Source organism: Aquarana catesbeiana, linkage group LG01 (genome assembly GCF_042186555.1).
Source record: "Aquarana catesbeiana isolate 2022-GZ linkage group LG01, ASM4218655v1, whole genome shotgun sequence".
Classification (NCBI taxonomy): Eukaryota; Metazoa; Chordata; class Amphibia; order Anura; family Ranidae; genus Aquarana; species Aquarana catesbeiana.
Window position 1 is genome coordinate 886,599,995 of NC_133324.1, and position 72,089 is coordinate 886,672,083.

At 43.7% G+C, this 72,089-nt stretch overlaps 1 protein-coding gene across 1 annotated transcript; it reads left to right on the forward strand.

The window, feature by feature from the left end:
- Positions 1–15,511: 15,511 nt before the first annotated feature.
- Positions 15,512–50,418, forward strand: LRPAP1 (LDL receptor related protein associated protein 1). Its single transcript, XM_073610852.1, has 8 exons — positions 15,512–15,783; positions 18,303–18,447; positions 19,812–19,936; positions 24,864–24,984; positions 35,829–35,984; positions 43,833–43,915; positions 48,949–49,125; positions 49,933–50,418. The coding sequence occupies exons 1-8, from the start codon at positions 15,619–15,621 to the stop codon at positions 49,999–50,001; spliced, it is 1,041 nt and encodes a 346-aa protein (XP_073466953.1). The 5' UTR covers positions 15,512–15,618; the 3' UTR covers positions 50,002–50,418.
- Positions 50,419–72,089: the final 21,671 nt, after the last annotated feature.

The following is a 72,089-nucleotide window of genomic DNA, read 5'->3' on the forward strand; positions in this document are numbered from 1 at the left end:
GCTAGAGACTTATTTACAATACACATTTTAGCAGACAACAGACAGGTGCTGGAATTTACATCAGCATCTCCTAACAGTATCTGTCCCAGCATTATGAATCAGCCACTATTCCAACATGGCAAATCCAGGGTCCCCAGAATCTGTGTGTCCTGGGGGACCAGGACCCGAATCCACAGTAATATCGCCTCAAGGGTCCCCAGGCATACAGCTCACAAAGAGCACCGTTCCCCCAAATGCAAGGGCCCACGATCGATCGGCAAGAGGCTAGCATACAGTCCCCTCCAAAATTCTCTCTCCCGGCTAGGTCTGTCACATTTCTCCCCTTTTGGCAGGAGACTAACACAGGAGGAGACCCCAGACGGGTTGACTCCGAAGTTAGTCAGTAATTCCAGTCCTCTAATGCCTGTACCCACACAGTACCCCAAACAAATTGTTCCAAACAAAGCATTACTCACCCAGCCAACCTCTGCCTCTCTCAGAGAACATATCTGCCGCTGGGGAGAGGCCTGGACTGGCCCTTCTCCCTGGAGTCCTTTCTGCCGCTGGAGAGAAGACAGGGTGTCTGGGCTCACTCCGTCATGCTGTTGGGGATCTGGGCCGACTGCCCAGCATCCCTGGGGTATACAGGTGGAGACTGAAGTCCCATCGACCTTCACAGGACATCCATCCTCTGTTAGTTGAGGGCAGAGTCCAGCAGTACTCGGCCCTGTTGCCAGCCCTTCTGCTGGAAACCCCACACCATCTGCTCCGGCTAACTGTTGGGGAGGGACGACAAACACCTCCTCTCCCTTCTCCCCCTGTATCCTGATCTGCTGCTGGGAAGTGACGACCTCCTTCTCACCCTGAGCCTCCGGAACCGCCGCAGGTGTAGGGCAGAGATCTTGGACCCGGTTGCCAGCGCTTCAGCTGGGGAAGTTCCTTGTAACTTCACAGATACTTCTGTTGGTGCTGGGCAGAGCATAGTGAAGTTTGGCCCTAATAACAGCTCCTCTTCTGCTGGAGGCTCACCAGGTTGTTCTTCCTCAGCAGAAAAATCTATCAAATCCCCTGTCTCTGCAACTGGTGTCTGGGGATAAAGGTTCACCATCTCCTGTCCCTGGAACCCAGAAGATGCTATCAGTGCTGGGCAAAGCACAGTGAAGTTTGGCCCTAATAACAGCTTTTCTTCTACTGGAGGCTCACCAGGTTGTTCTTCCTCAGCAGAAAAGTCTATCAAATCCCCTGTCTCTGCAACTGGTGTCTGGGGATAAAGGTTCACCATCTCCTCTCTGTGGAACCCAGAAGATGCTATCAGTGATGGGCAGAGGTTAGCAGAGCTCTGCCCTGTTGTCAGCACTTCAGGTTTGGGGACGGCAATCTTCATATTATCCACTGTCAATTTTCTGGCATTCTGCTGGACAGGCACATTCCTCCATCCAAGATCATCCAATGCAGAAACAGGTTCATCAAGGTCAGTCAGCACTTGCTGCATCCGCCATAAGACCTCCGCCTCCATAGCTGCGGGTGCAGGTTGGTAAAGCACACCGTTACTCTGCCACATTGTCAACTCTTCAGCCAGGATTTCAGAGTTGTCAACTGGTATTTCATGATAGTCCCAGGCAAAGGGAGCACCATCCTGCTCCTGAGCAGAGTCTAACAGCTGTTTGTAGGCGATCTCCAACTCCCATTCCTGAACGGCCAGAAACTCCAAATCTTCCAGTGCCCAGTGCACTTCTGAGACATTCAGTTTCCTCTCTCTGTGCTCCATTATTTCCTCCAAACGCCACTCCCGATCACTTCCAAAGTCAGGGTCCCTGGACAGCCTCCAGTATAACAATCCCAGGCCATCGTAGTCAAAGCCTTCCATGGGGCTGTCATCCGCTGTCCACGGGCACACTTGGGCTACATACCACTGGAGGGCTCTGTAGCTCTCGTCCAACCGCATTTCTGCCCGGATCAGCCTGCTTAACTCGGTTGTCCACTCCTGGTTCGGCTGTTCCCCCAAAAACAGCATTCGCACTTCATACTGTGACCAGTACCTCACATGGATGGAGGGGAGAACTTTTCCCTGGTGTCGCTGCTCACGGGCTAGGGCTTCCTTCCAGAGTTCACAGCGGATAGAATCAAACCATCCTAGCAGGACCTGCCCTGATGCTGGTCATCTGTGCTGTATCTCCTTCTCTCGCAACCTCCTTCTGAATTCCTCATCCATGGTGGCTGGTATCTCTCCTCTCCTGCTATCCTGCTACCTTGGATCCAGGTGATGGTTTGGATGTGTTCACAGCAAGGAAGCACGATCCCACCATTCCCTCCACGGCTCTCAAGTAAGTATTTCAGCGTGGCTCTCCTGCAGGCTGGTTTGGAGTGTCCCAGTAACTGGAGAGCAAATCCCACGGCTGCCAACCAATGTAACGAGCCCCTTTGCTCACTCGGTTCCACTCTCCCGACACTCCTCTGCAGTTATAGAATCAGACTGCAGGTCGCAACATCTGATTGTTCGGTCATCCGATGCTCCAGGACTAGAACTACAGCTCTGTGCCATTCTAGTCCAGTTGTGATAGCTCAGAACAAACACCAGGCAGGCTGTATGTAAGTTCAACCAGGAATCTCCCCTTTATTGACAGGAATACAGTCTTATTTATACAATAAAAGAGGAGGTGCAGACCTCCTGCTCATAATACTCTAACAATACAGCTGTAACCTAATTAACCTAATTAACATGAGCTAATTAACTAATCCCTTTAGACAGCCTAGATGACTCAGACATGACCTTTAGGCCAGACTGGCCGTCTTGTAGTTCAGAAAATCCAATCAACATTATCACAATCAACATAGACTCTTCTTCATACAATAGCAGAGTTAATTAACACAAACAACAATGGGGATCTAATGACTCTTAGATCCCATACTAGAGACTTATTTACAATACACATTTTAGCAGACAACAGACAGGTGCTGGAATTTACATCAGCATCTCCTAACAGTATCTGTCCCAGCATTATGAATCAGCCACTATTCCAATATGGCAAATCCAGGGTCCCCAGAGTCTGTGTGTCCTGGGGGACCAGGACCCGAATCCACAGTAATACCGCTTCAAGGGTCCCCAGGCATACAGCTCACAAAGAGCACCATTCCCCCAAATGCAAGGGCCCACGATCGATCGGCAAGAGGCTAGCATACAGTCCCCTCCAAAAGTCTCTCTCCCGGCTAGGTCTGTCACAGTAAGAGTAGACTTGGACCTGCCATAAGAGCTCAGGTTGAAGTTCACCTGTCCTGGGGGAACACAGGGTTGATATGGTGCATAAATACATCTGGACCTGTTCATGACCCACTGCCGACCACACCACCAACTTGCCTCTTTCTCCTCCCCACTTTACTTCCTTACATAAGGACAACGCCTACAAACTCCTCCTGTCAGCTAGGGCTGGGAATTTCTTTGGGCAATGGAGCAGCTCTTGCTACAGGTATGTGAATATATGAAAACTTATGCTTAGTGCCAAAAAAATACCAAACACCAAATTTGCACAGCTGCACTCAAAAAGCATGAAAAATACAAATGCTTAATATCATTAACATAATATTTTTGCACTATGTATAATCATCCGAAATTGTGCAAACAAATAAATGTGTGAACCAATAATGATGACCAAAAACTGTGGAAAACAGTGAAAACAATCCACCATAAGTAAAATGCCCATAAACATTTGTGTTAAAAAAAAGAAAATGTGTCCATCATATCCTTCGGACCCAATGGTATGTAACCAGTGTGCTCACCACCGCTAAACACACAGCCTCTTACCAGATTGTTAGACCCCAAATTATAGGTGGTCTGGCATAGAGTAAAGATGCATGGATCTTGCTTCATGGATCTATTGGCTAAGGGAATACATGCGGTATCCCAATATTAAATTCCACTTCAGTCCCCCTGCCGATCAGGTGATGACACACTCTCTCATAAGTGCACCATGTGACGCTGGGGGCCACTTTCCATTCATGCCTTATGAGGTTTACATCAATCCCCCTTGCAGAGGACTACTATTCGATTTTGCTGGGTTGAATACTCATTAAGATTCTGACAATTCATACTTTTTTGGTATAACTATATATACTATCTACATATATACATTATTATTTTTATAGAATCCGTTTGGACTGTCAATTAAGCCACTAGTGACTCCTATATGGATATCTGTACTCTCTTTATGATCGTCATACTGCAATATGTCGTGAATTGGCATGGCCCCCTCAGTTCCCCTGGTGGACACCCCTGGAGTGAGCCCTAGCTGTCGATGCCGTGTTTGACATAGGAGCCGTTTTGTGAGTAACAACACAATCAAGTTCTGACATCACTCTTATCTGGCCTAATATTGTTTTACTCCCCGGATAGATTGTTCTTGATATATATATATATATATATATATATATATATATATATATATATATATATACTTTCTTTATAGATAGTTGGATTTCGCCTGCTCCTGAAGAAGTGATGTTTTACGAAACACGTAGATCATATTGTGCTGCAATCCTTCTGGTTTTATCATGTTTAAATGTTTTTTCCATTAATGTTTCATCCATTATTGTTTATTGTATTATTGCTGTAGGTACTAAGCCTATGAATTGTTTTATCATGTTCCAATATTGGCTACAATTGTCGATGGATAATTTAATAAAGATTGTTTTTTATGTACATTTACCTTGCATATGCATTTATACTATGGTTATGCTCCTTACATCAACTGTTGGCTACACGCCTGATTTAAAGTCTCAAAATTCTCTCCCCTCCATCTTTTTTAGGTTGAGCCATAATACGGAGCAGGAAGGGGGACTGAAGTGGAGTTGAATATCAGGATACCGCATGTATTTCCTATGCCAATAGATCCATGAAGCAAGATCCATGCAGCTTTACTCTAGGTTAGACCACCTATAATTTGGGGTCTTACGATCTGGTAAAAGGCTGAGTGTTTAGCAGTGGTGGGTGCACATGTCACATACCTTAAAGTCTGAAGGATATGTCGGCACATTTTCTTTCCATTGAAGACATATGTTTATGAACTTGCTATAGGTAGGCTAAATAGCTTACTATTGTATCCTATGCTCCTACACTGGTAGCTGAGAAGTCAGCATCTCATGGAAGTGTCTTCATATCTCTTCAGTTGCAGCAGCATAGGAGGTTGTAGTTATCAGTTACTCTCTATGACTGGATGACCAGCAAGGTTTAGTGTAAATTCTCTGCAGCCTCCAGGCACAAGTATTGTTATAAAGAGTCCTCAGCCTTTATAAAGCTGGCTGTTCACACAATTGTGTGTGAAATTTTTCATTTTGGAATGTTGGTTGGACTATAGTGAAAAGAAAATTAGAAAGAGCAGGATGGGAACAATTTCTCATTTTTTATTTGAATAAACAAATTTCTCAACGTAAAAGTGATTTCGGGAAAAATCATACATATTGTAATGCGCATGTGCTAGGCACAAATGAAACCTGTTTAATACACAGGCTGTGAACAGCACAGTGATGATGTCACGTCTACTTTTACAAGATAATATCTGAGTCTGTAGAAGCATTTGGTGCCCAAAAATGTGTTTTTTCTATTCTTTGTGGCAATTGAGGAATATATCAATGTAGAACTATAGGAAATGTTTTTCATTTTGGATAGAGCATTGGAAGATTATAACCCCTGTCAGAATTTTTTTTTTGCCATCTGTGTCTCATTGCAAAGATTTCCCTTCACATCCTGTCCCAGAGCCAAACAGGAAGTGAGAGGAAATTCCTGTAAATTAAGGTAATTCCAGGTCACCAGAACTAGTGTCCTCATTGGTAAATTTCTCCTCTGTTACTTTCCTGGGGACAACCCAAAATTTGGGATCTTCTTTTAATTTCACTTTAAATGATAATGGTAAACAGGACACACTGAGGGCAAATCTCCTTAATGGGAGTACAGACAGCAATAAAAACTGACAGGTGTTCTAGTCCCTCACCACTGCATCCAAAACTAAAAAACAAAAAGTTTTACCCTTAAGCCGCGTACACACGAGCGGACTGTCCGACAGAAAAAGTCAGACGGAAGCTTTTCATCATCTATTCCGATCCTGTGTATGCTTGATCGGACTTTTTTTTACGAAAATTCTGACGGACCTAGAAATAGAACATGTTCTAAATATTTCCGACTGAACCAATTCCTATCGGGAAACCCGCTCATCTGTATGCTGTTCCAACGGACCTCGTACGTCACCTCGTTCTGGACGGTCGGACTTTGGTTTGACCGTTTGTAGGCAAGACTGCTTGAATGGAATTCCGTGGGAGAAATCTTCGGAGTTTATTCCGACGGCAAAACCGGTCATGTGTACACGGCATAAGTTATACTTTAAAGTATATTTGCATGGAGTTCAGCTTTACGCCTTAACACAGTTTGGCAAGTATGTTGTATTAGTAAAACTGCACATTCATAACTACTTAAAGCGTAACTTCACGTTTGTTGAGAAAAAAAGATTCCCCTCTGGGTGATCAATGTACATTGCAAGGATTTTAACAAACTTTGTTGCAGATTCCTACCTTTTGTTATCCTAAAGTAATCCCTGTGTGTTCCTCTGTGGTAAGTAGGCCTAATGGGAGTGGTGTCATAATTATCTATCAGGTTATCAGATCAGCCTGCTTAACTCGGTTGTCCACTCCTGGTTCGGCTGTTCCCCCAAAAACAGCATTCGCACTTCATACTGTGACCAGTACCTCACATGGATGGAGGGGAGAACTTTTCCCTGGTGTCGCTGCTCACGGGCTAGGGCTTCCTTCCAGAGTTCACAGCGGATAGAATCAAACCATCCTAGCAGGACCTGCCCTGATGCTGGTCATCTGTGCTGTATCTCCTTCTCTCGCAACCTCCTTCTGAATTCCTCATCCATGGTGGCTGGTATCTCTCCTGCTATCCTGCTACCTTGGATCCAGGTGATGGTTTGGATGTGTTCACAGCAAGGAAGCACGATCCCACCATTCCCTCCACGGCTCTCAAGTAAGTATTTCAGCGTGGCTCTCCTGCAGGCTGGTTTGGAGTGTCCCAGTAACTGGAGAGCAAATCCCACGGCTGCCAACCAATGTAACGAGCCCCTTTGCTCACTCGGTTCCACTCTCCCGACACTCCTCTGCAGTTATAGAATCAGACTGCAGGTCGCAACATCTGATTGTTCGGTCATCCGATGCTCCAGGACTAGAACTACAGCTCTGTGCCATTCTAGTCCAGTTGTGATAGCTCAGAACAAACACCAGGCAGGCTGTATGTAAGTTCAACCAGGAATCTCCCCTTTATTGACAGGAATACAGTCTTATTTATACAATAAAAGAGGAGGTGCAGACCTCCTGCTCATAATACTCTAACAATACAGCTGTAACCTAATTAACCTAATTAACATGAGCTAATTAACTAATCCCTTTAGACAGCCTAGATGACTCAGACATGACCTTTAGGCCAGACTGGCCGTCTTGTAGTTCAGAAAATCCAATCAACATTATCACAATCAACATAGACTCTTCTTCATACAATAGCAGAGTTAATTAACACAAACAACAATGGGGATCTAATGACTCTTAGATCCCATACTAGAGACTTATTTACAATACACATTTTAGCAGACAACAGACAGGTGCTGGAATTTACATCAGCATCTCCTAACAGTATCTGTCCCAGCATTATGAATCAGCCACTATTCCAATATGGCAAATCCAGGGTCCCCAGAGTCTGTGTGTCCTGGGGGACCAGGACCCGAATCCACAGTAATACCGCTTCAAGGGTCCCCAGGCATACAGCTCACAAAGAGCACCATTCCCCCAAATGCAAGGGCCCACGATCGATCGGCAAGAGGCTAGCATACAGTCCCCTCCAAAAGTCTCTCTCCCGGCTAGGTCTGTCACAGTAAGAGTAGACTTGGACCTGCCATAAGAGCTCAGGTTGAAGTTCACCTGTCCTGGGGGAACACAGGGTTGATATGGTGCATAAATACATCTGGACCTGTTCATGACCCACTGCCGACCACACCACCAACTTGCCTCTTTCTCCTCCCCACTTTACTTCCTTACATAAGGACAACGCCTACAAACTCCTCCTGTCAGCTAGGGCTGGGAATTTCTTTGGGCAATGGAGCAGCTCTTGCTACAGGTATGTGAATATATGAAAACTTATGCTTAGTGCCAAAAAAATACCAAACACCAAATTTGCACAGCTGCACTCAAAAAGCATGAAAAATACAAATGCTTAATATCATTAACATAATATTTTTGCACTATGTATAATCATCCGAAATTGTGCAAACAAATAAATGTGTGAACCAATAATGATGACCAAAAACTGTGGAAAACAGTGAAAACAATCCACCATAAGTAAAATGCCCATAAACATTTGTGTTAAAAAAAAAGAAAATGTGTCCATCATATCCTTCGGACCCAATGGTATGTAACCAGTGTGCTCACCACCGCTAAACACACAGCCTCTTACCAGATTGTTAGACCCCAAATTATAGGTGGTCTGGCATAGAGTAAAGATGCATGGATCTTGCTTCATGGATCTATTGGCTAAGGGAATACATGCGGTATCCCAATATTAAATTCCACTTCAGTCCCCCTGCCGATCAGGTGATGACACACTCTCTCATAAGTGCACCATGTGACGCTGGGGGCCACTTTCCATTCATGCCTTATGAGGTTTACATCAATCCCCCTTGCAGAGGACTACTATTCGATTTTGCTGGGTTGAATACTCATTAAGATTCTGACAATTCATACTTTTTTGGTATAACTATATATACTATCTACATATATACATTATTATTTTTATAGAATCCGTTTGGACTGTCAATTAAGCCACTAGTGACTCCTATATGGATATCTGTACTCTCTTTATGATCGTCACACTGCAATATGTCGTGAATTGGCATGGCCCCCTCAGTTCCCCTGGTGGACACCCCTGGAGTGAGCCCTAGCTGTCGATGCCGTGTTTGACATAGGAGCCGTTTTGTGAGTAACAACACAATCAAGTTCTGACATCACTCTTATCTGGCCTAATATTGTTTTACTCCCCGGATAGATTGTTCTTGATATATATATATATATATATATATATATATATATATATATATATACTTTCTTTATAGATAGTTGGATTTCGCCTGCTCCTGAAGAAGTGATGTTTCACGAAACACGTAGATCATATTGTGCTGCAATCCTTCTGGTTTTATCATGTTTAAATGTTTTTTCCATTAATGTTTCATCCATTATTGTTTATTGTATTATTGCTGTAGGTACTAAGCCTATGAATTGTTTTATCATGTTCCAATATTGGCTACAATTGTCGATGGATAATTTAATAAAGATTGTTTTTTATGTACATTTACCTTGCATATGCATTTATACTATGGTTATGCTCCTTGCCAACTGTTGGCTACACGCCTGATTTAAAGTCTCAAAATTCTCTCCCCTCCATCTTTTTTAGGTTGAGCCATAATACGGAGCAGGAAGGGGGACTGAAGTGGAGTTGAATATCAGGATACCGCATGTATTTCCTATGCCAATAGATCCATGAAGCAAGATCCATGCAGCTTTACTCTAGGTTAGACCACCTATAATTTGGGGTCTTACGATCTGGTAAAAGGCTGAGTGTTTAGCAGTGGTGGGTGCACATGTCACATACCTTAAAGTCTGAAGGATATGTCGGCACATTTTCTTTCCATTGAAGACATATGTTTATGAACTTGCTATAGGTAGGCTAAATAGCTTACTATTGTATCCTATGCTCCTACACTGGTAGCTGAGAAGTCAGCATCTCATGGAAGTGTCTTCATATCTCTTCAGTTGCAGCAGCATAGGAGGTTGTAGTTATCAGTTACTCTCTATGACTGGATGACCAGCAAGGTTTAGTGTAAATTCTCTGCAGCCTTCAGGCACAAGTATTGTTATAAAGAGTCCTCAGCCTTTATAAAGCTGGCTGTTCACACAATTGTGTGTGAAATTTTTCATTTTGGAATGTTGGTTGGACTATAGTGAAAAGAAAATTAGAAAGAGCAGGATGGGAACAATTTCTCATTTTTTATTTGAATAAACAAATTTCTCAACGTAAAAGTGATTTCGGGAAAAATCATACATATTGTAATGCGCATGTGCTAGGCACAAATGAAACCTGTTTAATACACAGGCTGTGAACAGCACAGTGATGATGTCACGTCTACTTTTACAAGATAATATCTGAGTCTGTAGAAGCATTTGGTGCCCAAAAATGTGTTTTTTCTATTCTTTGTGGCAATTGAGGAATATATCAAAGTAGAACTATAGGAAATGTTTTTCATTTTGGATAGAGCATTGGAAGATTATAACCCCTGTCAGAATTTTTTTTTTGCCATCTGTGTCTCATTGCAAAGATTTCCCTTCACATCCTGTCCCAGAGCCAAACAGGAAGTGAGAGGAAATTCCTGTAAATTAAGGTAATTCCAGGTCACCAGAACTAGTGTCCTCATTGGTAAATTTCTCCTCTGTTACTTTCCTGGGGACAACCCAAAATTTGGGATCTTCTTTTAATTTCACTTTAAATGATAATGGTAAACAGGACACACTGAGGGCAAATCTCCTTAATGGGAGTACAGACAGCAATAAAAACTGACAGGTGTTCTAGTCCCTCACCACTGCATCCAAAACTAAAAAACAAAAAGTTTTACCCTTAAGCCGCGTACACACGAGCGGACTGTCCGACAGAAAAAGTCAGACGGAAGCTTTTCATCATCTATTCCGATCCTGTGTATGCTTGATCGGACTTTTTTTTACGAAAATTCTGACGGACCTAGAAATAGAACATGTTCTAAATATTTCCGACTGAACCAATTCCTATCGGGAAACCCGCTCGTCTGTATGCTGTTCCGACGGACCTCGTACGTCACCTCGTTCTGGACGGTCGGACTTTGGTTTGACCGTTTGTAGGCAAGACTGCTTGAATGGAATTCCGTCTGAGAAATCTTCGGAGTTTATTCCGACGGCAAAACCGGTCATGTGTACACGGCATAAGTTATACTTTAAAGTATATTTGCATGGAGTTCAGCTTTACGCCTAAACACAGTTTGGCAAGTATGTTGTATTAGTAAAACTGCACATTCATAACTACTTAAAGCGTAACTTCACGTTTGTTGAGAAAAAAAGATTCCCCTCTGGGTGATCAATGTACATTGCAAGGATTTTAACAAACTTTGTTGCAGATTCCTACCTTTTGTTATCCTGAAGTAATCCCTGTGTGTTCCTCTGTGGTGAGTAGGCCTAATGGGAGTGGTGTCATAATTATCTATCAGGCGTGCACCTGCAGGGCATTAATGAGGAAATCTGCAGGGTCTGCATCCCATTAGACGTATTCCTATTGGGAGTATCTCACCAAAAATTACATTTTTGTTGCAGGGGATGCCAGAAATCTGACTTGTATCTTAGGCAGACTTCTGGGAAAATTGGTGAGCCAATCACACAAGCAGAAAATGATGTTTCTGGGGGGTGGTCAGTACACATTCTGTGTACAGAACAACTCCATGTAGCCATATTGCAAAGCATTCTCAGAAAATTACAGTGGCTGCAGATTGAAAAGGAAAAGTAATTTTTAAAAACAATTAATTACAATATGACTTGTGTCGCAATTGTATACGCTATATTATTTTTTCTTTATTTGCCATTTTTTTCCCCCACTGGTGGTAAATTTTATTAAATATCTCTTAATTCTTTCACTTCTCAAATGCAAACTGGCCTAATGTAACTGTATATTTATTGCCACTATCTTGAGCCACCACCAAAGATCAACCCAAAACAAATGCTCTTACTTACTGAAGTGCTTGTGGATACAAACATATGTGTGTATTATTTGTTGTTTGTACCCAGTAGGACCCAGAAACAAAAGTGAGCATTTTGGGGGTTTTTTTTCTGTTTTTTTGTATCCTACCAAAAACATAACGACACTGGCACTGACACTGACACTAGCCTACATCAAGTCCCGATTTAACTACAGTGGAACCTTGGTTTACGAGTAACGGGGTTAACAAGCGTTTTGAAAGATGAGCAACTTTTTTTTTTTTTTTTTTTTAACTCCTGATTTGGTTTGCAAGTGTTGTCTCACAAATTCAATTGTGAGATTCAAGCCAATGGGGTGTGCAGTACCGCATTTGTCCAGAGGTGCAGGGGCGCCGGTGACACGCGGAATGGTTTGGAGCTGTTCGGAAAAACTTGGAACCACTCAGAATTACTCCGAAACACTCAGTTCCCGGGTGTTTCCCAGTTCAGCCGAGCTGTCCCAGAGTATTTTTGAGTCTCTCTGGCGCCCCCCCACCTCTGGCCACATGCGGTATTGCATGCAATAGAAGTCAATGCGGAACGAATTATCTTAGTTTCCATTGACTTCTATGGGGAAACTCGCTTTGATATGTGAGTGCTTTGGATTACAAGCATTCTCCTGGAACAGATTATGCTCGCAACATAAAGGTTCCACTGTACTTTATATTTATTAATTTTTTTATTTATTTTTTGACAGACTGTTTTTCAAACTTCTCCAGTAAGTAAAAACAAACAAAAACAATTCAATGTATCCTTTTTGTCTCACAGAGGAGAGAGAGATATGCAGGTGTATATACTGTGATTGGTTTACCAGGGTGATCACATGATCAGAAGCTTGTCCTCCTGGCTCCTGATTGTTAGTTCAAGACCTGATGGTGATTGCTCAGTCTCCATGCTGGCGGTGCGTGATCATGCGACATGTACATATATACAGTGCCTTGGAAAAAAGTCCACTTCCGGCACGCCACATATATGTGTGACATCAGCAGGAACAGGTTAAACTTGTGTGCATATTTAAAAAGGCTCCTATATGACGATCTAAATGAGTATCAAATCCAAATACACACCTCATAAAATAAACAAAAAACCTCCTGCACCTTCCCTGACTGAGCCAAGTCCTTTTTCATTTGTGTATATACAATATATATATATATATATCAGAAATAGACGTGTTAATAGTTTTTATCAATTATCAAAATGGAAAAGTAACAGAAGAGAAATCCAAATCAAATCAATATTTGGTGTGACCACCCTTTTGCCGCATATACACGATCGGACATTCCGACAACAAAATCCATGTGTTTTTTTTCCAACGGATATTGGCTCAAACTTGTCTTGCATACACACGATCACACAAATCTTGTGGGAAATTCCGAACGTCAAAAACGCGGTGACGTACAACACGTATGACGAGTCGAGAAAGTTGAAATTCTATAGCCAGGGCGGCTCTTCTGCTTGATTCCGAACATGCGTGGAATTTTGTGCGTAGGAAATGTGTACACACGATCGGAATTTCCGACAACGGATTTTGTTGTCAGTAAATTTGAGATCCAGATCTCAAATTTTGTTTGTCAGAAATTCTGACGGAAAATGTCCGATGGAGCCTGCACACGGTCGGAATTTCCGACAGCAAGCTCCCATCGAACATTTGTTGTCGGAAATTCTGACCGTGTGTACGCGGCATTTGACTTTATAACACAATCAATTCAATTCTTCTAGGTACACTTGCACACAGTTTTTGAAGGAACTCAGCAGGTAGGTTTTTACAAACATCTTGGAGCATTAACCACAGATCTTCTGTGGATGTAGGTTGCCTCATATCCTTCTGTCTCTTCATGTAATCCCAGACAGACTCAATAATGCTGAGATCAGGGCTCTGTGGGGGCCAAACCATCACTTCCAGGACTCCTTGTTCTTCTTTACACTGAAGATAGTTCTTAATGGCATTGGCTGTATGTTTGCGGTCGTTTTCCTGCTGCAGAATAAATTTGCACCTCCTGTATTTCTCATCATTGAGGACACCAACTCCATTTGCAGAGATGCAGCCCCAGACTTGCAAAGGAACCTCCACCATGCTTCACAGTTGCCTGCAGACACTCATTATTGTACCACTCCCCAGCCCTTCACCAACAAGCTGCCTTCTGCTACAGCCAAATGTCTCACATTTTGACCCATCAGTTCAGAGCACCTTCTACTATTTTTCTGCATCCCAGTTCCTATGTTTTGTGCATAGTTGAGCCCCTTAGCTTTGTTTCCACATCATATGCATGAAAACATAGGAACTGGGGTGCAGAAAATGGCAGCAGGTGCTCTGGACCTATATATATTAGATAGTATTACATTTGTTATATATATTTTTAATGTATACTTGAACTATTTCTTTTTTATACATATTTTAAATATTGTGTATATTTGTTATACATACTTTAACCCTTATTTGTAGGGTTGCACCTATACCGATACTAGCACGGAGCGACGGTGGGGGGAGTTACAAGCACCGATCTCCCTGTATAGATTTCAATAAAGCAGCCGACAGCCACTTCTCCTCCTCTCAAATCCCCCACCGCCTGCAGTTTTCAGAAGCTTTATTGAAATCTATACAGGGAGATCAGTGCTTGTAACATGCCACACCGATCTTCCCTGACTGTTCCCTATGTCCTTCTCAATGTCCTCCTCTGCGCTCCTCCAGTCCCCCTCTCTGTGCTCCTCCGGTCCTCCTCTCTGTGCTCCTCCGGTCCTCCTCCCGTCCCCCTCTGTGTCCTCCATGCTCCCACGGCCCCCCTCCATGATCTCCAGTCCCCCTCCGTGTCCTCCGGTCCCCCCCTGTGCTCCTCCAGTCCCCCTCCGTGTCCTCCACTCCCCCTTGTCCTGGATCTGTCAGGATGGAGAGCGGAGGAAGGAGCCGATAAATATGTCATTTAGCGGCTCCTTCCTTTTCTGAATGGACAGTGCCAATGATCACTGTCCATTCACAACTGAACTGTGTTTACGATGTCTCAGTTTATAAATGGAGAGGAGCCTCTGACTCTTGTCCATTCATCCTTAGTGCAGCTGAGGCTGCAGAGAAAGGGACTGGGGAATCCCTCAGTCCCTTTCCCTGTCTCAAAGAGGAGATGGCGGGGGGCTGTTTAGATCCCTGATATCTCACCAAAGCCCCCCCCCCCCCCCCCAAAATAGGGCTGATAGAAAAGAAAGTTGAAATTGTTAAAAAAACCTAAAATAATGAAAACCACTGACACCGTCCACTCTCCCCCCCAAAGAAAGCGTAGTAAAAATAAATAAATAGATAAATAAATAGTAAAAAAATACTAAGAAAATAAAAAATTGTAAAAAAAAATAAATAAAAAAAACTACTGACACAGGCCATGTGTCATCAGTGCTGCATATTAGTGACACTGTCACATGACATAAAAAAAAGTAATTGGTATCGGTGAGTACTTGAAAAAAAATTTCGGTAATACTCCTTATTTGTATGTTTTAGACATTCATATTTTTTATATTTATATTTTTTAACATCCACTGTATATATATATATATATATATATATATATATATATATTCATTTTTATACATTTCATATTTATATTACATATATTGGAAGATATTATCAGTACAGCCATGTGATTGGTGGAATGAACCGCCTATCATCCTCGGACTGTGAGAATTCCTTCCAGCGCGGATAGGGTTAGCCCTGGAGTAGGCGGACACCTGCTGCCTTCTCCAATCCAATGAGGATCCGGATCGTGTTCAGCGGTAGAAGCGGGCCAATAAACAGGCAGAGTGGCCGGTTTCTCCTCGGCAGACATGAGCTCCGCTGTGTGCCGCTGGCTGTTGCTGTGCTCCGTGTCGGTGCTGGGGGCCCGGGCGGGCGGAGGAGGGAGATATTCCCGGGAGAAGAATGAGAACCGGCCGGAGGGGGTGGAGTTCCGCATACAGAAGCTCAACCAGGTCTGGGAGAAGGCGCAGCGGGTGAGTGATGTGCGGGTCATGTGACCTCCTCCGTCTATGGAGGATGTGCGGGTCATGTGACCCCCGTAGACCTCTGTGTTCTAGGGGTGTCTGCAGAACTGGGCGAGGGTCATGTGACCTTAGCCTGTCCTGTATCATGTGACTACTACTGGAATAGGATTAAAGAGACCCTGTCATCCTATTCAACAGCAATCTTCCTGTAGGCATGACATCTCCCTGTACAAGCCTCCCAGCCCCAGAGTCCTGCTCACTGTGACCATACTGACCAATGAGAAGCTTCTCCTTCAGGGTCACCTCGCTGAGGGGGAGGAGCAGCTCAGATGTGCTTCTCCATGGTCACTGTGAGCAGTATGATGGATACTCGCTCCAGGGCTGTGCATTGCGGTGTACAGACCGCTACACTCCCATCATGCATTTGGGTCAAGCGGGGCGGCCATTGATCTGCACCAAATGGAAATTTTGCTAATACTATTAGCAGTGTGTTTAAGTAAGAGATTGCAGACATGATACAAGAGATGGTTAGAGACTGCAGACTGCATTTTTCTTGACCCTTCTTGCTCTAAAGGTGCCAATAATGGCCAACAATTAATTCATATTAATTTAATATGATGATATTACCATATTTATTAGTGTATAACACGCACCCAAAGTTCAGGAGGGAAGTTTAAGGAAAAAAACTTACATTTTAAATGCCCATCAATGCTGCCTTATCAGTGTCCATCTGCAGCCTTGCCTATCATTTCAGAATGATCAGTGTCCATCTGCAGCCTTGCCCATCATTGCAGCCTTGCCCAACAGTGTCCATCTGCAGCCTTGCCCAAAATTGCAGCATGATCGGTTTTAAATTGTTACCGCCGCCAAGATAGACAGAGCCGGATGTTCTTTGTACTCAGCTCGTCTCACAGTCCTGCCCCTTGGCCTGGCTCCTATGATGGACACAACACCGGTCCAATGGGGGACGTAAATGCTAGGATGCGGAACTGGGCGTGAGTGCGAGCCGAGCCTAGCCGAGTACACAGTACACTCGGCTCTGTCTATTTCGGCGGCGCTCGTTCCCTCCTTCCCCTCCGAGGCAGTGGTTTGGTGTATAACACGCACCCACGATTTTCCCCTAATTTTAAGGGGGGAAAAAGTGCATGTTATACGCTGATAAATACGGTAATTTAAAAAGTTGAATATAATACAATTTTATATATATAAATATTTTTTAAAAACTGTCAGTTTCGGTATCGGTTTTGGTTTTCGGCCTAGTGCATCCTTCATTTTCAGTTTCGGTACCAAAATTTCCATTTGGTGCACCCCTTCTTTTTATTATTAACATATTTGAAGAATTTTTGGGGGGATTTGGCCTATCTTTTACAATCTGTTGTTCGTTTTGAATTGTTGCGTCCTTGATTTCCTTTCTACATATTCTGTTATATTCTTTGTAACGATGATAGTATGTATGTATATATATATATGTATGTATGTATGTATGTATGTGTGTGTGTGTGTGTGTATATATATATATATATATATATATATATATATATATATAATATATTATAAATTTTTTTTTTTTTTTATAGCCATTTTAACTTTGCCCGTGAGCCACATAGGTTTTATTTTTAGCCTTTTAAACTTATTGCCCATGGGAATATACAGTACTTTGCAGTGACTTTACATACAGTCACTTTGAAGAATTCCCGATTCTATTCTGTGTCCATTGATGCCAATATTCCCTACTAGTCTTAAGTCCTGGAGAGCAGCCCTCATCCTTGGAAAATTTGCTCTCTTAAAGTTAAATGGTTTTAATCTTACCCATATGTGTTTGTTGCTTACAGCTAACATTAAATGAAATCATATTATGGTCACTGCTACCCAGTTGTTCTTTTATATGAATATTGGTAATAAGCTCTGCATGGTTTGAGATTACCAGGTCCTGCAGAGCTTCATTCCTAGTCTGGGCCTCAATAAACTGGACCATAAAATTGTCTTGTAATAGGTTTATACATTTGTGCCCTTACTCCAGTCAATTTCCTGGTAGTTAAAATACCCTATTATTGTTATTATTATTATTATTATTATTATTATTATTATTATTATTATTGTCCCAGCCCTTTCCATCTGTGCAAAGAGCTGAGTCTCCACCTCCTCACTAACACTGAGTGGCCTATAACAAACTCCAATGACAACCTTTGTAGTAGGCACACCCATGTACAGTTCCACCCATAATACTTCAGACTCCTCACACTCTCCATCAACTAGGTCCTTTCACCCACTCTTCAGCTTCCAACCAGCAAAACTGGTGCACACAGAATCTGATGTAGCTGTGCATGGCAACCAATTAGCTTCTAGGTTTTCTTGTCCAAGCTTAATGGAACAAGCTGAAGGTTGGGATGAGACTTTATTGACTGCATTCTTGTTCAAGATCCATAGTTCCCTGGATATCAACACTGGGGTAAAAACAAAACTGAAGTCTATACTATTAGTGGCAACTACATGTACAGCCTCACAGGATTATTTTTTCTGTCTTTCAGCTCCAGCTTTCTTCTGTAAAACTAGCAGAACTCCACAGTGATCTGAAAATACAAGAGAAGGATGAACTGAACTGGAAAAAGCTAAAGGCTGAAGGACTAGATGATGATGGAGAAAAAGAAGCCAAACTCAGGCGATCCCTCAATGGTATATATTCTCTTATGAGGTTAAAATAAATATACAGGAGCAGTTTTCCTGTTTAAATATTTGAATTTCTGTCTATCTAGTACTAAAATTTACATAGGTCGCCAACTTGGCTGCACTGTTTGGTAGGGTTACCTCTTGAGATATGTGTATATATTCTCTATATCTATCTAACTGACCCTTAGAATAAGTCCGTTTGGTGAGCTTTGAGTCCCATTCCTTTGTTGGCATGCCATGGTTTCTGATGCCATTACTTGTTTCTGTCTGGCAGCAAAGCTCTGTGTCATGCTGACTCACAGTAAATAATAATAATCTGAAGTAAGGGATGGTTGCCTTTAACACCCATTGCTTTGGGCAGGAGTTGGGACACCACTGTCTGCATGGCAAGATATTTTGGGTTGATTTGCTAAAACTGGAGAGTGCAAAATCTGGTGCAGCTGTGCATGGAAGCCAATCATCTTCTAACTTCAGCTTGTTCAATTAAAGGGGTTCTAAAGGCAGAAGGCTTTTTTTTTTCTCTCTTAATGCATTCTATGCATTAGGATAAAAAGCCTTCTGTGTGTAGCAGCCCCCCTAACACTTACCTGAGGTCCTTCTCTGTCCAGCGATGTCCACGAGTGTCTTAGCTGTCCCTCCTGATTGGCTAGCAGCCAATTGTGCCGCTGCTGTGTCTCAGCCAATCAGGGGAGAGAGGGGCCGGGTCAGGGCTCCATGTCTGAATGGACACAGGGAGCTGTGACTCGGCTCGGGTGCCCCCATAGCAAGCTGCTTGCTGTGGGGGCACGCAGCAGGAGGGAGGGGCCAGGATTACAGAAGAGGGACCCGAGAGGTGGAGGATCCAGCCCGCTCTGTGCAAAACCACTGCACAGAGCAGGTAAGTATAACATATTTGTTATTTTTATAGGGGAAAAAAACGAGACTTTACAATCACTTTAAGTTTTGATGAAAAAAATAAACTATAAGCTGACTGGTTTCTATGCAGAGCTGCACCAAATTTTGCACTCCAGTTTTAGTAAATCTCCCCCATTTTGTGTGTGTGTGTGTATATATCTAACTGACGATGCTGCTTCTGTGCAAGTGCTCAGTGTCCTATCACGAGGCCATGTTTGGAAGCTGCACATCTAAGACTTGGGTGGGGGGTGGAAAGACAAGCATGAGAATAGTCAGGGGGATCCTATAGAAAGGGAAATGAGATCCAAAAGCCTGTGACATATTTGTTTCTCTGATATGTATGGTGTAAACTTCTTCTATAAAAACCTATGTGTGCGTTGATCTTCTCTGTATTCATCAACATTCTAGTTACCAGTTGTTTTACTTCCCTTTGCACAGTAATGTGTCATCTCTGATGCTTAATGTTTTCCATATAGTTATCTTGGCCAAGTATGGACTGGATGGCAAAAAACAGACACAAACTGAAGACAATAACTATATTAAAGATGGCACAGAAAATGATGTGCTAAATGATCCCCGTTTGGAGAAGCTGTGGAACAAGGTAAGGCATCGAGTAGTGTCTTGGGAGCCACATGCAGATACTGGATCCCAAGCACATGGGTCTCATAACATTTTTAGCAGAGGCTTTATTTTTTTATTTATTTTATTTTTTGTTTTTTTTTTTCAATACGGTCTGGCAGAAGGATGGAATGATGCCTGTCCTTAGTGGACACTGCTACCACACTCAACATTGGAGACTACAAGAGGCTGCTGCTTGTAGAAGTTGTTCATAATTAACAATGAGACTTGAAAGAAGTGTACAAACATCCGATGCAATAAGGTTAAAAAAAAACCCAAGTCCATCTAGTTCAACCAAAAAAAAAAAAAAACTTAGTTGATCCAGAGGAAGGCTAAAAAACCCAGCATAGCAGGATCCATCTTGCTCCAGCAGGGGAAAAAAATTCCTTCTTGATCCCCCGAAAGGCAATCAGATTTTCCCTGGATCGACTTTACCTATAAATGTTCGTACCCAGTTATATTATGTATATAGTAAAAGATAAAGACAAAAGCAGACAAAGCACACCTACCTTGTTCAATATTAAATGTAACCATTATTTTTATAAAACAAAAAAATGGCAACTTGCATAGGCTTGGCTTGTACTGGTGCAGATCAGGCCAGCAGGGTACAGTTCTATCTTGGCTCACTCACCACGGCTAGTTGCAGTCCTAGAGTAGGATGTAGCAGCTGTTGCTCCTGCAGATGAGATGCGCTCACAGATCTGAATCTCCTGGCTCCACCAAGTTGGAAGATAATCGTACTCCTCCATATTGCCATCGCACATGTACCTGGAGAAAGCTCCAGAGTTTTGGGTGCTGCAGCAACCACCAGCTGGAGACTGGATCAGAAAGCCACAATGAGACTATCTGCCAGCACACCTTGGATTATCAAGTAGAGTTCAAACGTTTTTTTTTTTTTTTTTATTGAAGCATGATCATATCACATAAAAAGGTAGTGCGATGTAACATGGGAAGGGCACACAAATGTGAGTGATACAAATGCTGCCACCCCAAATGGGTCACAATATGGGAAAGTCTCCCCCAGTGGAGTCTTTCCGAAGCAGAATTCTAAACCATTTTTAATGGATTGTAAAAGTTATTTTTATTGAAAAAATAGCAACACAGCATAAACACAAACCTTTAAAATATGGGTTCTGGTCAGAGATGGGTATCACCATTCAATTTCTACAGTGATGTCTAACAGTACATATTTAGTCAAATATCTGGTATGTAACCATGGTATGCGTTTCAACATGCATGGTCAAAGTCTTCCTCAGGGAATTAATTTGCTGTTAAAAAATGATATAAGCATTGTTGATGTATATTAACAATAAAAATATACAAACAAAATTCCTTGTATTCACAAGAAAAAATGTAGAATTTGTGTAGTATAGTTACCAGTGAAGGGTGAAAATGGGCAATATCCTGATCAGGGTTCTCTTTTAAAAGTCAAAGATCCCGTGCGTTTCGTATCACACGCACTCCATGGGGAGAGATTCACTCCCATGTGACTAACAAGGAGTCACGCTAGAAAGCAGCCAATGAGAAAAAGGGGGAGAGAAGTCCAGACATCCGCAGCAAAGGTCCCAATGAGTATCAAATACATTTAAATTCGCTTCTAATCTAAACTAAGGATATACCATGAATCATATGTTTGCTGGAAATTTTGTCATGTATTAGTTATGACAGGTATCAGCAAGGTACCTCTATATATTAAAAAGCTAATGAATATTACTAAAATATTAAAATAGGATATGAATGTGTGCAATAATATGCATGTGAAGATGATAAGAATAATAAAGAAAAATGTGAATATGAGTGTGAACAGTGGAGTGAATGATGTGAGAAGTGAATGAAAAGAAATAATCCCATATGAGAAATGACAGCCACAATCAGTGTGAAAAAATATAAATATAAAGTATATGTGAAAAATTAAAAATGATGAATTGCAAATTAGTAAGTAATGTATATATGAGTGATGTGGGAGCTATGTAATGGAAGAAACCTTCCAGGAGTGAGTGCTCAGTGGCATTGAATTGAATGTGATATAAATATAAAAAAATGAATATAATGGGGTGTTTAAAAAAAAAAAATACTCAAAGCAAATCCTACAGCTATAATCAATATACTGACCATTTCAATGTGACTATTTATCGATTTATTAAAATTTATATATTTTTTTTTTTTTTTTTTTTTTATAATAAATGTCACAGCAGCCAATACATAAAGCATTTATGCTTAATGCCAGATTGGAATTAGCATGGTCCCCATACGGCCATTTAGAGACCCAATGAGTATGAAATATCTGTTCGAAAGATTTAAAATATATAAATCAGAAAAAAAGTGAACTAAATGAACATGACTGTCCGATTTTTAACACAGGAAAAAGGACAGTGTAAGTATGCGCCAGTGCAACTAGTCACTACATGTATAGTATTAAATCTGACCTGTGTGAAAGTATTGAATGCATATGGTATGTATGCCGACCTCCTCCAAACGCTGGGGATCAATGATGGATCCTCAGACATTTGGGATTTATAGAACTGTGCCAATTTAGGCACAATTATCTGTTTAGTAGTCACGCAGGACCCCTTTAGTCCTGCGTGACTCCAAAACGTTTGCACTACCTTTTTTTTTTTTTTTTTCCCCATTTATGTAAGAGGGAAGTGGGGAGAAACAAAAAGAGAAAAGGTTGCTGTAATGGGGTTAAGTTCTGCTTTAATTATAGGTGCAGAACAATTTTCTTCTTACAAATACTAGAAGTGTAGCGTGGCATTTTAATCTTGTAGCAATACTTTTCACAGCATCTTCTGATGCTAGTCTTTGTCCATACGTCACTTGGGGTGGGGTATTTATAGCGGTTGTCGTGAGCCGATTATCACTAGTTGCTCCACAGAGCGATCTGTATTTTACAGGCCATTTATAAAATGCGGGGAGCCTCGGTATGTCACAAAGGTCTCTCTACCTCTCTCAGTGCGTGTGCTCTCCTCCGCTCCTTCCTTCTACCTTTTTTTTTATATGTGACATTTGTACTAACCCGTTCCAAGCAAAAAATGTGGTCCTTTTTGATAGTCCCAGTCTTTAATTCAAAGATCTCTCACAATACTAGCCTATTGTCACTGTCTATTTTCCCCTCCTTCTTGTTGGGCATAACTCTTTCTTTCTATCATTATAAAAATGAGACAGTTACATAGTAGGTGAGGTTGAAAAAGACATGTCCAACCTGTGTGTGATTATATGTCAGTATTACATTGTATATCCCTGTTGCGGTCGTTCAGGTGCTTATCTAATAGTTTCTTGAAACTATCGATGCTCCCCGCTGAGACCACCGCCTGTGGAAGGGAATTCCACATCCTTGCTGCTCTTACAGTAAAGAACCCTCTACGTAGTTTAAGGTTAAACCTCTTTTCTTCTAATTTCAATGAGTGGCCACGTGTCTTATTAAACTCCTTTCCGCTAAAGTTTTATCCCTATTGTGGGGTCACCAGTACGGTATTTATAAATTGAAATCCTATCCCCTCTCAAGTGCCTCTTCTCCAGAGAGAATAAGTTCAGTGCTCGCAACCTTTCCTCATAACTAAGATCCTCCAGTCCCTTTATTAGCTTTGTTGCCCTTCTTTGTACTCGCTCCATTTCCAGTACATCCTTCCTGAGGACTGGTGCCCAGAACTCGACAGCATACTCCAGGTGCGGCCGGACCAGAGTCTTGTAGAGCGGGAGAATTATCGTTTTATCTCTGGAGTTGGTCCCCTTTTTTAATGCATGCCAATATTCTGTTTGCTTTGTTAGCAGCAGCTTGGCATTGCATGCAATTACTGAGCCTATCATCTACTAGGACCCCCAGGCCTTTTCCATCCTAGATTCCCCCAGAGGTTCTCCCCCCTGTGAGTAGATTGCATTCATATTTTTGCCATCCACATGTATTATTTTACATTTTTCTACATTGACTCTCATTTGCCATGTAGTTGCCCACCCCATTAATTTGTTCAGATCTTTTTGCAAGATTTCCACATCCTGCAGAGAAGTTATTGCCCTGCTTAGCTTAGTATCGTCCACAAATACAGAGATTGAACTGTTTATCCCATCCTCCAGGTAGTTTATGAACACGTTAAACTGGATTGGTCCAACTGGCTTATGTTTTGATGTGTTGGCGGGGTTTGCACCTGAAATATGTTTGCTCATCCCTTTTTTTTTTTTTTTTTTTTTTTTTTTTTTTTTTTTAATGGGAGTTTTGTGCAGCCTATATAGTAAACCTTGCAGCTGTTTAATGGCATAAAAGCCAGGGAACTGGTATTTTAAAAGAAGTCAGCAATGGTCGTGTACATAATTTTCTCTTGGTCCTTCTGTTAAAGGATAAGTTTTACTTTTGGAACATGTTACATGTTTCAGTATCTCCAGCTCTCCCCCTGTGACAGCGGGCCGGCTGTCACTATTTATTTAAAAACGGAGCGGCCGTGGGGGCGGAGTACATTTTCTGTGGATAAATGCCTACAAGTACTGTCAACCATTGCAGTTGATGGCTTCTAGTACTCAATGAACTATGAGGGCACTTGTGAGTTCATTGCTTCTTCCTGCCCTCAGGTAACAGTCTGCCCGTACGAGACACAGGCAGACAGCTCTACAGAGAGTCTGCAGGAGCTGGACATTGCACCCACAATCAGCAATGCTCTGCAGGCTCCTTAGGAAAAAAAAAAAAATGCACTTTTTTATATTTTATTTTAAAGGTTTTCTATATGCTCTCTGCAGTCCTCTTCTTGCTTCACATTGGGCAACAAACCGTAATCTAATGATTTTGCTTTTTTTCTGGCTATATCAATAAAATCTATTTGCTGTAGGTTACAGCACAAAGCTATGTACATGGTTATTAAGCTTTGTAATTTGAAACTGCTAAGATGGATATTATCATAGAGCAGTCATATTTGATTGTACAGGCAAAGAGCTCTGGGAAATTCTCAGAGGAAGAGTTGGATAATCTGTGGCGGGAGTTTCTCCATCACAAAGAGAAGACCAATGAATACAACATTCTAATGGACACAGTCACCAGGACTGAAGGTACAGTGTTTATTTATTCATTTTATTTATTTTTCCCTCCAACTCAGGGGTCTCCAAACTTTCTAAACAAAGGGCCAATTTACTGTCTTCAAGACTTTAGGGGGGCTGGACTGTGTCCTTTGGGAGTACAAAATGTCCCAACATCAGTGGGAATAAACACCCCCACCCCCATCATTGGTGTCAGTGGGAGGAATAGTGCCCTGTCATTGGGTCCCATTGTTGGTGTCACTAGGAGGAATTGTGCCCCTTCATTGGTGTTATTGGGTCCCATTGTGTCCTTGGGAGGAACTGTGCTCCATCGTTGTCACTGGTAGGAAATGTGCCCTTCATTGGTGTTAGTGAATAAAATGGCACTCCAAGGGCCAAATAAAAGTAAGCAAAGGGCTGCATCCGGCCCCTGGGCTGCAGTTTGGAGACCACTGCTCTACCTAAAAAGAAGGCCTTCTTAACAATACTAAACAAAAGCTCCTTTCCTAGCTGTGGGAGAGCAGACCAACTGCCTAACATGTTTTAGAAGATCTGAGACCACCCTTTGCTACATTGTGCTAGTAAACGTAAGCTTGTATTTGCATCACATGTCAAAGAAAATGAGTGTTTCTAAACCTAAAAAATGTTTTTTACCTTAATGCATTGTTTGCATTAAAGTAGAAGTCCAGCCTGGGCTCATTCAGCTGGGCTTCTCCTATGGGTCACAGGAGTGCAATTTGTTTTGCACTCCTGTGACCCGTTTTCAGCAGAGAGCAGTCTGAAGTTCGCTCTATACTGACATTACAGGAATCAGTCCAAGCGTCACGTCATCCCGGCTTTGGAAGTCTGGATTTGCCAGGTGCCTGGACTGATGGCAGTATTGGCCTCTCAGCGAGCCGCTGAAAGGCTGAGACGGCTGCTCAGCGCTCCAATGAGCATGGAGGAGCAGAGCAGGACTGACGGGCAGCAACTCATCACTCGGGGAGGTGAGAGAACCGAGTCATCGGCGATGTTCGTGGCTCGGCTCTCAGTGAAGAGACGGTGGGGTACAGATGCAGCATCCGTCTTATACTGCATCCACCTAGGCAAGTATAAATATGGAATTAAAAAAAAAAACATACTTTTAAGGTAAAAAGTGTTTTCAATTTCCCTGTGCCCCCCCCTTCCCCTGTATGAAGAGTAAGCAAGGGGAGAAGAGATCAGCGCTGTGCACGGTTGAATCTATTCTCACCGTACGTCCTCTTCACACAGCATTCGAGAAGCAGCAGGAGCCATTGGCTCTTGCTGCTGTCAATCTAATGCAGTGTAGAGGAAGTGGAGGGGCGGGGCTTAGTCACGCTTTGGAAGTCTGTGGAACGCGGCTCTATAGACAGGTCGGGAGCACGCAGGCTACTTTTGTCCCCATAGCAAGTAGCTGGCTATGGTGGACATCAGAAGAGGAGGAGCCAAGAACACCACCGGGGACCCCAGAAGAGGAGTATCGGGACTGCTTTGTGCAATTCCACGTCACAAAGCAGGGAAGTATAACCTGTTTGTTATTTTAATTAAAGAAAATAAAAAATCTGACTTTTACACTTATTTTATGAAAGGATTGTAGTAGTATTTAAGATGTGTAATCTGCTATGTGGTCACTTTAAAGTAGATCTCCAGCTTTTAGTGTTGTGCAAATCGTTCATTTGGACTAAGCCTTCAATAACAGATGCAGCGACTGTGCAGTGTATAAACTATATGGGGTGGCTGTGGCAGAACACCACGGAGGAAGTTACTGCTCTCCATAAAAAAAAAAAAAAAAAAAAAAAAAAACGTTACTGCGCGTCTGAAGTTTGCCAAAAAAGCACCTGGGCTGCAAAACTGAGAGAATGTTTTATGAAATGATAAAACTTGAATTGTTGGAAGAATATTCAGCACTATAATGTATGTTGGAGGGAACATCATGATTTGGGCTTGCAGTTAAAAATTCAATTTGCATATATGTGAAGGGGGGCTGGAGGGCCCCTCCCCCAGAGCATCAGTTAGGCTACAGTAGCCTAGCTGCTGTGACATTATCAGGGAAGACCAGTTAAAAATATATTTGTTCCCGGTCTGCCTGCATTGTAAAACAACGGGTCGGTACATGGGAGGTCCTGTATGATGTCGGGAGGGAGGAAGGCACTTATGATTAGCTTCAGCTACCTATTGGCTAAGGAGGCAGCAGGGGGAGGTGCTGCAGCCTCCTCAGCCAATTGGTACACAAAGTGCGTTGTCCTTCCCTCCAAATTCATCCCGCGAGCTTCTTGTCTTAGTGGGTGTGGGGTAAAAGTAACTCTGATGCGGGGAGAAGGCTGAACAGAAGCTGCAGAATTGCATGAAACGAGTGAACTTCCTGCAGTGATCGGAGGTGAGAGAGGAGAAAAGTTACGTTCACAAGTTTACTTTTATTTCAGTCTACTACATGGCTGTAAATCTGGCCGGTAAGACCATGCAGTAAACCACTCTCGCACTGAACTCCAGGGTTAATAGGTGTGTACAATTATTGTGTGTTAACAGTTTAGGCACATTGAGGTTGATTTACTAAAGACAAATACACTTTGCACTACAAGTGCACTTGGTAGTGCAGTCGCTTTAGATCTGAGGGGAATCTCTGCTGATTTTATCATCCAATCATGTGCAAGCTAAAATGCTGGTGGTTTTTTTTTTTTTTTTTTTTTTTTTTTTTTTTTTTTTTCTTATTTTCCTTGCATGTCCCCCTCAGATCTACAGCGACTGCACTTCTAATACAAAGTGGATTTGCCTTTTAGTATCGTATTTATCGGCGTATAACACGCGCCGGCGTATAACACGCACCCCAAGTTTAGGAGAGAATTTTAAGGAAAAGAAACTTACATTAAAATGTCCATCAATGCAGCCTTGTTAGTGTCATTGCAGCCTTTTCAGTGTCAGTGCAGCCTTGTCCCCAGTGCAGCCTTGTCCCCAGTGCAGCCTTATCAATGCAGCCTTGTCCCCAGTGCAGCCTTGTCCCTGCAGCCTTGTCCCCAGTGCAGCCTTGTCCCTGCAGCCTTGTCCCCAGTGCAGCCTTGTCCCTGCAGCCTTGTCCCCAGTGCAGCCTTGTCTCTGCAGCCTTGTCCCCAGTGCAGCCTTGTCCCCAGTGTCCATGCCTCCTGCCGCTGCCGCCGCCGCCGCCATACACATGGTAGTAGTTTTAAATATGGCGCCGCGGAGTTCGGAGAGACTCGGCGCCGGCGGAAGTGAACGAACGCCGCCGAGATACACATAGCCGAGGGTTCTCGGCTCTTTCCGGCGCCGCTCACAGTCCCGCCCTATGATGGACATAACACAGGTCCAATGGCGGGACTGGGCGTGACAGTGAGCGGCGCCGGAAAGAGCCGAATACACCCGACTATGTGTATCTCGGCTCTGTGATTTCGGCGGCGCTCGTACAGCACCGCCGAGTCCCTCCGAAGTCCGCGGCGCCATATTTGAAACTACTCGCTATGTAAATGTCGGCGGCGATCGCCGACATTCACATAGCGATAGCGGGGATCGGTGTATAACACGCACCCACGACTTTCCCCTGATTTTAAGGGGAAAAAAGTGCGTGTTATACGCCGATAAATACGGTAAATAAACCCCATTGCGTTTGTCTATTGTAAGGTAGATGAGGATCAGATGACATTTTATGTCAAATTACTGCAGAAAACAAGTTCATTCCATGGGGCTTTTTTCTTGCCACTCATTTTGTATTTTGCACAAATTTAAGGTCCTATTGATTTTATATAAGAGCACTGCACATTATTTATCTAATTGTCTTTGTGATCAGATGTTCCGGGGTTTGAACATCCATGGGCAGCTGCCATATGTTGGTGGATAATGAATAAGAAGATAAAGCCCAGGTGTCCATGTTCTCTTACTACATACAGTTTATACAGCACACACAGCTGTTGCATCTGTTAGTGAAGGTAATAGTTTGTCTTGGACCGGCTTGGTCCAAAATAACTATTTAAACTTAAAGTGGAACTTCCGCTTATCCATCGACCACCCCCCCTCTCTCGAGGAGGGGGGGGTACTCTTCCCTACTCCTGGGAGACCGGCCCCCTCCTCCTTCCTCCACTGCTGGACCAATTAGGAAGCGCAGTGCGCTTTGCGCATGTGCAGTAGGGAACCAGCTCTGAAGCCGAAAGGCTTCACTGCCGGGTTCCCTTACCAGGAATGGTGGCAGTTGCACCCGATGCAGATCCCCTTGCTAAGACATGAACTTTACTCCTAGAAGGTGCATGCAGCCTGTGGTGCCTGATCTACATTTTTTAATCAGCAAAGTGGCGTTCTGTGTATATGGGATGCCCCTGAATCCTGGGTGTATACCAAACCAAAGGCTTTAAGTTTTTCCTTTTACTTGAAGCTAAGCCCATCACCACTATTCACCATTCTAATGCAGGAGCACTAGCAGCCAGTAGATTAAAGATGAAGTCGGCGCTAGCCTCCAAGGCACTGGAATGGATCTACTAATGGAGGGGAGCATGTCCACTTCGCAAAGTGAATGAGGTAAGGCTGTGTTTTAGTTTAAATACCCTTTAAATTAAATTGCACAGCAGCTAAGTGGTTGGCACTTCTGCCCAGCAGCACTAGGGTTGTCTGTTTGAATCCCAATCACAACACTACCTGCCTGGAGTTTGCATGTTCTCCCTTTGCCTGTGTGGGTTTCCTCCCACACTCCAAAGACTGGTAGATTAACTGACTCCTGTCTAAACTGGCCTTAGTATGTATGTGTTTGAATATGAGTTGGGGACCTTGGCTTGGGGGCTCCTTGAGGGAAGGGACTGATGTGAATGTACAAAATATACAGTGCCTTGAAAGTATTTATATCCCTTGAAATTGTCTGCATTTTGTCATGTTACAACCAAAAACCATGTATTTTATTTGGATTTTATGTGATAGCGCAACACAAAGTGGCACATAATTGTGACGTGGAAGGAAAATGATAAATGGTTTTGCAAAAAAAGTGCGAAGAGTGTGGTGTGCATTCGTACTGGGGGGAGGGGGGCTGGAAGTTTGGCCCCCCTTCCTTCACCCCCACCACAGCTGGCCCATTAGAGTTTCCCTTAGCCAAAATCGCCACGGCAGCAGCACCTGAGAGCCTATTCAAGAATCGGCTTGGGTGAGGACACTGCTAGATGCCTGGACAGCTAAGTGCCCTAATGGTAAAAGTCAGCAGCTACAGAATTTTGACTTTTTTTTTTTTTTTTTTTTTTTATTATTGGGTGGGGGTGGGGTGGGGGGGTGCAACTCCTCTTTTAAGGGCTCATACACAAGGGTATAGTGTATTTTATTTCATACAGCTCAGCATTATAACGGCATTCAGGAGACACGGTTGATAGTACAAATTAATTACAGGACATGGGTGTACATGAATATATATTGCTCCGAGTTTAAACACGTGCATGCATACGGATGTACAAGACTGAATGCAGACAGTCGTTTACGGTTGTGCGCAAGTACCGGTGTATACTTGCATGGAAAAAACATGAAACCCCCATAGGTAGGTGGGACTTTAAAAGTGACCAAGAACAATAAATTGTATCAAATAGGAAATTTTATTACAAAAACATATATTGAATAAAAGACTTAAGTCGTCAAGGCCAAAAGAGTACATCAATATTTATACATTTGATTGGATTTACAAAGTGCATACAGACACCTATAGGCTTATTGGATGAACCCGACGTTTCCAGCTTGATGCCCTTTCTTCAGGGCTTTTTAACATCCAGAGCCCGGTGTCTATTAGAAAAATATATGTAGCAGTTCCCCCATAGGGGCTGCTGATTGACTCTATACCCCACTGGCTACCCCGACGCTGCAGATCCTCTCTTACCTCTGACACCTCGGGTTCCATATTGCAATGTTATGTTATCAATGTGAACCACACACAGAGTTACTGAACCACTTAAGTAATTTACTGTAATAGACGAACATAAAAAGTGCAATTCAGTGTAAACAATAAGTGACAATTGACAACATAAAATATAAACTTGAGAATTGTAGATCAAATAGTTACCGTAATAGATGTATGCAGACGGGTGCACAATGGGATAAACGTCCAATATGCCCCAAAATTTATATTAAGCGCCTTCCCACTGAAACCTCAAAGCACACACACCAAATTTGCAGTATAATGTTATGAACATGCAACAGTACAATACAATAATATATATATATATATATATATATATATATATATATATATATATATATATATATATATATATATATATATATATATATATATATATATATAATCTCTATATCCTGTACTCAAGGGCCCCCCCTAGGTTGTAATGCCATGTTCCAAATGCAAAGCGAACTGTGGTGCTTTGTAGAAGAGGATAAAAGTCCCTTGTCTTCTTGATCTTCAGCTAGCTTATGGTATTAGACTACAGTATTTGTAAACAGGGAAACAAGTAGAAAGCAAATTGTAGGATAAATGATGCGCTGGTAATTGTGTACTTGCACATATAAGGCACTTTCTCCTTAGCAGTGGGTGCAAATCAGCATTAACTTTATAGCACAGGGAAGGCAGACCCTGAAGTTCCACTGTATGCAGGCTATGGATAAGTGATCACTTCTGTGGGACTACAAGTCTCACCAGCAGTCTGCAACTAACTCACACAGTGACCGTGCACTATATTGATCTGGGCAAGTGCCCGCTCACCACAACAGGCCCAGATGCTTGTAAGGCTCCTTTCCTTATAACTCAGTGCGATCCAAGCTGGCGCCTTCACACTGCATCGCTCCTTCTGATGGCTGATGACTGTAACGCAGAAAACCTCCAGAAGTCTCGGGTCCTCCGGTCCATCCGCACGCTGGTCCAGCTTACTGTGCTCTGAAACACCTCAGAGGCCAATCGATTCCGCTCCGCGCCTCACAGGCCGCAGTCTCCCGGTCGCACACACAGACCTCACTGCTGGCAGGTATTGAATGGCGTCCCAAGAGATCGAAATATGGCCGCACTGTTCCTTATATTACTGCTCCCAGCTTGCAGTGCAGTAACTTGGCCTTGTGGATCCTGTGACTTGGCATTGTAAGTTTAGTAGTTCCCAAAACAAAGTTAACACGAGTCATTTCCTCATTAAACTACATCTCCCACAATGCTTTGTAACTCTGCTCCACAGAAACCAAACAAAAGTGTTAATAGCATAGAGGGAGCCAAACGCACTTGTAATCATCACAACTGTAATGCCAATATTGTATAAATATAACATAATCTCTATCTCAATAAGTAGACATTCCGTACAGCAATAATATGTATTTTCTCTTTATATCTCAAAAAGGATAAACTGAAGTAAATTTATATAAAAGCACACATAATAGATAGCATGGGTCACATACCAGACAATATAGTTTGCCCATATGTTGTGGAAGCAGGGAAGGTCCCAAAAGTAAAAAGATAGAGAAGGCTGTTTCTGTGTGGCCCCAAATTGTTCCACAGAGGTCCCCCCAGCGAAGGTCCAAAGAGCCCCCAGAGAAAAATCTGATCAAAAGATCTGAAATGGAATTGAATATAAAAGGGTATATACTTGCATGCAGCCACATTCAGTAATTAGTTTATACAGGCAACACCTGTAGCCCCTGGATGCAGAAATATGGCTGTATATTACGTTCTACTGCCCAATACATTGGTGTGCTGGAGCCCTCGCTGTTACAGGTTGAACCTTAACTGTTGCTTTGACTGTTTCTATTTGGATGGTAAAACAAATAAAAGTTCTGAGAAGTAAATGAGTGATTTAATACTGCAGTAGTTTTTTATCCACCGTTCAATATCTAGCATTGATGCAGACACCTTTCTGTGAGTCTTTCAGATTTGTACTGTTTTAATTAATCTCCTCACTCAGCTCTTAGGCTCAGATTTGAAGATGACCTTTGTAATAAACGTAGAGTAGCTGCATGTGCCAGAGCGTCTTTTGTTTGTTTGGCCTGCGTATCGGACAGCTTGTTGGAGAATTGTCAATACTGAGACGATTAAGAGTAGGACAGAGCTTTCACAGGCGGTTCACACACTGCGCTCCAGGCACTACAGTACAGCTCAGGCTCAGGAAAAGAGAATTTATTTTTTCTTGGTGTTTGCTGGAGGATTTCAGGGAACTTACAGTCGCCCTTTTCAGGGTGAGGTGCAGGTGATGATAACAAACTAAAGGTCTAAAAGTGGTTCTGGATAAGCCGCTGGCAAATGTATGGTTCCCGTCTAATCCGTAACCTTAACTGACATTTGTTTTATAGAGAAATGGATAACAAATAGCAACACGAGACCTAATGAAAGTGCGGAGCTCTCCTTTCATGACAATAGCTGGGTTTTTCTTTCAGCTACGTGCCCCAGGACTTTAATAATAAATCTAATACTGCGGAGGCAAGAGGCAGCATGTAGTCTTCACTGCACATTGTAATACTTTTATGTTAATAGTACCCTATGTAAAGTGAACCTGTGAAAATGGCAATCCAGGTACAGCCATGGTGGAATAATTTCAGAAAAAGATAATCAGAAAGGATAATCCAATTTTTATATTATTTTTATATATAATATTTAATTAGAACCTTTTTGTAGTTTTTACATTTGGCCTGACTGACTCCTAAATTCTGAATGTATTTGCACACTGCCAATTAATCACTCTTATCCTTTCTGCATCTTTGCCCTAATCTAAACTAACCCACCAATTCCTTCCATAGATTCATACCTGCCAAGATATTATAGCTGTGGCCTCCAGTGATTGTTTACATCCTGGCCACAGCTGCACATTACAGCCCCATAGAATCCCATGAGGCTGACTCCCACCATCTCCTTTCAATTGTAGCCTTGCGACACTGCCCCCTAGCAGGGATGTAGTATACAGGTAAGGCCAGGAGGGTGAGGCTTGCAGTGCTGGATGTGAACATATTTTGTGGAGGGAAGGGTTAGTTAGAGGGGGAGAGAGAGAGAAACATTCCCATAGACACACTCCTAAACCTTGTGGTCAGCCTTCCCAGAAGAGAGGAAGCTGTTAACTGCAAAGAGTGGACCAACTCAATATTGAACCCTATGGACCAGTGTTTCTCAACTCCAATCCTCAAGGCACACCAACAGGTCGTGTTTTCAGGATTTCCCTCAGATGAAACAGCTGTGGTAATTACTAAGGCAGTGAAACTGATCAAATCACCTGTGCAAAATAATGGTGAGCCTGAAAACATGACCTGTTGGGGCGCCTTGAGGACTGGAGTTGAGAAACGCTGCTATGGACTAATGCCCTGTACACACGATCGGACATTGATTGGACATTCCGACAACAAAATCCATGGCTTTTTTCCAACGGATGTTGGCTCAAACTTGTCTTGCATACACGCGGTCGCACAAAGTTGTCAGAAAATCCGATTGTTCTGAGCGCGGTGACATAAAACACGTACGTCGGGACTATAAACGGGGCATACGTGGCACTTTGTGCGTCGGATTTGCGTACACACGATTGGAATTTCTGACAATGGATTTTGTTGTCGGAAAATGTTACAGCAAGCTCTCTGTGTCGGAAATTCCTATGGAAAATGTGTGATGGAGCCTACACACGGTCAGAATTTCCGACAACAAGGTCCTATCACACATTTTCCATCGGAAAATCCTATCGTGTGTACAGGGCATAAGACTGGGATGCCATTAAAGTTCATGTGCTTGTAAAGGCAGGCATCCCAATACTTTTTATAATTGTGTGTGTGTGTGTGTACACTAACCTGCTCTGTGTAATGGCTTTGCAAAGAGCAGGCCTGATACTCTTCTAGTCTGGGTCCCCCACTGGTGGTCCTGGCTCCCCCCTCTTTCCTCCCTCTCTAATGCATTAGGATAAAAAAAAAAAAAAAAAAAAAAAAAACAGTGAGCCTTTAGAACCACTTTAAAGCAGGGTTCCACCTATTTAAAAGTCAGCAGCCACAAAAAGCTGACTTTTAATAATCGGACACTTACCTGTCCCACGGTCTAACGATGTGGGCACACCGGCATTCTAACTGTGGGCGCCTGGCTGTGGCTTCACAGCGCGAGCTGTGCTGTGAATGGCCGGGCAATTTTCTGGGACCTGTGACGTGTCCCAGAAGATTGGAGGGAGGGGGGAGAGGTGATCTTCCTTTTGGCAGGGGAAGAAGTGGGAGCTGGGTGCCTCTAAAAACAGGGTACCCGCTCTTACACCCCCACCCCACAAAAATGACATGCCAAATGTGGCATGTCAGGGGGTCACCAACACTTAAAGCGGAAGTTCCATTTTTGGGTCTTAAAGCGGAGTTACACCCGATAATGGAACTTCCGCTTTAAGGGCTAGGTTCACACCTGTGCGGGCCGCGGTTTGTGCGAGCACTAGAGCCTATTCATTTGAATGGGCTGCCATGCCCCATGACACGCAGGAAAGAAGTCCCTGCGCTATTTTTGAAATTCCAGCCCGCACAGAAACCAACGTTCCCAGTACAGGTGGGATTTCCAGTGTGGGCAGCATGCCGTTAGAATTAATGGCACCCACCCATGGGTCCCGCATTTTCCTGTGTGGGTGGTGGCAGCTGCAGGTATTTGTGCAGGTCCTGCAGCACAGATGTCAACCTAGCCTGAAGTAGAACTAAAGGCAAACCCCCCTCTTCTTTCTTCTTTCTTCTGTCCCCCCCAGGTTGTCACCAGAACCAGTGTCCACTGGAATGTTTCCTGTTTGAGGGACAATCCAATATTTAGTATTTATTTTCACTCACGTGACAACGGTAAAATAGGGTGAATCTCCCTACTCCTCTGTATTCAAAAAATGTAACAATGTTTTTTGAGACCTTTTGACAGGACTTTTAACAAATAATCTAAACTGTTAAATGTAAGGCTAAATATAAAGAGTGTACAATATTATTTTTTTTCTAATTAACAGAGGTCCACAAAAATGTTATCAACCCAGATGAACATGAGCTGAAAACAGACTTCTTGCACAGCAAACATGCAGATCTTAAAGAGAAACTCCACAGCATCAACCAAGGATTTGAGCGTTTACGGAAACTGAGCCATGAAGGATATGCTGGTGGAAGAGGTACGTCTCTGTTTCAAATTGAGCCTCATGCAGAAGCAATTCTGCCTTTTTTCTATTGCCCATCACATATACTGTACATAACGGCTCTCCTTTTTTAACCACTTTGGCATCAAAGCAATTTTGCTTCTTCGTCTTCTTCTTTCTTCTTTCTTTCTTCAAAAAATAGGATACGGGGCGTGGCCTGGACATGGCTGAGTGAGGACGCATTCTCTCTGAGCTCCTGTCCTCGTCCAGAAACACCCGACTTATAACACCCTACCTGAGGCATGCAATCAGCCAAACGACACAGAACCAGAGCATCCATCCGAGGGACACCCACTGGCAAAAGTCCCGGTGAGATACGCCGCTATTTCTTACAAGTACAAGGCTCCTATCCCGGGACTAAAGTTACGGCGCCACGAGGCTCACCGCGCGGAGAACATCAGAGGGCCCCACGACAAGCTGAGGCCTATCCGACTCCCGACTCACGGCCTGCACCGATACTCCCTACAGACTCCTACGGAGAACCCCAAAAAGACGTGATGTCTTCCCCACAACCACCAGCTCCAGTCCTAATCGACCACGACATCAGAAGCCTGCTCCAGGCCCTACCCACCAGATCGGATATAGAGGCCTTGATACTTAAACTCGAGGAAACACACCGCCGGGATATCCAAGAAGTCAGAGGTGAAATATCAAACCTGACAGAACGAGTATCTACCGGAGAATCCTCGGCTTCCCTACTATCGGAGAGAGTGTCAGCGTTGGAGCAGGCCAGGGATCAACAGAGGGAAGCGGCCATCACCCTACAACTACATTTGGAAGATGTAGAAGACCGCAGCCGTCGCAACAACTTGCGGCTCCGGGGTATCCCTGAATCGGCACACCAAGAGAACTTGGGGGAGACGGTGCGAGAGATCTTCCGCACAGTATTGGACGATCCCCAGGTGGAAATCGAGCTAGACAGAGTGCATAGAGCCCTGGGTCCCAGATCTGATGACCCGGAAAGACCACGGGACGTAATCTGCAGGCTCCACCGGTACACACAAAAGGAAACTATCCTTCGACGGGCATGGGAACATGGTGATGTGGAGATAGAGAGCTCCCGCGCGAAGATTCTGCCAGACCTATCCAGAGCGACCCTTAGACGCAGAGCCTTCCTACGCCCACTTCTAGACCTGGCAAAACAGCAAGGACTCACCTATAGATGGGGGTATCCCTTCTCGGTACTATTCCGTGGAGCAAGTAGTTCCTTCTCCCTGCAGCGCCCGGAGGACCTCCCTGCCCTCTTCAGATTCATGGAAGCAGAACCGATTCAAGTACCAGACTGGCTTCAATTCCTCCCTCGTACGTCTGGCAGGTCAGGACTCTTGAGGCCGCGCGATCCCCTGCCACCGAGACAACAGAGGAACAGACGCAGGAACAGGTCGGCCTCGGGTGGTGACATACGTGAGTAGGCCTCTGGCCGCCATTCCCTACCTAGACACAGTCCCTTACCGGCCCAGACAGCAGACACCAGGCCCTTGTTGACGGCCAAACCCCACAGTACTCCCACCCCACCCCTCAAGGGAACCACTCACACACCTGAGAGACCCTTGGGAACATCTGCGACCGACCCCGCTGGCACTGATCCCATCCCACGCATGATCGCTCTCATTCACGCTCCCTAAGGGGGTCAACCATACCGGGGGAACTTTGTTCATCGCACCTAGGGGTACCACTGAGCCCCGGACTCATCAGGACTAACGCCCTTCACAGGAGCACTCAGTGATTACCCCATACGGAACCCTTTTTACAACCCCCCTGTACTATGGGTCACAGGAACACATGATCTTGTGAGAGCGGGATCAAGCGTAACCATCCCCTCTGCACATCCGCCATCGGATCATCTACGAGATATGGGAACACTACTTTTAAATGGAATCCTGTCTCTCAATTAATCCCTTGGAGGGAAACGAAAGTTCCCGCTATTCTCTCCATCCACCATTCAAAATCCTTAAACCGCTCCCACGGACATAGCCTTTTCTCTTGCTGGGAGGTTCCCTACCCTATAATCCATCTGGTTAAGTTTTATTTTGTGTCCCCTATCCCAAACAGTATGCTCTGATGCGATGTCCGGGGGCTGCGCGCGCGGCTCACACACTTTGGTGGTGCTGCCGGGTGTGCTGCCTAGGGACACCAGGACCCCGGTGGGGGAAATGTTATTTGCTTGCCTGGTTCATTTATCACCCTTGTGGGTCTATGATCCCTTCATTAATGTCTAACCTTGCCTGTTTATTCATATGGTTTATTTGGTCTATTTACAATTGTTACAGTAGATTGCTTATATGCCTCTTTCCCAATTAGGGTTCTTGTTTATTACTTCTTTTATGACGAATACAGATAGTTGGGTGTGGACGGCGAGGTGCGGGGACTCTTCACTTGGCCCTGCCCTCTCACCGTCCCCACTAGGTGCGCGCTCCGTTCTCGACCTCCTGTCGGTGGAGTGTATTAGCCGTTTGGGCTACACTAGATCTTTTCTCCTTTCTTACTAAACCACACACCTTAATACCTGTTCTTTTTTTCTTTTTCTTTCTCTCTTCTCATCTCCCTCTCTCTTACCCTACCCCCCCTCCCCCTACCCCCTCCTCCCCCCCCTGCCCCTAATACCTATTTTTTCTTTTTTTTTTCTTCACACACTAGACGTCCTGCAGAGATGGACTCCTTAAATATAGTCTCACTAAACGTAAAGGGCCTAAACACACCCGAGAAAAGACGGATGATGCTGCAGGACATGCGCCGCAGAGGCGCTGATATTGTTTTACTACAGGAAACACACCTCAGAGAGGGGTCCTTGCCGACCCTTCAGAACAGGTACTACCCGGTAGTGTATCACTCAAAATACAAAGAATCTAAATCTAGGGGGGTGTCTGTTCTGATCTCGGCAAGGGTCCCTTGGACACACATTGAGGCCAGGCTTGACGAGGAGGGGAGATCCCTATTCGTACGGGGTAAGATAGGTGACATCAAAATCACCCTGGCCAATCTATATGCACCCAACACACATCAGGACACTTTTCTAAAAAGACAGCTAGACCTACTCCACCAATTCTCTGATGGTCAATTGATCATAGGAGGAGACTTGAACGTCCCACTCACACCGTCAGAAGACACTTCCAGTGGGGTGTCCTCGACGCCTCGAGACCTACGTAAACGCATTAACGCGACATTACAATCTCTACAACTGACTGATGTTTGGCGTCTCTTCCATGCAGGAGAGAGGGACTACACCTTCTTCTCCAAGCCACATCTATCCTACTCTAGAATTGATTATTTCCTAATACCCCATAAACATCTCCAGGCGGTCGAGGAGACCACCATTGGGTCAATCACATGGTCTGACCATGCCCCCATAACCCTCCGCTATGCTCTCTCAGACGCCATGCGAACTCAAAGACCACCATGGAGACTGAACGAGAGTCTCTTGAAAGACCCATTAGTCATGGCAGAAGTGACCAAAGAAATAGGCCACTATTTCGCCTCCAACAATACACCTGACTGTGACACAGGCTTGGTCTGGGAAGCCCACAAAGCTGTTATCAGGGGGATACTTATCAAACATGGGGCCCGCATCAAACGGCAGAGAACAGCACAACTGGAAACACTACTTAAGACGCTAGGAACTCTAGAAACACGCCATAAACAGTCACCCACAAACCAACTAGGCTCAGAACTAGACTTAGTCCGCAGGCAGGTTACAGACCTCTTACGCTATAAAGCAAAAGCGACACTGCAGATCACCCGGCGGAAAATATACGAGGCAGGCAATAAATGCGGTCGCCTGCTGGCCCAATCCCTACGAGAACAACGCCTCGCTACATATATCCCGCATATCACATCAAGTTCAGGTCAGAAAACCTCCATTCCCCAACAAATAGCACAGGAATTCGGATCCTATTATGCATCCCTCTACAACCTGACTGGAACGCAATCCCCCCCAGAGAAAATATCAGAATACTTAGAAACCTCCCTCATGCCATCCCTCCCAGAAGAGGTTAAATCACTTCTAGATGACCCTATCACCCTACCCGAACTACAACTTGCACTGAGGAGCTCCAAATCAGGCAAGGCCCCGGGCCCGGACGGCCTCACCACAGCCTACTACAAGGCCCTTCTACCCTCCCTAGGTGAGCACATGGTCAAACTTTGTAATTCTCTTGGCACAGGAAATGGGTTCCACAGAGCCACCTTACAAGCGCAAATTACAGTCATACCAAAAGAAGGCAAAGACCCAGGCCTGTGCGGATCCTACCGCCCAATATCCCTTCTAAACACGGACCTCAAACTTTTCACCAAAATTATCGCCACAAGACTACAACCTCATCTCCCCGAATTAATACATTTAGATCAAGTTGGTTTTATCCCGACCAGGGAGGCTAGGGACAATACGACTAAAGTGCTTAACCTAATACACATTGCAAATAATTCCAAAACCCCATGCGTATTCCTCGGGACAGATGCCGAAAAGGCCTTCGACCGTGTCAATTGGCAATTTATGTTCGCAACATTGAGACACATAGGCCTGGGAGACACAATGTTAAATTGGATCTCGGCAGCATACCTGAACCCAACAGCGGTAGTCAGAGCTAACGGGGTACTTTCCAAAAACTTTCCAATCTCCAATGGGACACGTCAGGGTTGCCCGCTTTCGCCGTTACTTTTCGCCCTATCTCTGGAACCCTTCCTGTGCCACGTCAGGCTAAACCCCGACATCACAGGGGTAGGAATCAACAGTGAACAATTTAAAGTCTCTGCCTACGCAGACGACTTGTTGTTCTCTCTTGCAAATCCCATCATTTCACTCCCTAATCTCATGAAAGAGTTCCACACCTACGGCCAACTAGCTAATCTGAAGATCAACTTCAGCAAATCTGAGGCGATGGGCATCGGGATCCCTACAACACAACTCACACACCTTCAATCCAGCTTCCACTTCAAATGGTCCTCCACGGCCCTAAAATACCTAGGTACGCTTATACCCCCAAAGCTCTCCCAACTTTTTAAGCTCAACTTCCCGCCCCTCTTAACTAAGGTCAAACAACTACTAGACAAATGGAACGGTGGGTTGCACTCCTGGTTTGGCCGCTGCAACATTCTCAAAATGTCGATACTACCCAAATTCTTATATATCATACAGGCCATACCAATCCGCATCCCGATAGATTATTTTAATCAGATAAGAACAACCTTCATACAATTCCTATGGGCAGGGAGGAGGCCGCGTCTGCAACGGGGGATCATCTCACTACCTAAACTCTACGGGGGTCTGGCAATGCCAGATCTTCGAAACTACTACAGAGCATCTCACCTATGCAGGCTCATAGACTGGTGCCGTCACACTGACACTAAACTTTGGACCAGACTCGAGCAAGCCCAGACTGAGATCCCCCTTTCCAGAGCCCCGTGGTGCCACTCTTCCCTCCCTACGAATGTCACACGCCATCCTCTGATCGGTAATACAACTCGAGTTTGCTCGCATCTGATACATAATTCCCATTACTTCTCACGCAACTCCCCGCTCAGACCCATTTTAGGCAACCCCAAATTCCAACCTGGGATACGAGACAGGAACTTCTTGAACCTAAAAGAAGCGGGGCTCTTCCAGGCCTCCCACTTTAGCATTATGGGGAGGTGGAGAACACTCTCGGAGCTCACTGACCAGGACGGTCAATTCCGACTTGATTTTTACAGAGCTATGCAACTACACCACTTTTTACGCTCCCTTCCACCTCCTCAGGATGCTAACCACACTCTCACAACTGTGGAAGCCCTCTGCTCGGAGTCAGGGAACCTCCCACACACACTTTCACTCATGTACAAACTACTTATCACCCCAACGGGAGACTATCAGGTACAAAGCCTCATCAAATGGGAAAGAGAACTAAATTGCAACTTCACAACCAACCAAAAACAGCAAATATTGATGTTTACCCACAAATCCTCTATCTGCACCAAAATTCAAGAAACCAATTACAAAATTCTCACACATTGGTACAGAACTCCCGCCCTTCTGAAATCATTCTTCCCCTCCTTAACAGATGTCTGCTGGAGATGTCAGAAAGAAAGGGGCACGCTCGTCCACATCTTCTGGACCTGCTCTCAGATCCGGATCTTTTGGAGAGAAGTACGCCAGATAGTGCAAAAATTTACTGATCGCATTATCCCTGACAACCCTGCTTTCTGTCTTCTACATGCGACTGACATACCTGCAAAGTCATATAAGAAATCCATCATAAGACACCTGATGGACGCAGCGAAGTCTTGCATTCCATCCCTCTGGAAATCCCCGCAAACACCAACTATAGCCTTTTGGCTCCAAAAGGTTGAGGAGATAAACCAGATGGAAGACCTAATTCTTACAAGCCAAGATAGACAGGAGCAATACACCAAAACTTGGCAACTCTGGAACATCTTCAAATACTCGGATGAGGGGAAAAACCTGATGGCAGGTTGATACCAGATTTAGGAATTACCTAAGACACGTTCGTCCCCATCTCTGCGGGTCATCGACCCTCTTACCCCCCCCCACACCCCTCCCACCCCCCTGCCCTCCCCTACCCTCCCCCCCTTGCCCCCTACATTTTCTCTGCCCCCACCTCCTCTCTGTTCTATCACTCCGATTCCTCACCTTCTAATCTTAATTTCCTACTTCTTCTCAGAATACTTACTATTCCTTTTCTGGAAAAGACAAATCCGACAGGGGAACGTTCACGCAAGGAGTACAATTCTTAAGAACACCTGGACTCCAATAACGGGATACACGAATATATAGAGATAGCAAAATGCAGATCATATATATGACACATGTCTTTAATGAATAGATTCTCCACATCTATAAACGTTTACCAACCACACACAACTTACAGACGTGTTGTATCTTCTCTCCTGTCTAGTGCGCATAACTTTGAGTTGTACATATAACCCAATGCTGTATCGACTGGAAAGGCAACTGTATCTTGTTATATGCAAATGTACCCTGGTGAAATGATTCCCTGTTACAAATAAACAATTTTGAAAAAAAAAAAATAGGATACATTTTAAAATTTGAGTTTCCATCAGAAAAAGAATAGAGGGGAAATCTTCCAACGGGACACTTCCTGTTGAGTGTACAGAACAGGAAATGAGACAAAATCTTAATAATGAGATGCACATTTGGCAAAAAAGAATCGCTTTCGACTCCCCACTACTCTATCTAAATTAAAGAAAAAAGTTTTGTGTTAGATATACTCAAACTTTAGGGCTGATTTTCTTGCAGAAATTAGTCTGGTCTGTGTTCACTTAAGTTGGATTCAAGGGGAAATTATCTGTTAACTTGGAGTATAACTATACTTTTCATTTAAAAAATAAATAAATAAATAAATGTACTAGTCCCGCTAGCCTGTATAAAAATGCCAATATGATGTAATACCTCTTCGAAAGAGATCCTTTTCTCAGCAATATTGCCTGTAACTTTTGCTGTGCAGTGAAAAATTTGCTGCCTGAAGTCAGATTGCTCAGTTCTCCTGTCCTCTAGCAGTGCCATCTGTTTATATTCAGGAACAGCTTATTTACAGCACCGATGGATGCAAACATGGCTAGGCCATGCTGCTGGAAGCAGGAACATCCTCCAAAAAATGACCATCGATATTGACATGTTTTCCTAGGCTTTGAAAGCTAATACAAATGTATCATGTCTAGTGAATGTGTGCTATTGTACATTAAGGTTTATTGGGCACTTTAAAGTTTAGCATCCTAGAATAAGTTATTCTTGATAAAATTTTATTTTGAATTGCAAGAGCAAAAATAAACTTGTAGGAAAAATTACCACTTTGCATTAAATGTTTGTTTCAGATTTTACAGAGCCACGTGTCAATGATTTATGGGATATGGCACAGACCGCCAATTTTTCTGATACTGAATTAGAATCCTTTAAGGTAAGTAACAATTCAAAAAGGGCAGGTTGACCAGGTCCTGTAAGTCAGGGCTGGCTGTCGACACTAGTTTTTGGTGTCTCTTTATTTTTGATGGGAGATATTCACACTGGGATACGAGTTGGTTTCTGTGTTCACCAAGTAGAAATGATCCTAAGTTGTCATCCACCTTCCTTTCTGTCTTCTCCCTGCTATCTATTCAAATAGATTGGCTCCAATATGACAATGAGTTGAAGTTTAATGCTCTGTACGTTGTAAGATCTGATTGCTCTAAAATTAGACTTTTTTTTTTTTTTAATGCAAGCTGAGCACCAGTCAGGACTGCTGTCTCCACATACTTACTACTTAATTTCGCTGCAAATATTCCCTGTTTTTCCTGCCCTTCCCTTGGAATGATGACCATGCTGAAGTATGGGCATTCAATATTTTCACAGCATTGGCACCCAACACTCATCTGACTCAACAGGCTGGTGTAAATGTCTGACCCTTCTGCAGTGAATATCTGAAGGTTATTACCACATCTTTAAAGTGGTTGTAAACTCTCCCCGACTACTTTTGTCCCATGTAAATCAGCATAAAAAACCCTAATGAAACGTCCACTCTTTTCTCAGCTAAGGACCAGGTCATACAACTCCAACGTATTTAACCACTTAACAACCGGCCCATAGCCGAATGACGGCTGCAGGGCGGTTGCTTAACTCTGGGAGGACGTACTATGACGTCCTCCCGGAATTCCCCTCTCGCGCGCACCCGAGCACATCCGTGACCGCCGGGTCCAGAGGACCCGGCGCATCACGGATCCCGGTAAATGGCCGCTGATCGCGGCCATTTACCATGTGATCGCGCCATCAAATGACGGCGCGATCATATGTAAACAGACCGGCGTCATCTGATGACGCCGGTTCCTCTCCTCCCCTCCTGTGTACCGATCGGTACACTGTGGAGGAGAGGGAGATGGATGGATGGCTGCAGCGCTGTGGGCTGGATGTGTAGTGCCCACAGCGCTGCACAGAGACATCCAGCCATCAATCCATCCATGCTCAGCCATCCCTTCTGCTGTGCAATACTCTGCAAAGCCCACATTACTCTGCAATACCCCCATAATACTCTGCAAAGCCCATAATACTCTGCAATACCCCCATAATACTCTGCAAAGCCCACATTACTCTGCAATACCCCCACAATACTCTGCAAAGCCCTGCCATACCCCGCCATACTCCGCCATGTCATGCCATATTCCTATTACAAGGATGTTTACATTCCTTGTAATAGGAATAAAAGTGGTCAAAATTTATTTTTTTTGGAAAAAAGCATCAAACTAAAATAAATAAAGTAAAATGAAGAATAAAAAAAAAAATAAAAATTTTAAAGCGCCCCTGTCCCTGTGTGCTCGCATGCAGAAGCGAACGCATACGTAAGTCCCGCCCACATATGAAAACGGTGTTCAAACCACACATGTGAGGTATCGCTGCGATCGGTAGAGCGAGAGCAATAATTTTGGCCCTAGACCTCCTCTGTAACTCAAAACATGTAACCAGTAAAAAATTTTAAAGCGTCGCCTATGGGGATTTTTGAGTAGCAAAGTTTGGCGCCATTCCACAAGCGCATGCAATTTTTAAGGGTGACATGTTGGGTATCTATTTACTCGGCGTAACTTCATCTTTCACATTATGCGAAAACATTGGGCTAACTTTACTGTTTTGGTTTTTGTAAAGCACAAAACAGTTTTTTTTCCCAAAAAAATGCGTTAACAAAATTGCTGCGCAAATACCATGCGAGATAAAAAGTTGCAACGACCGCCATTGTATTCTCTAGGGTCTTTGCTAAAAAAACATATATAATGTTTTGGGGTTCTATGTAATTTTCTAGCTAATAAATGATGATTTTTACATGTAGGAGAGAAATGTCAGAATTGGCCTGGGTGCTCCAGAACGCCTGAAGGTGCTCCCCTGCATGTTGGGCCTCTGTATGTGGCCACGCTGTGTAAAAGTCTCACACATGTGGTATCGCCGTACTCGGGGGGAGTAATAGCAGAATGTGTTTTGGGGTGTAATTTGTGGTATGCATATGCGGTCTGTGAGAAATACCCTGCTAATATGACAATTTTGTGGAAAAAAAAAAAAGTAAAAAAAAAACCTTGATTTTGCAAAGAATTGTGGGGAAAAAATGACAACTTCAAAAAACTCACCATGCATCTTTCTAAATACCTTGGAATGTCTTCTTTCCAAAAAGGGGTCATTTGGGGGGTATTTGTACTTTTCTGGCATGTTAGGGTCTCAAGAAATGAGATAGGCCATCAGTACTTCTTCAGGTGTGATCAATTTTCAGATATTCGCACCATAGCTTTTGGACTCTATAACTTTCAAAAAGACCAAATAATATCCACCGATTTGGGTTATTTTTACCAAAGATATGTAGCGGTATAAATTTTGGCCAAAATATATGAAGAAAAATGACTAATTTGCAAAATATTATAACAGAAATGAAGAAAAATGTATTTTTTTTACAGATTTTTCTGTCTTTTTTTTCTTTTACGGCGCACAAAATAAAGAACCCAGCGGTGATTAAATACTACCAAAAGAAAGCTCTATTTGTGTGGAAAAAAGGACAAAAATTTCATATAGATACAGTGTTGCATGACTGAGTAATTGTCATTCAAAATGTGAGAGCACCAAAAGCTGAAAATTGGTCTGGTTAGGAAGGGGGTTTAAGTGCCCAGTTGTCAAGTGGTTAATGAGATTTACTATACTTCAGTAAAACTGTATTCTCTCGGTTTATGAGCTCCTCGGTCCTGCTTCAAGGGCTGTCCATAAGAAGCCTTTGTTTTTAAAAAGAAAGTCTAGGAATGCAGCTCTATCTTTGAATTTTGCCATCAGATTCCTTCCTTTTATTGGTAACCTATTTGGCCTACTAAATATCCTGTCGCCTAAATCTTGGATGTTGGATATATTGTATCGTAAAAGGTTTTTACATACTCCTATTTCTGTGCTAAAAAGTTTATCCTTTATAATTGAAAGGCCCCTCACCCTCCATTAATTTCTGTGCAGTTTTATCAGAACTTTTTTTTTTTTTTTTTTCTCTCCTACGAGCAACATATGCAAGCAGAGGACACACGGCTCCTTTTTTGGGGGAGGGGAACCTCTGCTCACACAATAGCCGACTCTCCTTCGTAACCTGCCTCATTGTAACCTGATTGAGTGTACTTTGGTCTCTCTGCTTTCATGATAGTTGTACCCTGATTAAAAATTCTGTACTTTGTATTTACAATGCCAACCTTATACTGCCAGTATGGTTACTGTGTGTCCTGTTGTGTTTCTCCCCATTGATGTTGTGAGAGCATTGTTTTGTTTAGCTTGCCTCATGTAAAGTCAAACAAACAAATTCATACAAAAAAACAAATTCTACTTAAAGTGGAGCTTCACCCAAAAGAGGAAGCTCTGCTTGTTTGCTTCTGCCCCCTCCCCTCCTTTCCACTGCTGCCGGGCCATTCAGAAAGTGCAGCGTGCTTCGCATATGCGCAGTAGGGAACCGGCTGTTGGTGTTGCTCTGGACTCTCTCCAGTTTAAGGACATCCTTCCTGAGGATCAGTGACCAAAACTCGGCCACATGCTCAAGATGAAGCCCAACCAGTGTTTTGTAAAGCGATAGAATACTAGTTAAGGGAGAAAAAGGCTTGGGGTGATCAAGAACCTCGCCGACAAGCCTCTTTTCTAGAGCTCTGATCTTCCTGCAAAGTCCTGGCCTTCAACCTGATGTTGATCTGTCAAATTCTCACTGACTGATCCAAAGCTATAAGAAGTTATCTGTTTACACTGGCAGTTGATCCTTGGCCATTTGCAACTCAAACCTGCAGCCTTGGGCTACACCTTTATAGAGGTTATTGGTCTGCAGCCTAATTTCCTATTTGTGTTTGCTTTCAGTAAACCTGAGGAAGCCTCCTTGGCCAAAGTTTTTGACCTTTGCAGGACAGTGTCTTTGGGCTGCCCTGAAGGATGCCACCACTGATAAAAGTACTCCAAGTCTGACACCCAGTCTGCACGCAAACCTTGAACTTCCAAGTTCCCAAATGCCTCAGATAAGGCCTATTTTACATGACAGTGCATCCCCACTGTCTCAAGTGGGGTGACATTGGTTAGCCCCTGCAAAACTTTGAATAGTCTGTGCCTTGGATGCTTAAGTGCACGTGGTGGTTTGCAGGGGCTGCAAACTGCAATTTAGCTCCCAGCCCTCTTCCAACCTGCCAATGTGTTGTGGGGGCTGAAGCATATCTAAGTGCAAAACCCGCACCCAACAATGTTATCTAGTAAAGTGCAACATGCTCCTAAAATATATGTATACATGTACCAAAATCTCAGTGGATACCAAATACATACATACACTATATATATATATATATATATATATATATATATATATATATATATATATATATATATATATATATATATATATATATAGTGTTTTTGTTTTCTTTTTTTTCAATGGAGAAGATGCAGAAAGGCATGTAGTGCGTTTTTGCCACAATTTGCGTTTTTTAAATCTGACCAACAAATTTTCCCCCAAAAAGCGTAAAAACTTGGTGCAAAAAGCACTTCAGAAATGCTTAAAAGCAACATGCATAGATGTGAATCGAGCCTTAGACTTTTTGTCGTTGCTGATGGTCCCTGTAAGGGAGTGCCAGCAGGGGACTCCAGAATAGGAGGATCAGGGCTGCTCTGTGAAAAACCATTACATAGAGCAGGTTAGTATGACATGGTGGTGGTTTTAAAAATAAAATGTTTTTTACAATCGGTTTTAGCTGGGAATAGGCAAAAGTTAATGCAAACATTTTATGAAGGAGCCCAGAGATCTAGTTTACATTTTACATAAGAATATTGCCTTATCGCTTTACTAGTGAGGTCAGTTTCCTGGAGCTCAGTAGAAGTGTTACCATCAATATATTGATCATTGCAACTTGTGCATACATCTATAACCTAGGGGCTGTGTTGATAATAGCATTGATCACTTCTTTCACAATTTTCCTCTCTATCCTAAAGGATGAACTGAAACACTTTGAAACCAAAGTTGAAAAACATCAGCATTACCAGAAGCAGCTTGAAATCTCCCATGAAAAGCTGAAACATGTTGTAGAAACTGGCGACAAGGAACACATCAAGAAGAGCAAAGAGAAGCATAATGCCCTCACGGAAAAGATAAAGGAGATGGGCTACAAGGTGAGCAAGTGGAGCAGTTTTACTGAAGAGTGGAGAGGCCGGGCCTCACCTGTTTGGTTTGGTGGTTCTATTAAAGTAAAGCTGTCACATAATTTCAAAGGCTGCCGTTGCTGATTTTTTATTTATTTATTTTTTTTGCTTATTTTCTGAAAAATGCCATTTTCTTACTTCTGTCGTTTGGCGTCAGTGACCAAATATTGAGGTAAAAGAAGTATGAGTTTGGGTTGTGTATTGGGTGTTTTTTTTTTTTTTTTTTTAAATCCTCTTTCCCTAGATGGATGCAGCATTGATCAGATGCTGCATCTGTCCTCTGCTGTCTTTAAGACCATGTGCTCGCGATCTTTCCCAGCCTTGACTGGCTCTGTGACATCAGCCGACAGCGGGCTTCAGACCACTGTTGGCTGAAAACGGGTCGCAAGAGTGCAGTACGAACTGCACACTTGTGAATCACAGCCAAACAAGCTTTGGCTGTACTTCTCCTTTTTTAAGAAGTTATGATGGGCAGCTTTTAAAGTGGAGAAAGTGCAAATAAGAGTAACACAAGTGGCCATAGCCTGGGGGACAGGTACCTGTCAGTTGTAGCACTATCACCCTGAGGGAGACCACCTAACAGTCTGTTTAGTATCAATCTGAATGCAGAGTAACTGGACAGGAAAAAATATGTCCCTGCCTGTAAGGACAGACTGGCAGCAGTTTCTCTTGTCTAGTGTGTTTGTGTGGTGGGTTTTTTTTTTTGTTTTTTAAATAATGGAATGTTTATCAGACTTGTAAACCTAATTGTACTTTTTATGGATTTATTTCATTTAGGTTAAAAAACATCTTCAGGACTTGAGCAGCCGCATCTCCAAGAATGGCCTCTCACACAATGAACTCTGAAACAAATTACTTTGTAAGACCTAGACATTTCAGCCTGTCCGCAACATGATACCAAGTGGCTTTCCCTGCTGCTTTCAAAAGAGCCTCATTTCATCAGTCTACAGGCATCAACCATACATGAATGTGTTCTCTGTACTTTTTGTGATGGCTGTTCAGTTAATCTGCAGTCTCTCCTACCAATTTTCTTTTATTTTCAGGAAAAAAAAAATCTTTCTTTAAATCAACTAGAACTAGTAGTTTCCTGAAGGGTTTGCTGTTAACGTCCTATATTATATTAATATGTAATGTGTTTTTTTTTTTTTTTTTTTTTTAATATTCATCCTCCACAGTGTTATGTTTATTACTGCACCAGCTGACTTTTTGCATTGCCTTCAGAGATTCATTGATTGAAATCTTAAAATAAATATTTTCTATTAATTTTCTGTGGGGTGGTTTTTTTTTATGTATTTCTTTTTTTCCCCCATTAAATCCTGTCAAAATAAGTCATTAAATTATGGGATATATTCTTCAGAATGGTAGATTATCGCTTTTGTAGCTGAAATCAAACTGTAAAGATTTAAACTTGATACAGTAAAAGAATTAAGCCTTTGCTACACTGGATTTACTTTAACTCCATTCTTAAAGCGGGGGTCCACCTATCTATTTTTTTTTTTTTTTTGAGTTAATTCACAAACTTTTCTTCTCAGCATTACATACTGACATATTGTGTGTAATATGTCCGCCTGTGTCAGATTTCGTCGGAAAGAATAACTTATATTATTCACTGCAGGCGGTTTCCATCTTCATTGTGGGCATTTGAAGCCCACAAGCATTTATTTCCTGGATGTGGTGAATGCTGTGTTCCCAGCATTCACCGCTCATTCCCGCACATGCTCAGTGGCATCCTGGGAAGCCTGAGACTAGCTCCCAGGAGTCTGGGAGAGGCTAGAAACACGCCTACTCCCACGGGAGGAGAACCAGGAAGTGCAAAGAAGAATAGAAAAATAAAAGGTAATTACGGCGATTTAAATTTTTTTAAACGGCATGTCAGCATCTAGGCAAGGAAGAGAATACATACAGATATTGTTCAAAATTTGGGTGGAACCCCGCTTTAAAGCTAAACTCCGGAGATGATCTATTTTGCTTACTTACATTGTGCCTAGCTGACCCAATATAAGAATACATATGTGATACTTGATTTACCTCTAAGTGAATAATGTAAGTATGTAAAATACAGTATATTATCCCTGAAGTCCAGCTTGAAGGCAAAACTGCTTTTTCCCATGCCATATGAAGCAACAGGTTTGCTAAAGGTCTTCCATTCCCAGCGGCACATGCTTTATTCCCTTACCACTTTTTATACTGCTTCCTTCTAACTCGCAAACAAAGCCAAGCGTAAATTCAAGGCAAACAAGCTTGCTTACTGACCAGTCCATAGACAACTGAATCAACCTGTCTAACAGTATTCTGTAGCTTATGCATGCATTTGCAAATGCATGCAGACTAAACCCCTGTTTTTAATAAATACTGTTAGACAGGTTGATTCAGTTGTCTGTGGGCTGGTCGGTAAGTAAGCTTGTTTTTTTTTTCCTTGGATTTATTCTTGGCTTTTGTTTGTACCTTATGTGCCCCCCAATGCTGCTTACTGTAATGGCCAGCTATAGGTGGGGGTGGGGGCAGTGGTCACCTTTTTTTGTTCCTTCTAACTCAGGAGTGAAGAAAATGCATGGTGCTATTCGGTGTGCAGGGAATGTGATTCAGTGTAATGGCACTGATTCTTGGCTCAGTGCTGTCCCATTCGAATGGGGAAACCACCAACTCCATGTAATCTCTGACTGGTAATCTGACAACCGCTCACAATGGGATGTCATGGAGTAGCAGGGGTGTGAAAGTTGAGTGAGCATTTGGGTGCAGGTGCTTTGTGTTGCTTTTGCTTGGTACAGAAACGGCTCTCAGTAGAATCTGTTGTGACCAAAGACATGGAAAGCATGTCAAACACAATCTCCAAATGATCAACATTAAATAAGTAAACTATATCACAATCAGAAGTGCGACTGAAGCATGTTTTTAAAGCTGAACTTCGGGAATTTGACAAACAACCATTGCAGTGGAGTGAGCACTATACCTGTCCACATGAGATGGATCCTATGGCTTAAGTGTCAGTTGGTGGAACTTCTCAGCAAGAGGCATATTGAGGCTGTCCTTTTGAGGGTGAATGCCTAGTTGGGCCATCATTGGATGCCTTCTTCCAAAAGGTAAGGCATGCTCCTGCCACATAAGAAGGTATCTGGTCGGAAAAAATATTGCCTTTGGAATCCAAGAAGAGTTCCTTTTGTAAGCAACCATCAGACTCGAAGCACAACACTGAATTCCAGTTCTAGAGGCAAATCCTCCACGCAGTGAAGAGCACCTTCCCTCCAAATGCATTTGTGAGGTGTTGTACATTGGCCTTTGCATCATTTGGACATCGAAAGTTGATGACTGGGTCAGCAGCTTGGTAGCCACAGGCTACAAGCTGAAGATTTGTTGCTTTCCTCATCTACACTTTATGCACTAGGGTGTCATTGTATCCACAAAGAGTGGTTTTGTTTGTGCACCTGTGAACACTGCTGTCCTAAGGGGTCATCGCACCTATGCCGGCAGAGAAGAGGTCTCGCTGCTTTTATGCTAACCTGTACATGGTTCCTAAGCCAAACAAATGTCTAGCCTATTCTGGACTTCCAAGGGTCCCGACAAGTTACAAAAAGTGCAAAACTTAAAGATAGAGTTCACTCAGTTGGTGATTGTTTTGCTTTATCAAGGCAATTTTATTTTTTTCTGGCATCAGTGGATTTCAAAATGGCCTACCTACCCTTTCTGATTTTCCAGCCTTACCAACAGAGTGGAAGATCACCACTAACCACATGTGTTGTAGCTTTCCAGTCTGTCCACGACCCCCCAGAGTGTTTACCAAAATGTTGACTCTGGTTCTAGCATTGTTGTGAACCCATTGTGGGCTACCTGGACAACCTGCTCCTCGGGAAATAAGCTGCTCAGAAATCAATGTCCATAAAGGCAGTACAAGTCACGGAAAGATTGAGCTGAGTACTGAACCTTCAGAAGTTCAGTACTCAGCTTCAGCAGCGGGCTTATTCAGGCCTCCATGAAGGTGCTGGGAAGATGGTGGTCACCTTTTGAAGCAGCCCTCTATGCCCAATGTCACTCCAGGGCTCTGCAGCTTAATATCTGGTTGGCTTGAATTCTTGGATTCTTTGAATGTGCATGTGACTCCCCAAGACCACAACAGCTCTTGAATGGTGAGAATCAATCCGCATATGCTGATTACCAGAAAATTATTTCTTCCAATTTATTGGAAGGACATGACAATGGATGCCAACCTATCAGGCTGGGAAAGTGCTCTGGAGAACAGTTCAGGGAATTTGGCCATCAGAGGAACAGAAGTTGCTGATCAACAGCCTTGAACCTTAGGCAATTCAACTGGCTCTTCTACACTGGTCTGCCTATCTCTTGGGGTCTCCCCAAAGGGGCTGGGCTGTCAGACATTGCAAGGGTTGTGAGATGCATCAAGAGGACAAGTGCAGTTTGTGAAAAAGCGGACCTGATCTTGTCTTGAGCAGAAAAGAGTAAGCAGACTTTTTCAGCTATTAGCAGCTGAATCTGGGAGAATGGGCCCTACACTAGGTGGTAACAGAAATTTTTTTGCAGTGGGGATGCCAGATGTGAATTTCTTGACATCCAGGTGCAATAACAAACTGAACAGGTTTGTATCCTGAACCAGGGATCCTCATTCCTTTGTCGTAGATGCCCTGCTGACTCATTGGGATCAGTTTTCTCTGAACTTTGTCTTCCCTCCACTTCAGCTTCTTTCTCACCTGTTGCACAGGATAAAGGTGGAGAGAATACTGGTGATTCTGATCATAACTGCTTGGCCAAGAACATGGTAAACAGATGTTTATCACTTATACGATCTGAGCGGAAGTTCTCCTCTCCCCCTCCCTCCCTACAGTCTTCTGGGACACGTCACCGGTCCCAGAAGACAAACCATTCAGCAGGCACAGCGAGACTCGCACATGCGCAGTGTGAGGCCGCAAGCTGATACAGCCGGATGCCCACAGTTGAAATGCTGGCGCCAGGGAGAGGGAGAGAATTGACCGTTCGGGTGACCACATCGCTGGGACAGGTCAGACTGTGTTTATAAAAAGTCAGCAGCTACACTTTGTTTTTGTAGCTGCTGACTTTTAATAAACACAAAAAGAACTGGAGCTCCTCTAACTTGGGCTTGTCTGCTGTACAGACTTCTCACTTTGAACTATTCTGGAAAAATACCCTTTGTTACTTAAAGGGGTTGTAAAGGTAAAAATTTTTTCACCTTAATGCATTCTATGCATTAAGGTGAAAAAACTTCTGACAGAACCGCCGCCCCCAGGCCCCCTGTTTTACTTACCTGACGCCTCGAAAGTCAGCTTCGCGTTCCCGACATCTGTTCCTCCGCTCACCCTGGCCGCTGATTGGCTGCAGTGGATGGATTGAAAGCAGCGCAGCCATTGGCTCGCGCTGCTGTCAATCACATCCGATGACGCGGCGCGCCGGGGGGCGGGGCCGAGTGATACAGCGAGCGGCTATAGCCGCCGGCTGTATCACGGGAGCGCGCCCGCAAGCACTCACCACCGTGCGAGGGAGCTCGCATTAAGGTGGTGAATGCTTGCGGGGAGGAGCTGAAACAGCCGCCGAGGGACCCCAGAAGACGAGGTTCGGGGCCACTCTGTGCAGAACGAGCTGCACAGTGAAGGTAAGTATAACATGTTTGTTATTTTAAAAAAAAAAAAAAAAACACCTTTACAAACGCTTTAAGTACAAGGTTGTGTGGTTGCCATTGCCTTGGTTAGCAGGGTCTCAGACTTGGCTGTGCTTACCTGCAGGGAATACATCCTGGTTCATCAGCAGGAAAAGGTGGTATTGGGGCCTTTGCCCTTCTTTCCTATCTAAGGTGGTTCCTCTGTTCCACCTGAATTGGGTCATTGTGTTCCCATCTTTTTTTTCCTAATACTGAGTATCCCAACAAAAAGGTTGTTCACTCTTTGGATGTTGGGATCAAGTTTGTTCTGTTTTGAGTTTGTCTGATGTTAACAACATCAATTCAACAATCTTTTATTACCTGTTCTGCCTGAGGGTAAATTGTAAGGGTCTGGCTGCTTCTCGATCCACTCTGGAATTATCACCTCATTTCTCAGGTTTACAGAATCAGTTGACCTTGTTGCTCTCTCCTCAGGTTCATTGTGTTAGGACATCCCAAGTAGTCATGAATATTACCTCCTTTTGTGTCCTGTGATGTATTCCAAGAGAAGAATTTTACAAGTAAACCAAAAATCCTACCCTTTCTTATCTGTAACCCCTAGATATAGTGTGCATTTGTTAGGATACCATGTAGTGGTATCCTGCTGAGTGGGTGTGACCTAGGGTTGCCACCTTTTCTTCAAGCCAAACCCGAACACTTTAGCAGCGCATGGTAATTTTTTTTTTTGTAGTACATTAAATTAATTACCTCTGTACAATGCAATGAACGGCAATTTCTTATGTCGTATACACTATACATATAGTTTTGTGATTAAATAACATTTCTGGAGGGTATGATGGGGGCAGTATGTACAGGAGAGGAGTGTGGAGGGTATGATGGGGGCAGTATGTACGGGAGAGGAGTGCGGACGGTATGATGGGTGTAGTATGTATGGGAGAGGAGTGCGGAGGGTATGATGGGGGCAGTACGTACAGGAGAGGAATGCGGAGGGTATGGTGGGGGCAGTATATACGGGAGAGGAGTGCAGAGGGTATGATGGGGGCAGTACGTACAGGAGAGGAATGCGGAGGGTATGATGGGGCAGTGTATACGGGAGAGGAGTGCGGAGGGTATGATGGGGGCAGTATGTACAGGATAGGAGTGTGGAGGGTATGTTGGGGGGCAGTATGTATGGGAGAGGAGCGTGGAGGGTATGATGGGGGCAGTATGCAGTATGTGCGGGAGAGGAGTGTGGAGGGTATGATGGGGCAGTATGTAAAGGAGAGGAGTGTGGAGGGTATGATGGCGGGCAGTATATACGTGAGAGGAGTGTGGAGGGTATGATGAGTGCAGTATGTACGGGAGAGGAGTGTGGGGGGTATGATGCGGGCAGTATGTAAAGGAGAGGAGTGCGGAGGGTATGATGGGGGGCAGTATATACGGGAGAGGAGTGTGGAGGGTATGATGGGGGCAGTATGTACGGGAGAGGAGGGTGGGGGGTATGATGGGGGGCAGTATGTAAAGGAGAGGAGTGCGGAGGGTATGATGGGTGGCAGTATATATGGGAGAGGAGTGCGGAGGGTATGGTGGGGGCAATATATACGGGAGAGGAGTGTGGAGGGTATGATGGGGCACTATGTAAAGGAGGGGAGTGCGGAGGGTATGATGGGGGGCAGTATATACGGGAGAGGAGTGTGGAGGGTATGGTGGGGGCAATATATACGGGAGAGGAGTGTGGAGGGTATGATGGGGGCAGTATGTAAAGGAGAGGAGTGCGGAGAGTATGATGGGGGCAGTATGTACAGGAGAGGAGTGTGGAGGGTATGATGGGTGGCAGTATATATGGGAGAGGAGTGCGGAGGGTATGGTGGGGGCAATATATACGGGAGAGGAGTGTGGAGGGTATGATGGGGCACTATGTAAAGGAGGGGAGTGCGGAGGGTATGATGGGGGGCAGTATATACGGGAGAGGAGTGTGGAGGGTATGGTGGGGGCAATATATACGGGAGAGGAGTGTGGAGGGTATGATGGGGGCAGTATGTAAAGGAGAGGAGTGCGGAGAGTATGATGGGGGCAGTATGTACAGGAGAGGAGTGTGGAGGGTATGATGGGGGCAGTATGTACGGAAGAGGAGAGTGGGGGGTATGATGGGGGACGTATGTAAAGGAGAGGAGTGCGGAGGGTATGATGGGGGGCAATATATAAGGGAGGGGAGTGCAGAGGGTATGGTAGGGGGTATGATGGGAGCAATATATATGGGAGAGGAGTGCGGAGAGTATGATGGGGGCAGTATGTACAGGAGAGGAGTGCGGAGGGTATGATGGGGGCAGTATGTACGGGAGAGGAGGGTGGGGGGTATGATGGGGGGCAGTATGTAAAGGAGAGGAGTGCGGAGGGTATGATGGGTGGCAGTATATATGGGAGAGGAGTGCGGAGGGTATGGTGGGGGCAGTATATACGGGAGAGGAGTGTGGAGGGTATGATGGGGCACTATGTAAAGGAGGGGAGTGCGGAGGGTATGATGGGGGGCAGTATATACGGGAGAGGAGTGTGGAGGGTATGGTGGGGGCAATATATACGGGAGAGGAGTGTGGAGGGTATGATGGGGGCAGTATGTAAAGGAGAGGAGTGCGGAGAGTATGATGGGGGCAGTATGTACAGGAGAGGAGTGTGGAGGGTATGATGGGTGGCAGTATATATGGGAGAGGAGTGCGGAGGGTATGGTGGGGGCAATATATACGGGAGAGGAGTGTGGAGGGTATGATGGGGCACTATGTAAAGGAGGGGAGTGCGGAGGGTATGATGGGGGGCAGTATATACGGGAGAGGAGTGTGGAGGGTATGGTGGGGGCAATATATACGGGAGAGGAGTGTGGAGGGTATGATGGGGGCAGTATGTAAAGGAGAGGAGTGTGGAGGGTATGATGGGGGCAGTATGTACAGGAGAGGAGTGTGGAGGGTATGATGGGGGCAGTATGTACGGAAGAGGAGAGTGGGGGGTATGATGGGGGACGTATGTAAAGGAGAGGAGTGCGGAGGGTATGATGGGGGGCAATATATAAGGGAGGGGAGTGCGGAGGGTATGGTAGGGGGTATGATGGGAGCAATATATATGGGAGAGGAGTGCGGAGAGTATGATGGGGGCAGTATGTACAGGAGAGGAGTGCGGAGGGTATGATGGGGCAGTGTGTACAGGAGAGGAGTGCGGAGGGTATGATGGGGGCAGTATGTACAGGAGAGGAGTGCGGAGGGTATAATGGGGGCAGTATGTACAGGAGAGGAGTGCGGAGGGTATGATGGGGGCAGTATGTACAGGAGAGTAGTGCGGAGGGGATGATGGGGGCAGTATGTACAGGAGAGGAGTGCGGAGGGTATGATGGGGGCAGTATGTACAGGAGAGGAGTGCGGAGTGTATGATGGGGGCAGTATGTACAGGAGAGGAGTGCGGAGGGTATGATGGGGCAGTGTGTACAGGAGAGGAGTGCGGAGGGTATGATGGGGGCAGTATGTACAGGAGAGGAGTGCGGAGGGTATAATGGGGGCAGTATGTACAGGAGAGGAGTGCGGAGGGTATGATGGGGGCAGTATGTACAGGAGAGTAGTGCGGAGGGGATGATGGGGGCAGTATGTACAGGAGAGGAGTGCGGAGGGTATGATGGGGGCAGTATGTACAGGAGAGGAGTGCGGAGGGTATGATGGGGCAGTATGTACAGGAGAGGAGTGCGGAGGGTATAATGGGGGCAGTATGTAAAGGAGAGGAGTGCGGAGAGTATGATGGGGGGCAGTATGTACAGGAGAGTAGTGCGGAGGGGATGATGGGGGCAATATGTACAGGAGAGGAGTGCGGAGGGTATGATGGGGGAGGGATTACTTGCAGTGTCTGTGGGGTGACCAGGGAATGATGTCCCTCAGCTGGGGGGTAGGAAGCAGCTCTGTGTATGAAGTGGTCTGGGGGTGATACAATCTGGGGGGAGTTGGGGGCTGAGAAGTGGTCAGATAGTAATGTCTATAATAAAAAAAAAGCTATTGTGGTCATCTACTAAAATATACAACAATATTACTCAATGAAAACAATCTGTTATAAGATGCTTCCCCCTAGCATCTGTATGTCCAGATGATAAGAAGGTAATTGATGACCATTCATGTAACCCCGTGTTATCCAGGCACTGAGTCTGAACAATCAGAGGTGTAAGCTCACCACATATACACAGGGTTAAGTGAATGGCTATAAATGACTTCACATAATCTGGACAGAGGATGGGGGAAGTTTGTATAGATAGATAAGTTTGCTGCTTTGGAGATACTGTGAGTTGGCTGGGCTGTGATCATTGGGTTGCAGACTCCACTCACGCACTTGCTGTCTCTACCCATTCTGCTTATCTTAACTCAATGCAAAAGAAATCCTCCTGGAACTTTGCATTCTAGGAAACTTTCCTTACTAAAAAAAAAAGTCAACTCACCTCCTAGTGAGCAGAGGCCAGGCCGACAGCAGCTCCAGTGATCTCCTCAGCTCCGCCTCCCTCTTCTCTCAGAACACATTGGGGAGGGGGGTCAGAGATAACAGAGACTGCAGGAGCCTGGAGGGGGGGGGGGGGGGGGGAGACAGAAAGGAGCTTCAGATTCCTAACACACACACACCAGCACAGTGTGTGTTTTTAGTGAGAAGTAATGACACTGCCCCTGTGACTGTCTCCACAGTGGCAAGTATTCTAATGAAGCTCCCCCTCTGCCAGAATGGTCTGTCCGGGTTTCAGGCAGTCTGAAAACTGGACAGATGATTCAGAACCCGGACTGTCCGGGTGAATCCCGTACAGGTGGCAACCCTAGTGTGACCACGTATGTTGAGGTGCACAAAGGAGACGGGACCCAAACTAAGTCCAGAGGTGGGGCTGAAAGTAGAGAGCATGCTGTCACCAACAGGTGCTGTAGTTCCTAATGACATTTAACCATTGCAATGAAAGGGGGCACTGCAAGACTGTTATCGATGCATTCCTTGAGTTTAGTTTTTAACCCCTTCATGACCAGGTCATTTTTTGCTATTCAGCACTGTGCTTTTTTAACCACTTGCCGACCAGCCGCCGCAGTTGTACTGTGGCAGAATGGCACAGCTGGGCGAAACAACGTTGTGTAACGTCGCTTCGCTCTGTGGCCACTAGGAGCCAATGTGAGTGCCCGGCGGTCGTGATCACCACTGGGCTCCCGTGATCGCTCGGGGCACACCGAGAACTGGGATCTGTGTGTGTAAACACAGTTTCCGGTTCTCTGAGGGGAGAAGAGACAGATTGTCTGTTCATACAGAGTTAGAAAATACACAGTTAGAACACACACTAGGGAACACATTAACCCCTTGATCACCCCCTAGTGTTAACCCCTTCCCTGCCAGTGACATTCTTACAGTAATCAATGCATTCTTATAGCACTGATCGCTGTATAAATGCCATTTGTCCCAAAAATGTGTCAAAATTGTCCGATGTGTCTGCCATAATGTTGCATTCCTGATAAAAATCGCAGATCACTGCCATTACTAGTAAAAAAAAAAAATTAATAATAAAAATGCCATAAAACTATCCCCTATCTTGTAGACACTATAACTTTTGCGCAAACCAATCAATATACGCTTATTGCGATTTTTTTTTTTACCAAAAATATGTAGAATATATATCGGCCTAAACTGAGGAAAATTATATATATATATATTTATTTATTTTTTTTTTTTTTGGGGGGGGGGGATATTTATTATAGCAAAAAGTAAAAAATATTGCGTCTTTTTTTCAAAATTGTCGCTCTTTTTTTGTTTATAGCTCAAAAAATAAAAAACGCAGAGGTGATCAAATACCACCATAAGAAAGCTCTATTTGTGGGGAAAAAAATTACGTCAATTTTGTTTGGGTACAACGTCGTACGACCGCGCAATTGTCAGTTAAAGTGACGCGGTGCCGAATCGCAAAAAGGGCTTGGTCAGGACGGGGGGTAAAATCTTCCGGGGCTGAAACGGTTAACTGGCAATTGCATCATCATGCAACACTGTAACCAAATTAAATTTATATCATTTTTTTCAAATAGAGTTTCTGTTGGTGGTATTTGATCACCACTTGTTTTTTTTTATTTTTTGCTATATAAAGAAAAGAAAATTTTAAAAAATATATATTTTCTACTTTGTTATATCCAATAAAATTAAATGTCTTCATAAATTTAGGCCAAAATGTATTCTGCGACATGTCTTTGATAAAAAAGAAATCCCAATGAATGTATCCTAATTGGTTTGTGTGAAGTTATAGCGTCTACAAACTATGGTCTGTGTGTGTATATATATATATCAGTGATGGGAGTAAGTCACACATGTGCAAGTCACAAGCAAGTCTCAAGTCTTAACCTTCAAGTCACAAGCAAGTCCCAAGTTACTGTGACGAAAAGCAAGCAAGTCAAGGCGAGTCCCTGCTAGAAGTCAAGCAAGTCAAGTCAAGTCATTTATTTTGGTCAAGTCACAAATTAAGTCAAAATACTGATCTACCCCGAAGCCGGGACTCGGGGGGAGCTTTCCTTTGTGGGGGGGGGGGCGACTTTTGCCTAGGCCAAGACACAGCACTGGTGGTGCCAAGTCATTGCAAGTCAAATAGCCCAAGTCAAAGTCAAGTCGCAAGTCATTAGTGACAAGTCAAAGTCAAGTCGAGTCATTTATTTAATTTTGTCAAGTCTCAAGTCCTCAAACAGGTGACTCGAGTCCCCCATCTCTGATATATATATATATATATATATATATATATATATATATATATATATATATATATATATATATATAGATCTTCTGAAAATTGACCAATCCTAGTATTGGTCTATCTTGTTTCTTAAGGCCCTTAAAATGCCATAACAGTACAAAATCCCCCTAAATTACCCCTTTTTGGAATATAGGCAGCCTGAGGCATTTAGTAAAAGACATGTTGGTTTTTTTTTTGTTTGTTTGTTTTTTTAAGTTGCAATATTTAGTCAATTTTTTTGGGGGGGGGAAATTAAGAAATTACATGTTTTTTTCCATACTGTCACCAGTGCATTACAGCTTCATCATATGACTGGTGTGGCGGTGAGCAGGGATTAACGACTGGTAAAAGTATGTTTTAAAAAAAAAAAAAAGTGTAAAAAAAAAATGTAGTACATTTTTCTGAAAAACTGTTGAAACTTAACCACATCCCGCCCGCCATATAGCAAAATGATGGCCGGAAAGTGGCAGTCTTATCCTGACTGGAGGTCGCACGACGTTCACTAGGATAAGCCGCCCCCAGGGCGGCGATCGGTGGTGTGGTGTGTCAGTCTGACACACCGCATCTCTGATCTAGGTAAAGAGCATGCTCCTTCATCAGGCATAACCTTTGGCCGTCTTAGGTGGGGTATATAGAGGCGGGCGGGCCAATCCAATTACAGGATCATTCCCCTATCAGTAACTACACCACCCAGGGAAACTGAGGGGCGGGAGTTGGGCATAGCATTATCCTGTCCTTTGATCTGATTGACCCATCCGTCTGCCCTGTCAACTCTATATACCACACCTAAGATGGCCAAAGGTTATGCCTGATGAAGGAGCATGCATGCTCTGAACGCGTGCACGTCACAGCTTCCTCTCACAGAAGACCAGGGACTTCCTATATGACAGCTTCCACCTGCACCCTGCATGTCTAACCCAGAACACTGGAAACCACCAGCGCCGCCAAGCAGGACCCCACAGCGCTGCCTGGATATCGCTCTGGATCCCTGATGCTCATCCCAGACCCATAAAGACATGCCTGCTTTTATCCTTTCAGTGAGTGCATTACTACTGAATTAAATGTTTTACTAATATTGCTACACTTAGATTGGAGCTGCTTGTCTGTTTATTTTTGTATTACTCAATAGGAAACAGCTGGTAACCTCCCTGATGGTATTCCCGAGTGTGGCTCGGGGTTAAATTTCAGCACTATTAGCAGTAACCCCCGAGCCACACTCAGGATTGCATTGCAGGATCCTGGTGCGCTGTACTTACCTTGTCCCCAGGATCCTGCGATGTCCCCCACTGTGTCCGTGGGCTCTGTCCTCCTCCGAAGCCTCTCTGTGCCAGGCTCCGTTCCCTGCGAGCGTCGCGATGCATGGGGCGGAGCCTGGCGGCAAATTCAAAAAATGTAAAAAACATAACACATACAGTACTGTAATCTTACAGATTACAGTACTGTATGAAATGATTTCACATTCCTTTTGTCCCCAGTGCTTTGTCCAATGCCCTGCATGCAGTTTTATATTATATATACTGTTCTTTCTGCCTGGAAACTTGAGATTGTCCATAGCAACCAAAAAGTGTCCCTTTACATCAAAAGTGGCTTTAGACCAGCTAGAAAACAGAGATAGTAAATTAGAAAACTTGAAGAATTGAGCAATAGTGAATTGTGGGGTAATTTATTGTATTATTATTATTATTATTATATTATTATTTTTTTAAATTATTTATATTTATTTATTATATTATAATTTATGATTTTGTGTTTCAAACTTCATCATACCCAGGATATCTACTAGACTCTTGGTGGACAGATTTAAGTGTGTTATTGTTAAAAATTACAGGCCTACAATATAAAACGCCAAATTTCCATGCAAAATAATTGTACCGCTTTCAGCACCTAAAATCAGAAATAATCATATCGCCAGGGAGGTTAAGAATGAAATTCATTGATAACAGCTTTGTTGATATTGTGATCACATGAGCAGCTAGGATCTGCACTCCACCGCACACAGCAATCGTGGGAGCAGGGCGCTGCGCACTGCTAACTCGGGACAGCTGAATCATGTACAGTATGTGATCCAGCCTGCCCACGCTAGCCACCCGCAGTAGATGTACTTTGGGCCATTGGCAAGTGACGAAGACTCTTTACCGCGTGATCAGCCATGTCCAATCACGGCTGATCACGATGTAAATAGGAAGAACCGGTGATCGGCTTTTCCTCACTCGCGTCTTACAGACGCGAGTAGAGGAGAGCGTATCAGCTGCTCTCCTAACAGGGGGGGCCTGTGCTGATTGTTTATCAGCACAGCCCCCCTTGGATCCCACCCAGGACTACCATCATGCCGCCCAGGACCACCAGGATGGCCATCCACACTGGACCACCAGGTATGCCCCCCCTAGACCCCCAGGGAAATACTAATTTGTGCCCAGGCAGCTGCCAATCAATGCCCAGGCAGCTGCCATCAGTGCCCACTCACAATGCCTTCTACTGCCAGTGCCACCAGGGATGCCTATCAGTGCCTCATATCAGTGCTGCGTATCAGTGCCCATCAGTGCCACGTATCAATGCCTATCAGTGCCGCCTATCAGTGCCACCCATAAGAACCCATCTTTGCAGCTTTTCAGTGCCCATCAGTGTCGCCTATCAGTGCCCACCAGTGCCACCCATGAGTGCCCATCAGTGCTGCCTATCAATGCCCATCAGTGCCGCATATTAGTGCCGCCTACCAGTGCCCATCAGTGCCGCATATCAGAGCCTATAGTCAGTGCCCATTGGTGCCTGCTCATTGGTGCCACCTCATCGGTGCCACCTTATCAGTGCCCATCAGTGAAGGAGAAAACGTACTTATTTACAAAATTTTATAACAGAAACAAAAGTAAAACTTTTATTTTTTCAAAATTTTCGGTCTTTTTTTATTTGTTTAGCAAAAAATAAAAACTGCAGAGGTGATCAGATACCACCAAGCTCTATTTGTGGGAACAAAATGATAAAAATTTAGTTTTGGTACAGTGATGGATGACCGCGCAATTGTCATTCAAACTGGGACAGCACTGAAAGCTGAAAATTGGTCTGGGCAGGAAGGTGTATAAGTGCCCTGTATTGAAGTGGTTAAACATAGGCTTTGTTCTTGTATGGTATCTGCAACACTTAGCAATACACTATTGTGGGTCATGTTAAATGCAACTGTTAAATAAGTTGCTTATAGTTTATATTGCTTTGCCAAATTATTGCTTCATATAGGAATTAAGACACAGAGTCAGAAATCCGTGTATCAGTTCTTGAGCATAATGGACTGCTGCTCTTTAATCTTTCCAAGGCCTTTTATAGACAATTACACAAACAATAGCATCAGCACAACCCCCCCACACAGGGCAAGGGTAAACAACAACAGGAGTCACCTGGGTTACGAACACAAGCTTCAACACCATGGCAATATAGTTACAAGAAAACAAAAGCAGCAACAATTGAGTTCAACAGCCAAAAAGTTAAAAACAGATTTACATGTAGGCATCATATTAAGTGAGAACTCTAAATTAAATCCCTGACCTTATCAATTTCCCCCTTTGACATCATCCTCTCCTTCCCCCTGGGTCCTCATGAATAAGTTCTAGTCAGTTTTTCCCCAGAGTCCTTTCCCTGACCGCGAGTTGTCAGAGGGGTAGAACCCATCTCCCTAGGTATTACCAACATCTTAAAATTCAAGAAGAGGAGTTTTATAGGAGTAGGGTGATGTCAATACACATTTATCAGTATACCCTGTCTATTCTCCTAATTTTCCTATTTATTTTCCTGTATACACATATATTTGTGATTGTAAGTGATATTAATATTAGAATAATAATTACCATTGGACTTAACAACCAGTGAAAGGTATTGGTTGCTGTAGAAGACATTCCACTAAATATATCCCACCAATGTGGTGCAGTATCCTGTTGTATCTGTGAGGAAAGATGTACTAGTCTACCTTTTGTCAATAATAATTTGCTACTTTAGGATCATCTATAGCCCATTCAAAAGTTGTTGTTTCCTCTACTTCAAGTACATTAATACCAGGAGTCCATGCATATATTTGTAAAACAACAATCTTCAACAAAAAATATGTAAGTAGATATTTCATCATGTTGTTCTCTCGGGTTGTTTCTTGCAATGTGATGCGTGTATCCAGGTAGGTTTTCCTTCCAGCTTTACTGAGGTGGCTGTGGTCAAGAGTACTTGGTAAGGACCTTCAAACCTGGGTTCCAATGTCTTTCTGGTGTGTTTCTTCACATATACATAATCCCCTGGTAGCAGAGTATGTGTACCTGTTATTGAATTAGGGTCTGGAAGAGAAGAATACACACTTTTGTGGATCTTAGTTAGACGTTGTTGTAATTGTATCACATATGCAGTCAAACTATCACATTGCAATTGCATACTCTGTGGAAAGTATAAACCTAGGTGCATTCCCAAAAAGTATCTCATATGGGGATAATCCTGTCTTTCCTGTTGGAGTGTACCTTATAGAGAACAAAGCCAAAGGCAGGCATTCTGGCCAAGGCTTGTTTAACTCTTGCATGGCTTTTTGTATTTTTAACTTTATTGTCCCATTTACTCTCTCCACTGATCCTGAACTCTGTGGGTGGTAAGGGGTGTGAAAACTTTGTTGAACCCCTAACATGGTCATCACATTCTGCATGATTTCTCCTGTAAAGTGTGTCCCCCTATCTGATTCTATGGTTTCAGGAAGACCAAACCTAGGTATTAACTCAGTGATCAGTTTCTTAGCTGTGGCTTTAGCTGTAGCCGATTTTACTGGATAACTTTCGGGCCAACCTGAGGATAAATCGATACACACGAGGACAAATTCAAAAGGGCCGCTCTTAGGCATTTGTATGTAATCAATTTGCAGTCTCTGGAAGGGGTATTGGGCCCGGACCTGGTGTTTTCGTGGGGTTTTTACTCTCTGTCCTGGGTTATTCAGGAGACAGATTTGGCAGGCTGCACAGTAATTTCTTGCAGTGCTACTGAATCCGGGGGCGAGCCATCCTTGGTTCACAATCCTATACACGGAATTGGAACTGACATGTGTGGGTAGGTGAACTGCCACTGCCATTGCTGGGTACAGAGAGGCAGGCAGGCATATTTTGCCCCCTTCCCTCCATACATTGTCAAGGTCTGGTGCTGCTCCCATTCTGACCCACTTATCTTTCTCGCTCTCCCCTGCTTGCTCCTGTAATTTACTCAGCTGCTGCCATGTTGGTTCTGGGATACTCACCTCTACCGCTGCTAAGGTCTCAGGGCTTCCTTCCCCTAGAGCTGCCTGTTTTGCAGTCAAATCTGCAAATGCATTTCCTTTTGCCTCAATTGTTTTTGCGCTCGTGTGTGCCGCTATCTTCATAATGGCTACTCGTTTAACCTTTTGAAGATTGTTCAGGACTCTCTTAATCCCTTCTCCATGTTTTACAGGTGTACCTGCTGCTGTCAGATAACCTCTAGCCTTCCATATATGGCCATAATCATGCGCTACGCCATAAGCGTAAGCGGAGTCAGTGTAAATATTCCCTTCTCGTTCTTTTAAGTATTCTAGGGCTTGTTCTAAAGCTTTTAATTCTGCTTCCTGTGCTGACATGTGGGCTGGTAAGGCCTGTGCTTCAATTACCTGCGTATCAGTCACTACAGCATACCCTGTGTGATATTTACCCTTGTCATCAGCAAACCTACTACCATCTATATACAAGGTGTGCTCAGCATTTAAAATCGGTGTATCTGTAACATGTGGGAATCCCATTGTCTCCTGTTCCATGAGCTGAAAACAATCGTGCTGATCTACTTCTTTAAACAAAAGAGTGTCAGTGTCCTCATTTCTTTTCTCACTAGTACTATTAGTACTATTATTCCCCCTTGCCAAATCTGGTGACTGAAGAGGCAAAAAGGTGGCCAAATTTAAAGTTGTACAGCGCTGAAAAGTAACATTTGGAGGTAAGAGTAAAGTACACTGTAATCTTAATTGCCTAGCCATTGAAATGTGTTTGGGCTGTACCTGAGACAAGATTGCATGTATGTCATGTGTGGTATGCACTACGACTGGATTGTCTAGAACAATCTCTGATGACTTATCTATGATAATTGACACTGCAGCTACCGCCCGTACACAAGACGGTGAACCTCTAGATACTGGATCTAATGCTGCTGAAAAGTAAGCGACTGGTCTTTGTTTTACATGTGCCTGTGTCAGAACACCTGTGGCGTGTCCAGTGATCTCAGCAATGTACAGATTAAATATCTTGGTGTAATCTGGTATACCAATAGCCGGGGCAGAAATCAACAACTTTTTCAAAGTGATAAACGACTCATAAGCTATTTCTGTAAGCATATACGGTACAATTTTCAAACAATCGTATAATGGCTGCATCAAAGCGCTAGCATGTAGTATCCACTGTCTACAATATGACACGATACCTAAAAACATACGCAATTGTTTGAAATTCCGTGGGGGTAACATTCCCTTTATCACTTGAACCCTCTCCTCAGTGAGATGTCTCGTACCCTGTGATATACAATGTCCCAAAAAGATAACTTTTTCCTGACACACTTGTAACTTTTTCTTATTAACCTTGCAACCTTTTTCTGCCAAAAATCGCAACAAATTAAGGGTGGTGTGCAAGCTTTCAGTCTTTCACTTATCTGTGGAATTAATCCTTCCATAAACTGTCTATTGAAGGCTCGGATCGTGACTGGCAGCTCTAAATCCATTCTCTCATCTGCCATCATACTTTCCATAGACAAGTAAAATTCTGATACAGTCTGTCCTGGCATTTGTTTCATGGGTGATATTGACCCCCTCTCTTGTTGTTTTGCCTGACAGAAAACTTCTAATCTAACAATAAAAGGAGCTCTTGAGTCTATGTGTCTGTCTGTCTCCAGTATTGCCATCCCCCTCAGCTCGGTCTGCAGGTCAGTCATAAACTGGTTAAACAGGGTCAGAGTCATTTTATGTCTGCATAAATCCTCCCCATCCTGCCAGGTTGCTTCATGTGTATTCATTAACTGTGTCACAAATCTACAGAAAAGCAGCTGGCTTTGCTACCGGGTCTGGGGCGCTCTGTATTAATGCCATAAGGGTGTCTGCCGACCATGGTGCCCAAGTCCTTATTTGCATTCTACGAGTGACAGTAGGCGGGGCATTTGGATGGGCTGCTTGTCCAAATTCTGGATTGTTTACCTGAACAATGCGTGTATCAGTGCGTACGGGAGCTACAGTTTCTGGATGAGGTTTTTGTTCCCCACAATGCACACATTCTACTGCCCATTCTGGGTTTTGTGCTCCACAATCCTGACAAACCCATCCTCTCCCCTCAAGTACCGGATATATCTTGTGTGGTTTGCGTTCTACGTCAGTGTATGGGGGTGGGATGGCTGAGCTGGGAGCCTCGACATTTTTTGTTCTTCTATCTTTCATATCCCAACCATCACAATCTGGATTATACTTCCACCCCTCTTCTTTCGCTCTATTTGAGACCTTAATTAAGCATTGAACCTGACGCATCCATTGCTTCTCTAACACCTCTCCTTGTCTGTCCCTTTTTATTTCACTCCATACATCCGGGTCTAAGCCCGCTGCTCCTTTCACCTTAAATTTACGAAGGACATCCTTTAAGTCCTGTGCTTCGGTTTTCCCATAAATGTTCTTAATTATCTGTGGCACCGTATAGTGCGCCACAATTCCCTGACGGGGTTTTGTGTTCCTCTGGCCCATTCTAACAGTCCTGCCTAGGTAGCGTGTGGGACACTTAGTGTACAATATAATGCGGCTACAACATATACAAGAATGAATAATTACTTTATATGCTAGCCCAATAGCAAACCAGCTAAGTTACACTAGTTCCTCGTTGCCTTCCTCCTAGGGTGCTAGAATTCTAGAAACCTCTCCGGAATGAGATTTCTGAAACCGAATTACTTTATATGCTAGCCCAAAAATAAATAATTACTTTATATGCTAGCCCAATAACAAACCAGAATGCGGCTACAACATATACAAAAATGCGGCTACAACATATACAAGCATTCCTTTAAGTGGCCAGGTATCCGACTAGATCTCGGGACTTTGTTGAGACCTTATTCCCCCCCTCGTATCTGGGAATCCCTCTCATACACTCTTATCCCTGCTTTATGGAGCAGACAGGGCTTATACTCTCAACCCGTCTATGGTTTATGAGTTAGATGTGAGGTTAAGCATAAGCGTCAGACCCCCAAGCTCACAAGCCCTCAGGTTCCCAATCGTGTGAGGTAAGGCGCATTCTGTTGCTTAGTTCGGCAATCCCCTTCTAACTCATACCATCCTTGACAAGGCTCATTCACTTTCTCAACAAGACAGACAAGACAAACACAGATAACAAAAACAAACAAATAATTCCAGCAATATAAACTAAAATATGCAGTAATTCTAGACTCACCACTACAGAGGCTGGTGTTTTAAAACCAGGAGAACCGTAACTGACAGAACGGATAGGCACAAATCAGGGGAGCACAGAATATAAGAAAAATAAAGCTTTTTCTTACCTGCGCAGGTTTTTTTGATCTGTGATTCCCGGAATGCCTATTTCTTTTGTTCCGTCAGCGTAGCTCATCCACCTCTTGTAGTATCATCGGTGAGTTCCTCGTCCGGGCACCAAAATGTTAAATGCAACTGTTAAATAAGTTGCTTATAGTTTATATTGCTTTGCCAAATTATTGCTTCATATAGGAATTAAGACACAGAGTCAGAAATCCGTGTATCAGTTCTTGAGCATAATGGACTGCTGCTCTTTAATCTTTCCAAGGCCTTTTATAGACAATTACACAAACAATAGCATCAGCACAACCCCCCCACACAGGGCAAGGGTAAACAACAACAGGAGTCACCTGGGTTACGAACACAAGCTTCAACACCATGGCAATATAGTTACAAGAAAACAAAAGCAGCAACAATTGAGTTCAACAGCCAAAAAGTTAAAAACAGATTTACATGTAGGCATCATATTAAGTGAGAACTCTAAATTAAATCCCTGACCTTATCAGTCAGGAGTGGTATTGGCCAAGCTGGGGTGCATTGACAGCCCATTCAGAATGAATGAGCTGCCTTTATACAATGCACAGGTGTTATCCTGGCCTTTCACATTAGTTATTATACAAGCATTTACCACGGATAAATATATTTGAAGTCCACTTCAAAAAATCTAAATAGTGCAGGGTATATGGCAATCTCAGCTTTCTGTATTCACACCAGCCTCCAGCCTGTAGATCACGGAAATACAGATGATCTTTTCTACTTAAATATTAAAGTAGAGGCTGTGCATGAACATGAGCTTTTCTAATAAATTCAATCAGTACAGAAAATAGTGAGTGCCTAAATATTACAAATGTAAAGGGCAGGCCTAATGAAAAAGTTCTGAACTTATGGACATTTTTCAACCAGACTAGCTATGTAACTTACATGGAATTTATATGTTACATCGTATTTTTACTAGCGTGCGCTATGCTTTAAAACTTGATGCTACATTTTTTTTAAACAAAAGCTAGAAAGTCAAGTATAAAGCTAAATAGCAGTCTGATTATCTTTTCTTTGGGTTTTGGAAGCAAATATTGTTTAAGAGCTATTCTATTCCCCTAGCACTCCCAGCATGGCAGTGAAAATTTGTGCAGGAGCTGAGAACACAGCAATGATTTTGGCAGTTTTGTGTTTGGATCACAGCAGCGGGACCAAACTCATAGCTGCACCTGTGCTCACATCTGCTGGTGCCTGTGCTTTTGAAAGTTGCATACTACAAGCTCTTTAAAAGTAATTATAGCAATTTCTGTAGAGACTCTCAACCTATTATTATTTTTATTCCAATGTGTCTATGTTTTTCTGAAAAACAGCATGAAGTACATTGATTTTTCTACAATTAATCTAGTAGGTATATTTATGTCAAACATGTAACTGATTGACTTTGTTGTATTTGTATACAACAGGCCATGCCACTTGGAAATTCGTGTTCTAACATCACACCAAACTTGCTATTATGATTCAAGGATTCCCAACCTCCTCCATTGCCATATACACTATATATGGACAAATGATTGTGGATACCCCCTAAATGGTGGAGTTCAAGTGTTTCCAGTAATGGGTACTCTTAGGGCCTATTCATGCTTACATTATTATTATTATACAATATTTATATAGCGCCAACAGCTTTGTGCAGCGCTTTACAACAGGAGGGCATGTTTTCATGCAACAAATTCATACATTTTGCTGTGTAAAAATGTATTACAAGATGAAGCCCCATTCTTTATGTGGTTGGTTTACATTTATGTGCAGTAGTTTAATGAATGTGTTTTGAAAGGGAAACGGAGCCATATTTAACATACAGCTGTTGATTACAATCAAGGCACCCCACAGAGGACATTCTACAGAGTGAACAAAGTTTTTATGCTGCATTGTTTTGACCAGAGGCGTAGCTTGAAGTTTGTGGGCCCCAATGCAAAAGTTGTCCTGGGGCCCCTCACTACTACCTACCCCTTCCACTGCACACCAAGATACTCCCATTATGCGCCAAGATACTCCAAGTGGCTAAAGAGTCATTTCAGAGATTTATG

Excerpts from the sequence above, each read along its gene's own strand:
- LRPAP1 (XM_073610852.1), top strand. The coding sequence starts at position 15,619 with ATGAGCTCCGCTGTGTGCCGCTGGCTGTTGCTGTGCTCCGTGTCGGTG. Across the intron at positions 18,448-19,811 it reads ACTCAGGCGATCCCTCAATG|TTATCTTGGCCAAGTATGGA; the intron begins GTATATATTCTC and ends TTTTCCATATAG. Across the intron at positions 49,126-49,932 it reads TAAAGGAGATGGGCTACAAG|GTTAAAAAACATCTTCAGGA; the intron begins GTGAGCAAGTGG and ends TATTTCATTTAG.